Below are 60,948 nucleotides of genomic sequence, written 5' to 3'. Positions count from 1 at the left end.
TGTTATTGAGGTCAAGAAATTCACGACAACAATATTACTGCAATATCGATAAAGATAAAAGATTTTATCGTGTGATTCGTTGTTTTTTGCAAATTAATTATACTTGAAATAACAAGTGTAGGGTGGTGATCATTTAAGAGGCACCGGCTCATTAAAACAATATAATTTGTATTCTAAACATTAATATATAATCAATACCCAATCGCACTCCCCCTTAAAAGTACTAAAATACATAAAAATCTCATCGTCTGCTGTGGACCAACTAATTCTAAAATCCAACGGCAACAACTGGCTCAGAATTTCCACAAATAAGGATTTCAAAGTATCTTTATTGAAACAAAGATCAATTTCAGTCCCAGTCCCTCATGGTTTTTCAAAAAGCGTGCTTTGGGTTTTAGCGCCAACATTTCATGACTCTTCTCCAAAGCCCTCTTTGCTTACACAGCAGCATGTATATATACTCAAAAGGAAAGAAGAAAAAAAAAGAGAACAGAAAAACCTATACCACAGGTCATTTTGGCACAATCGACTCGTACGACGGTTCGTCCCGTGCTGGCATGTCGTTCACGTTCAAACGGGGCCGCTCTCCGTTTGCCGAGGAGCACATTCACTCTTCTTTTTGACCGCAACAGAAGTGTTATACAAGAATTATGTCAGAATGCTTCCAGAAAACAAGATACAGTGAGTGTGGGGAGGGGTGTTGCAGTACTGGGCGATGCCAATCCTGGTGACGAGAGGTTTCACCGTCACAAACCCGACCCGGATCCAGACCTGGGCCCTGGACCCGGTGAGTCCTGGAGCGTTGACCTCCATGTCGTGTTTGCATTCGGGGGAAGTTACAGAATCTGAGATCTGGCGTTACGTTGACGACACTCGAGGCCCCGTCATGAGAATCACGTCTGGAGCAACACAACAACAAAAAAAGGAGCGTCCTCGGACTTCTCACAAGAAAACACTGGGGAGGTTTCCATTGGGGTGGGTGTGGCGGGGAGAGATAAATGATAACAGGAAGAAGAGAATACTGTGACATGTTCCTTTGTCATTTGGTAGAGCGTTTTGTTCCATCTCACTCGGTAAGCACTTTGGTATACATGCTGGTCAGAGCCACGTCGAATTGATTACATACTAAATTCAGTTGGACGAGGCCGTTGCTTGGCTTTCGATATCCTTGGGCAGTTTTTTTTTTTCTACTTTGTTTTTTTTCTTTTCTTCAAGTAAAAGGTACAAAGACTGTTCATTGTAGCACATTCATAAAGCATGCACTCTGATGGACAAAGAGAAAAGTGTCATTTGGACAAACACCCCCCAGGTAACAGCAAGATATTTCACATCAAAAGATCGTTATTAAGAAATGCGGTCGCCGACTAAACTCGCTCGCCCGTCGGGTTGAGTCGCGGCGCAGCACTTCCAATTAGTCTTCGGACGCGCCGAGCGGATCGCGACGCTTCTCAGGAGCGGAGCGCTGATCCGGAAAAAAAATGGATTCCAGGTCGACCCTCGGTGAATATCTGACATCACATTTGGAAAAAGGCAAAAACTGGTCGCCGGGGGGAGGGGAGGTCGCCTTCCTCCTCCGAGAGGCCTCCGCCCCGGAAAGACGATCGGGGATGGCTTCATCTTAACAGTCGTCTCGATGGGCTACCACGACGCGTGGCTACCACGATACGACGCGTGGCTACCACGATGAGACGCGTGGCTACCACGATACGACGCGTGGCTACGATACGACGCGTGGCTACCACGATGAGACGCGTGGCTACCACGATACGACGCGTGGCTACCACGTTGAGCAGACGAAACTCAAAAATGTATCTTTTCTTTTTTCTTTCCTCGTTTAAAAAGACGCCGCAAACACTATTTTAACGTCACTTGAAAAAAGGTTCCAATGGTGGTAAACTAGGAGATCTGTGAAAGAAAACATTTTTTATTTACATTTTTCTTTTTTTAAGGATGAAAAGAAAAAGAAAAGCCAGATCTGCATCCCACGTCTGCATCATCTTACAAATTAGAGGTTTTCTTTTCTGAAGCATGGAGCAGCGCTGGCATTTTGACTCTTCTTGATAACTTTGAATTAATCTATTGCTACAAAATCCTTCAGGACCTAAAACGGGGAAAGACGACCAAATAAGAGCTGAACGTCGTTCTTCACTGAAACATTGTGACGAACATGAGGGCCGACTGCCGTCACCGATGAAGCAGCACTGCCGAGTGAGGACGACCGGACTGGAGACTTTCACACGTGTCCCCCTCTGTTAAGACATCTGCACAGGTTAGTTGTTGTTGTTGGGAAAGAAAAGCCGAGCCTATAAACCTGCATCCGACCGTGTGCATTTAGATGCATCGTCTTGATTTAATCAATACTAAATATCTGCATCTCTTTAAAAGAGAGAAATATAATTAACGCCAACAGATCTGACAATTAGATGGGCAAGGCAGCTTCTGAATAAAATACTGGCTGACATTCAAGACGCGAGGACCGAAGAGAAGAGACGGCTTTTAAGGACTGATATTAAAAGGAGTGTAAAACAGACTCGTACCCCCCCCCCCCCCCCACAAATTAAGTGTGGAAAATAAATAAAATAAAACGGAGAAATAACGTCAAAACCGTTCGTTTCAGTATATGGGGGGAGGCGGAGGGCGGGGAACTGATCATTATAAATTAGTAGCATTTGGCGCACAATCCGCAGTTTACAGCTAGTTTCAAAAGCAGGAAAGATCATTTGGATTATCTCCTAAGGAAGTGGGAAAGTCTCCATGTTCGACTCTTTTAGGCTCGTGTGCACGACGTAGCAGGGCGGACCGCGGAGAAAAATAAAGCCTTTTTTCCCCTGGATGCATCGTTACCCCCCCCCCCCCCCCCCCCGCGGCACAACCCTATCTTCCAAAAAGAAAAGAGGGGAAGAGAGAGAGAGAGAGAGAAAAATATCATGTGTCCTGCTTAAGTCTTCATCAGAGCCTTTGGCCCCGATGAGGGGGAATACTCCTTTCATGGCATCTTTCATGTGAACATTATTTAGCACAGGCGGAATCCAGAGTTTTCCTTTATCTGCTTGGTTTCCAGAGACAACAGGGAAACGATGTCGAAGAACTACTTTTTTTTAAAAAGTTGCTGTTGATCGTACTCGGCAATAAGTCTCTTTATATATGCCAGTTTGTTGTGTAGATATTCACAGCGGTTCTTCTCTTGGCTATAGTTTGGATTAGTCTGCAAGGGATATGAAAAACAGTCAGGATCCGGTAATGCACTTTATATACTAACGCACACTTTAAGAAGACATCAACGCGTGTAATAGCGGGACTTAAACGTACCTTTTTTATTTTATGATACTCTTGAAGTATCTGATTGTGGATTGTCTGTGTAGAGAACACACACACAGAGATACAACAAATAAATAACAAGATAAGGGGTACGGACATCACTGATTGGGCATGTTTTGGAACATGTCGTGCTCTGGGGAATCTACCTTGTACTTGTCTGTGCCTTGGTGGAGCTGTTTGAGCTCGTTGTCGAGCACAGTGAACTGCCGGGTGATGCCGTCTATCCGGGCGTGCAGACCCCGGTACTCACTGTACTCGCCGTTGAAATCGTTTTTATACCTCTGACGCTGCTCCGGAGCGACGATCACCGTGTACTTCCTACGAGGGCGAGGAGAGCAAATATGTACAAAATAAATCATATTTAATTTTTAAAAAAGGAAAGAAACAAAAAGAATACATGAACATCTCATCATCTTAAGTGACAGGAACAATGGGGAGACTTGAGAAAACAATGACATTAATTAACTAGAATGGGCACTCGGTAGAGCGCATACCTTCGCATATCACAAGATTGGGCATTGAATTATGAACATTTTGGCATTAGTTGCATGCCAATTGGACAAAAATGTATCGTGCTATGGTAAAAAAAGAGTTTGACCTTTCCATGACCTTGACCTTTGACCCGATTGATCCCAAAATCTAATCAAATGGTCCCCGGATAATAACCAATCATCCCACCAAATTTCATGCGATTCAAGAGCATTTTGACCTGTTCATGACCTTTGACCTTGACCTTTGACCCGATCGATCCCAAAATCTAATCAACTGGTCCCCGGATAATAAACAATCATCCCACCAAATTTCATGCGATTCAAGAACATTTTGACCTGTTCATGACCTTTGACCTTGACCCGATCGATCCCAAAATCTAGTCAACTGGTCCCCGGATAATAAACAATCATCCCACCAAATTTCATGCGATTCGGTTCAATACTTTTTGAGTTCTGCGAAAGATTTTGACCTGTTCATGACCTTTGACCCGATCGATCCCAAAATCTAATCAACTGGTCCCCGGATAATAAACAATCATCCCACCAAATTTCATGCGATTCGGTTCAATACTTTTTGAGATTTGCGAATAACACGCATACAAATAAATAAATAAATAAATAAATACACGGCGATCAAAACATAACCTTCCGGCATTTTCAATGCGAAGGTAACTATAACCTCTCTAGGACGATATATTGTCTGAGAATCAACAATATTATTCTCATTTTAGGATCTTTTATGCCACCGTTATGTTAAGAAAAAACAAAAGGTTCAAAGAGGAATTCACTTAAAATTCACAAAGAATATTCAGATATTGGAATGGGAAATTACTTTGAAAATATCCTGAATAAATAAATAAAAGCAAACAAAAAACACAAAATGCTATCTCCATATATATAATATATATATATCATACGTGAAGCTCAGCCGGTGGTTTTTAAGTCTAAAACCGTGCATTAAATACTCACAATAAATAGGCTGCCACCTCAGATGACGACGTGGGAATACTGGTACTGTTGCACATCCCATTCAGATCTAAAGCAGTCACACGGGGAGAGAAGAGCCGTTGGATTCACAGGTGTGCATCTGAGGTTATTGAAGGCATAAACACTGAACACCAGGGGTCTCCGTTTAGTCACCGAGTCACACACACTGGTCACATCTCTGTCACAGGGATGACTAACTGGTGTCCCTCCACATGGAGAGAACTACTTTTATTCAGAAATACATCTATGTCTGTGGCAAGAGCTGCGAATGATGCGGTGTGTGTATGTGTGTGTTGCCCTCACCTGTGCTTTTGTGTGGAATACTGTTGCTTTTGAGGTTTCCGGGGCTCAGCTCACAGACCGGGTTGGGCTCAGGCACACGTTCCCCACGACTCTTCCTCTCCTTCTCCTGAGCCCTTTCCTTCACCCTCCCCTTGTCTTTGCTCTTCTCCTTGTCTTTATGCTTTTTGGACTTCTTCCTGGACTTGCTGTTGAAAGACGACGGACTCTTGTCCCGAGGAGCGGCCGGGCCCGCGTGTCCGGGAGACGACGTGCCGACGCCGGGCGCCGGGCCCGAGAGCAGCGAGGGCTGCTGGCCGAGCCGCTCGGCCGCGGCGGTTTCCTGAGAGTCGCAATCCCTCCCGTTGTGGCTGGAGTCGTTGCTGACGTCCGACAGTGCTTCGAAAGGACGGGGGATGTCGAGCAGAGGGAGCTGCTGGGAGCCGCCGGACGTCACGCCGCCGTCCGACATCGAAACCGCCACCGAAACCGCCACGCCTCCCTGAGCGCCGCCCGCCTCCCCCCGCCCATTGGAGGAGCCGAGCTTGCCGTTAACCGGGGCTGTTGCAGCCTTGCTGGCGAGATGCGATATCCGGGGCTTTTTGTTGGCGAGCGGGTCGATGAAGTCGGCAGCCGGTCGTTTCTGGCAGGAAAGAAGCAGAAATTGCGCTTTTTAGTCGCGAACCCAGAATAGGGTTCAAAATGAATTAAAGTCATCTCAGGAGTGAGAGGGAGGGAAAGTCCAGTCCAGGTCAGAACTAAAAGGGTCCGAGCCGTAGGCGACCGGATCTAGTACGTGCAGATAGATGGAGGAAGCAACACAGAAGAAAGAGGAGAACAGGAAGAGCAGCACAGGGTCTGTATTCTCAGTCGCACTAAGAATAGGATGACTGGGCCGTCTTTTCACAACACCAGGGATTAAATTACAGGCCCAGCCCAAATTCATGTCGTTGGGAGTGGCCGACCCAATCGCCGCGTGGACTACTTTTAGGTTCTGGAACAACAACAACAGAAACCAGCTCCTTTTGGACAGCTTGGTCCCTTTCTTTATATCCAAAAAGCTATTCTGACACTGCGCAGTAGAAATACACAACGCTGGAGGCTCGACCGGGGGAGAACCCAGACGTTCACCAACGCCGACGTGCGTTTTGCGTCGATGTCGTCTTGCGCTGGGGGCCACGTCCGTGTGATCGCTGACATCGCGAGGAGACGGAACACAGAGGGACCGAGACTGTGATGAAGGCCGGGGCCATATATTGTTACTTTATCGATATTGGGATGAGAGAATAGATATCGTCCTACATTTTTTGCCATCTGAATATTGCATACGCGTTATCTTTTTATGCTTTAAAAAAAAAAAGGCCGCATTACAGTGATGCAATGTGCTGAGCTGTTCCATTTGTTGGCATTATCCCCAAACTCATATCTACATTATTTATCAAAAATGTCATTGCCTACTTTGGGGAAGAACCATTAATCAATCATGTGATGCTGTTGCTATATTGAGAAGGGTATTTGTTCTGAAATATTGCAATATACGTCTGGGAGAATATTACTAAATATAAAAAACGTTTACCCCAACAAAAAAGTGAAGATGGAGAGATTTTACATTTTTAGTTTACGTGAACCAGTGCGAATGGAAAACCTCGAAAGAAATGCCAGCAAGCTATTTTTTGCATTCATGTGTCTGTGTGGTCCCGCCCCGTCTGCTGCCCTGCAGCTCTCACTGATTTCTCCCTCACCCATCTGAGGTTTACTCACCGGTCTACCTGCTGAGCGGCTCTCTGTACCGAGAGCCCGGGGAACCATTTTCTTGTTTGTTTGTGTGCTGTGTTTACCGAGGGAGAGAGCGGACAGGAAGAGCCGTTCAGTAAGTGTCTGAGGTGAGGAGAACCTGAGAGGACGGAGCTATTAATACACGCAGCAGCAGCTCCTCCCCCGACTACCTAAAGGAAGTGTAAACAGCCGTTAGACTCAGGAGTCTGGACTGACCTAAAAAAAAAGAGCAGGACAAGAAATATGAAAACAAAAAAATTATGAACTAAAGTGTACCAGCGGGGCCATTTAGTTTAATAACAAGGCTTCGGTGCTCATGCAAACAATGTATGTTTATCAAAAGCTTATTGGAAAACTCACAACAACCATTAGTCAGCAGTACTGGTCAACTGTAAAAAGTTCAGAAAACATTTAGAGCAGATGGGAATTCACTGAAAAGCAGCGAGGGGAAACAAATCAGTCGAGAAAGGATAAAAAAAAGAAAGAAAAAGAAAACCCTTTTTTTCTGGGATATACCAGAAACCTCCAGACTGCAGGGACAACCCAGTGACACGGCTGAGGGTAAACATGTAAAGAATCTTTGTCACCAATATCCACACAAAACCATTTCTACTGGATCAGAAGGAAAATAAATAACTGAAGTCAAACAAGCTCTGGTTAAAGATTAGCCATGCAGAGCAAACTCTGTAATGTCAGCGAGCCCAAACAATAACGATGTAGAAATAAATCAAACAAAGACATACAGGCACCTTTAAAATCCAAAGATTTTTTTTATTTAAATTTTTTGAAAGAAAATGTTGCACGCCTCATTTGCATCTTTAGCGACACGTTTCGCTCTTCTTAAATATCATCAACAGGCGCTCGCCACCGGGGAAGAGGAGTTACTGGACGCATGGGAGGAAAGCTGGAAGAGGGAACAGGAAGCTTACCGACGGCGAGCTGCCGGCCAGCTCTTTGGGCGGGCTCTCCAGTGGAGGGGCGGAGCTGTTCAGGGTCGCCTGGCTCTGTTTTCTAAAGAGAGGGAACACAAGCGTATGAGGACAGATGCACAGGACGACAAAAAGAAGAAGAAGCTAGATCTCTTTTCGACAGAATCTCTACTGTAACCTGAACGACAGGAACAGCGCTTCATCTATTCAACCATTTGCATACAATTTCACAAAAATTTGTCAGTGCTTTTACAAATGTATCTCTACACACCTGCCCCCCCCAAAAAAAACCCGGACCAGGAAAAAAACTCCCAAATAACCCTTCAGGGAAAAAAAAAAGAAAAACCTGAGGAGAAACAAGGAGGAGGATCCTCCTAGTCCATCAGGCAGATGGCGGGAGTCAGGAGGACAGTGGGGACAGTAGGGAGCAGGAATTCCAGCAGGCAGACGACGATATCCATCATAGGCAGATAGGATCTATGCATCTCCCCGTCAGGACAAGAGGTCAAAAAAAAGAGGGAAAGGGAAAGCAGAGTTAGAGTGATTGAATGAGATGAGATGATTCATCAAAGAGAAGAGAAGAGAAAAAGAATGATGGGTGCATGCTGCACGCCGTCCCAGCTATAAGCCTATAGCAGCATATCAGCAGGGGAGGACAAACCCAAGGCAAACCAGCTCAGCCTAAACTATGTCAAAGAGAAAAGGGTAGGGTCTCTCTCTACTCGAGGGTGACTGTGCTGCCCTCCCGGACTGAAAGATTGGAAGCTGGTAAAAGAGGAGCTTGATAACCAAAGGCTCTGCTCCCATTCTCTACAAGTCGTCTTGATTAGTGAGGAGAGCTCTAGTGGGCAATAATAGTGCGACAAGCTCCTAAGATATGATGGAGCATCACGATTTTGGAGCCAGTGCAGAGCAGCACTAGTGCAGGAGTGATGTGATCTCTTCTTTTTTTTAGTGAGAACACGAGCTGCCCACCTGCTGAGGGGACACGGCAGCCGTAACGCAGCGACGTCATTGGCTAAAACCGGCTGCTTTCTGGTCCCTCAAAAGAGTAAAAGCCATCATGGAGATTCGTGTCCTTAAAAAGTAAAAAAAAAAAACCCACGTTGCTGCCGTTTCTCCAGCGACGAGCTAATCCTACACAAGTACGAGGGCATTAAATAACAAGTTGCTGTGCGGAGCCGAGTGGGTCGCTATGACAACAGAGCAAATGAGGGCCTACTTGACAAAGCAGCACTTTACCATAACCACACACACACTTCATGTCGGAAAAAAATGGACAGGGAATAACAGCAATTATTATAAAAGTCTGTTTCATACCAGTTGTAATAATCCGAATGTGCCACCGTCTCTCTCTCTCTCCGGCTGAAGAATGTGCGTGAGCTCACTGCAGGCTTACTTGAAGCTTGGAACAGTTTTGGCAGCACGTTCGAGGCGAGTGAGAAAGTGACACGGCGCTCTTCAGTGACGGCGCGGAAGCGAGAGAGACAGAATATGGCACTGCGGCTCACTTTGCGTGCACAGTTGTTGTCGTTGTCGGTTTATCAGACAATCTGCACGCTAAAAAGTTGACGCCGAGATGCAGCACATCCCCGATCCAACGGATCGACGACGGCTCACTCCCTGACCTCGTCCAGATGAGGCTCGAGTAACTCGGCGCTGCATTCAGAGCCAAGAATCATTTTAGGGTCAGGTGTGAAGAGACTGAACTCTAGATTAATCCATCACACGGCAAGTGACTAAACAAAGCAGCCAGATAGCAGCTCCACAGCCACGGGAAACAGCGTTGAACCAACTCATCCAGTCTTGGATTAGAACACAACACACACAGTTAATAATTCATTATTAACCCTTGTGTTGCCTTCGGGTCATTTTGACCCGATTCAATATTTAACCCTCCTGTCGCCTTCGGGTCAATTTGACCCGATTCAATGTTTAATGTCAGTGTTCTTTCGGGAGTCAACAAACAAACATAAAGTACCTCACACTTAAACTTGGAAAACAATATTAATTCTAATAATTTTCTGGAGATTTTAATAGCTGGGGTCATATTGACCTCAAGGGTAAAATATGTTAGTAAATATAAAGGTAACAGGAGGGTGAAACATTGAATCGGGTCATATTGACCCGAAGGCGACAGGAGGGTGAAACATTGAATCGGGTCAAATAGACCCGAAGGCAACACAAGGGTTAAACATGAAGTTCAGTACGCAGCATGTTTACCGATGGGGACAAAAAAAAAAAAAACAACAACGCTGCTCCAAACACGATTATGTAATCTGAAATGTGAAAGAGTGTGTTGTGCGCGCTGAGAGACATTATCAGAAGGGGACAGTTTGTCGCGCACACACACACACACACACACACACACACACACACACACACACACACACACACACACACACACACACACACACACACACACACACACACACACACACACACACACACACACACACACACACACACACACACACACACACACACACACACACACACACACACACACACACACACACACACACACACACACACACACACACACACACACACACACACACACACACACACACACACACACACACACACACACTTTGGTGGGAGGATATGGTTGTTAGTCAGCTGATAAAAGATAAATAAAATAGTGTAGCTAAAAGAGACACACAAACAGGGTGCACATATTACAGTTTGGCCAGAAAATGTGTAATCCAAATATGTAAACAATACTGCAAGGAGTCCTGTGTGAAACTTTGTTTACTTTGTAATTGCCCTGTGGCAGAAAGGTTGTGGTTTGTGTTAATGTACTAATGAGGCGTTTTAGTTCTTTATGTATTTAAATGAGGAGAATAAAACACCTAAAGTACAATACAGGACAAACAGCGACGTCAGTAGCGGCCTCAACACGAGCTGGACATCTCGGGTGAAATGGTTATTGCACTAAAGCGCCGAGCGTCCTTTAGAGTTGGACCCCAGGTAAAACTAAGCTAATCGTGGCGAACGGGAGCTATTCTCGAGTCCATTACATAAACACAAATTGAGTACCGGAGCATTGCATCCTGTTCTATTTATAGCCGGCTGGGAGCTTGCTTTTTTCCTTTGTGTCCCAGATCCTGAGAAAACAAGTTTTTCCAGCGGGCAGAAGGCCAGCAGCTCACCCCGCCAACAAAGACCAAATCCAGGAGAATTCAGGAGCGCACAGAAAACTTCCTGGAGACACAGCTGCTATTCCAACGAATATTTTAAAAGAAAAGGCGTGTTTTACACGTGCAGACTTTACGCATCATATAATTACAATAGCTGAGAATGAAATCAGCAAAATAAATACATATACCAAACAACAACAGCCGTGTCTTAATTAGTTATGCAACAGGATCATTTAAAAAAAGATAAGATTGTGTACGCATACTTGTCATTCCTCATTAGGACACACACACACACACAGAGAGAGACAGATAGAGACAGATAGAGAGAGAGAGATAATTTGGGCTGCTGAGAATCATCAGAACAGGGAGACATGTGGGGTTAAAGTGAGAGCGACATACTTAAACAGGATTCTCTTGAGAAGCTGCTGGTCTCCTTCTGTGTAGCCCGGCCAGTCCTTCTGGATCTCCTTATACAAAATGTCCTTCAATGTGAAGGTGTTGTCTTTCCCATTCAGGTTCGCCACCTAGGTAAGGAGAAAGAAGCACGAGTGAGCCTCCTCGCTTCTGAAGAGGCAACCGAGCAATATGTGTGTGTGTGTGTGTGAGACCTGTTGCAGGTAGCTATCCAGGGAGTCCTTGTCTAATGGCAAGAGGCCGTCTTTCTGCAACCTCAGGATGAGCTCGGGCTTCTTGTAAGGCTTGAGGGCCAGCAGGTGTGTGAGGCGCTCTCGGAGCGGCCGGTGCTGAGGCGTGCCCTTCTTTATCGTGCTGCTGGAGATGATGACGGGCCGAGACGTCCTCCGGAGCGGGGCCACGTCGGAGAGGCCAGGCGCCGGTTTCCGGATCTGAACCTTCTTGCCTGAGGGAGGGCGCAGGTACAGAGGCGGAGAAAGAGTTTGGCGTGAGGGAAGTCGGAGAAGGGTTCGTCGAGTTATGTTTACATGCACAACAATATTCTGAAAAGAGACAACACTCTGAATGCGATGTGTAAACATCATATTACGTTTGGATATTCCCGAATTAGGCCTCATTTCATTTTCTAAACATGTAGGATCTGCCATTTCTGGTTGGAAGGAGACACGCATACTTTCACCCGTCAAACACCGGGGTCTACTTATGTTTATCGGAATCGGCACCGCTGCATGTCCACAGGAATAGTTGCGAAATATTACTTGTCATCAGTCATCATCTTATTCGGAATATTGTCTTATTTCGAGAAAAAGGGCAACAAACCTGAATATGAGGTGCGAGTAAATGTAGTTTGTGTCATTTTCACACAGAAACTTCCCATTTTGATATTCAACAAATCCATTTATCTTCCCAACTAGTTTTAAGGGTTGGCAATTTTAATTTGTTTTCCCATTGCTGAGCATTTAAAATCCCAGGAAGGACACCGAAGCAGAACATGCTGGTAGAGGACGGCTTAGTGTTGCTTTGCGGCCGGCGGCCAACACTTGCTCGTTTTAACAGAAAATAAATATCATCTCAGTAAGAAATATATGTATTTCCGGCAGGAAGCTTCCATCTCAATGACTGATAATGGCGGCGGGAACCTGCAGAGGACTCATAAAAGATGCATCATGCACTCATTTTGAACCGTACACACATCAGCTCTCATCACCTGCTCCCACCGAGCCCTCTTTCAGGTGATTCACACCGAGTTGTGTGTTGCCTCCCACTGAGAACAAAACACGGTTTGGCTCCACGGCACACACGGAGTAGACATTCTTTGACTCGCAGCTCGGCGAAGAGGCTGACACTGGATTTCTTTCTCTGCGGCCAGTGAAGCCGCGCTACTGGGGTTTCCTACAGTCGCTGCGGCACAACGTGTTTTTAGTGGAGAAGGTCAGAGAGCGACACGAGGAGTCAGAAAGTTGACGTGTTCGGCCCGGGGATGTTTTTGCCTCGGTGCGCGTTCGAATTACAGCCGCGGAGTTGGCGAGAAAAAAAAGAAAAGATCAGTGTGCATGTGGCACATTAGCCGTGTGGCCATTGAGGAAGCCACCGCCATCACATTCAATAAAGTCAGAGTTACAGAGGAGGCATGCTGGCCCTTTGCCATTCAGACCCAGACAGCACGTCTGGTGCAATGTAGACACACACACACACCTTAATGGTGTTTAAATAAACATTCATCTCTTTTCTTCTTCTTCCCCCCCCCATCAACCAAAAGCAGAGCTATTATACAATATTGTTTTTTGCAGGTCCGTGACTGGGCCCATGTCTTGCTGACCGGCGCACGTTTGGCGGCGTGCCGTCATGTCTCCTCACCTACGTATCTCCCCCCGGGCTTGATGACGATGGCACTCCGACTGCGAGTCTCCTCCTCGACCTGGGCCATGTTCTCCCGGGCCTTCTGGTAGGAGTCGTCCGTGGCGCACACTGTAATCTTGTCCTGGATCCCGCCCAAACAATCCAGCTGAATGCTCCCTTCACTGCCAAAACAAAGAGGAGATTATGAGCGGTGGAAGACCCGGATTGAGCGTCCAGAAGCTTCAATGGAAAGAGAATGGAAAAGATGAGGGGGGGGGGGGGGGGAGAAATCGCTACTTATTTTAAAAACGGTACTCCATGATTATTTGGACAGACAATAAATAAAACAAGTTATATTAAAAGGGCATGCTACTTTAAAAACACATATCCACCAAGACAAGTCTCAGTTTGGACCTTAAATACATCTCAATATTGGCAACAACCCATCCCTTCACTGTGCATTCCTGCCTCGATGAAGAACCCCGAGGGCACAACTATTATATTTTCAATTTCCAGCCAACTGTATGATCCCCCAGTTCGACTCACCGCATCAAATGCCATTCTCTCCCGACTTTCCGGCTGCCTTTGATTCCCCACCACTTTGATGAGGCTTTGGCAGAAAATGAGGCGGCGCCGGCGCAGTCGGTGGAAGCAAAGCTCATTCGGGCTTTAGATCGGAACTCAAGGTAAAAAAACGCAGTCGGAGATGTGGATGACCTCCAGCCGACCCCACTTGTTCAGGAATATTTTTTTTGCGAATACGGTGTTCGGAATTTGGCCCGTCGGCGAGGCGGCGGCTCCTCGTCGTCGTTCCCCATTCTGTTCTTCTACTTCCTCCCCCTTCAACGCGGACATCTGGTGCCATTTGCTCGATTCGAGCGGCACATTCTGCTGCCCGTGTTCGGCCAGAGAAAGTCTGCAGAACACGTTTAATGGGTTTGGCGCTCAGAAGGGGATGGGCCCACATCTCAAGTTGCGTCATTGCAGTGCCGTGAAACAAAGAGGCCGCACTCGTCTGCACATCTTAAATAACCCTCACTTTGATTTACACTGCAAATATATATATTAAAAAAGCATGTGCTTTTATTTTGCATCTGCGCAGAATTTAAAAAACCATATTGTTTAATAAGTGTGTTCGACGGAGGCGGCTGGGAAGTATCACCGAGGATCTGAGTCACTTCGGGTTAGCCGTGTAAAACAAATATGTCGACGTGGCAACACTCATTTTGCAACTCCAAAGACCGTTGATTATTTCACACGGATGAAAGAAAGTATTCGCGTCAACAGTTGACAGAGAATCTGCGCGTCCGTGCAAAAGGAGAATCGGTTGCACGTTTGATGGAAGCGAGCCCAGTGAGTGAGAGTCGGTGTTTCCTTTCACCTGGTGATGTACTGCTGGATGCAGTCGAAGCTGCCCTGGGGGTTGTCTCTGCCCACGTTCGACAGGTAGAACGTAAACGACTGCAGTTCGCTGGAATTTTCGGACCGCGGTATTGAAATTTTCTGTTGACAAAAAAAACAAAACAGGAACATTGTGAAATCCATACAACCTTTCACATTCACTCGGCATCAGAACAATTCAAATTTACATCCTGCTCTAAATAAATCCGTTTCCAGGACAGTAATAGTTACATTATTGACCGCGCTGCCATACACACGTGTTTACGCCAATCTTTGATGGAGTTGTATATTATTAACACAAGTAAGACAAGCACCAAGAGAGGATGACTAACTGCACTCCACACCCTATTTGTAGACTTAAAACTCATTTATCTTTTTGATGTATTCAGTACTATAAACAAATGCCAGCTCTCTATTGCTTGAAACCCTGGCTCTGACTCGGCAGCGCTCCGAGTAAGCCGCAGGCATTTTCTCGCTGGCTTCAATAGACGCTGAAAAAAAACCTTACGAAATGCAGCTGAAATCTGCCGCTTTATATTCCTCCAGCTTATTTATGCCAGCAGAAGTCTGCGAGACTGCAGAGTGTTCCCAGTTATGTTCCCGACGTGCGATCGGCAGAACCGCAGGCCTCCTCCTCCTCCTCGTAGTTTAAACACCCCATGATTATCATATGTATACACGAGTGGATTCGTTTGACAAGTCCTGAAGAGACGCACGCTAGTTTAAAACCAATAGTACGGCCAGACGATTGTCGGTTGTTTTTTTGGGATTTTTTCCTTCCCTCCAGGAGGGCCCGGCGGGCTCGATCCCGGCTCGGCTCCGTTTTCCACCGCGTGAATTAAAGCGGCGTCGCAGACGGTGCATCACACCGAGCCACGGGAACAAAAGACGGCCAAATTAGACGGTTTTGGATCCCAGGTACAGGTTCTCTGGAGTGACTCATTGCCACCGACCTAACCTGGATCAGAGCTCGGCCGGTGACTCACCGGCTTCTCCTTCTCCTTCTTCAGTGCAGCTGGGACCGACATGCGGTAGGCAGCGCAGCTCCGTTAACAAAAGGTCCCAACGCGTATAAAGGCTGCAGGTGGCCTACTATAAATAAATACTATGTCCTTTACTTGCCCTGCTGGAAAACCAGTGCTCTCAGTTGTCCTTTGTGCACCACTCCAGAGCAACATGACACACAGAGCCGCATACAGAAGAGTCAATAAGAGATCACATTTGAAACCACAACCCCGATTGTAGTAGTTTGTCGCCAACTGTCATAATGATAGCAAGTAATTTATTTCCATAGGTATATACATAACGTGTACATAGTGACAGGCATTGACAAAAAATGTCACCACTTCATCATTTTGTGCCCATTAGATGTTTGTGTGACATTGTGTGGAGTCACAATGACCTCTGACCACCGACATCTAATCTGTTCGGCATGAAGTGGATGTTTGGGCCAAATTTGAGGAACTCCCTCGAGGCGTTTCTCAGATATCGCAGACGGGGCGACCCGGAAAACATTCTGCCGTCGTCAGCGTGGTAAAAGATAAATAAATCCTAAAACTTCGATTCCATCACAAAGGACGGTCTGTAAACCCTCGCGAGGAGCCGGCCTGCCTCGGGGCAACGAGAACCTCTCACGTTGGAGTTCTGCCCGCTATTGCTCCGACGACACTAAACTAGTCTGCAGTTGCCCAAATACTCACTTGTATCTCTGCTTTAAAAACAATAACAATTTTATTTTTAAATCACATTTCTCAGGACCATTACACATCTTGCCATAGAGCTCAACGGCGATTTTCTGGAAAGCGGAATTCTCATTCATACACTGAATAAAAATGTATACTTGACGGTGGCTGGTCGACCTTTGGTGGTTACAACATTATAGCTATGGAATCGCAAAACAATGCTATAAACTGCTGCTAAAGCCACGAGTCCATATCAGATATTTTAAAAAACGAAGTCACGTATTGTCCGTCACGTCATGGAGAAGTATTATATATATTATTATATATCTATTATCCAACTTGCTTTCACCTGCTAATCCCTGACCCCGATACGACTCATACAGCTTGCCCAGTTTGTTTTCCTTTCTTTTTGTTCTGTTCTGTTAGTCTCTTGTTCCCTGTAAAGCGTCTTTGGGTACTTAGAAAAGCGCTATAGAAGTCTGAATTATTATTATCTATATTAAGTATTAATCTATATTAAGTATTATGATCCTGGCCAACTCTGCACTTTACTTTGTTTTCCTCCTGTATATTTAGTATTAAGTTTTGTTTTATATTTATTTTCATTGATGCTCTGATGTGCACCACTGCTGTGATTTTTGAAATTTCCCCACTGTGGGACGAATAAAGGAATATCATATGACACTACCCACAATGCTAAAGCGTAATGGCGCTCTGATTGAAGCAGCTCGCCGACACCGTGGACATGTTCACATCTCAACGGACAACTCGTGAGGACGCCAACATGGCGGCTCATTTGGAAACTTTCCTTCTATATATTAACAGAACAGTTCACCCCAAAGTTTCTGAAAACATTTGGAGGCAACAATTAAAGATCATTTGGTGAACGGTCAGTTTGAAAGTTTTCCCGGGAGATTATTCGCAATAGTTTATTGGATGAGTAATCTTAAAATAACAGCCGTGTACCTTTTGCCTTTTTCTCCATTTCTATTTTACTCAGACACATCTCGTAGGCGATGGAGAAAAGAAAAATGTTCTGGAACCGGAGCCGTTCAAAAAGTGTGCGGTTACCGTCCAACCCTCCGGTGTTTGTTGTATGGGGGTGTGAGCAGCGATGCCCGGTCCCAATTATGAAAAACCACATTGTAGGAAATCGTGATGTGGCATATACAGAGATATCGAGTGAGACGCTGTAACTATGGCGTCCTGCTAAAAAAAAAAAAACACCTACATTTACAGCGGACACTCATGTTCTGGTAGAAACACAGGAGATGAGAGATGATGAAGAGGGAGAGGAGCTGACAGGAAGGCAGAGTACAGAGGAGTGACTCAGCTGACTCACATTGTCGAGGATGAAGGCGCGAGAAGAGGATCCTCCACACCAAATGGTTCCGATTCAACAAACGTCTGAGTGTTGAAACCACGAACTTACTTATCCGTGAGAAAGTATTCGGGTGACCGCTGACACTGCCTTCCTCTCGCGCGTCTTCATTCAGGGTTCATACACATTTTGATCGATGGATTTCCAGGAGTGTAAACCAAATTTCCATGAAAAAACTGAAATACTCGGTATAAACATGAAAAATGTTGCGTATTGAGAGCGTACGCCGGATGTTATTTTGAGCGTCTTTCTTTAAAAATCATAATAATTATTTCAAACTCGGCGTAAATGAACATGTGATTACAACAAATTTCCAGGACTTTTCCAAAACTTTTATGATTTAAGTTTTTTCCATGACTTTTCCAGGCCTGGAAGTGACCATTTTAATTTTCCATGACCGTAAGAACCCCGTTTATTGTGCATCTATACTACACGACAGCCTCGCTGTGCACTGTGAGACCAAGCCATTTACATGCAAGCCATGTGTGTCTATATAAAAATAAATAAAGAAAGTATGTTCTTATGTCATGAGACGTACGTGTTCAATTTTGCGTGACGTTTGATGGCCATGTTTTTGTGTCAGAGGACCCCCTTGGAGATGCGGTGGTGCGTGTCGAGGGGTTGGAATGGGGGTAACGGGGCCGTGGGTACGGTTACTTCCCGCCAACACGTGTTCAGTATACTAGCTGCTTCCTCTTAGGGAAATCAAAACAAAAAAAAAACCTTCCGTTAGAATCAGTTAAACTTGCAAATTTAAAAAATAAAGAGCCTCAAGAGCTTTCGCCTGCTGTTGCCGCAAAACAAGAGCAACGGAAAACAAAGCGGCGGCGCAGACTTTAAAGAGCGCCGGGAGATTACTCCCAAAACACTGGATGAAAGGCAGCGGCTGACAACGAAGCAGTCCATCTCCACGAGTAATAATCCCCTTTATATAGCGTTTCTAAATGGTGGAAGTGGATTTTAAACAGGTGTTCCAACCACCCCCTCCTTGTGCAGCCTGCAGCGAGCCTCATTTTCTCATTCTGTATGACATCCAGCAAACAAAGCCTCTTTTTTTTTTTTACGGTTGGGGGAGATGGAGAGCGCCGACCCCCCACGCACTCATCCGCGACAGAGAGAAAAAAAAACTAATCAGACAGAGGCCTGACACACAAAGACGACGTCAAAGATGATGACAAAGGCTGACTGTTGGAGTGCTTTGCACTTGGCGTCGCCTCGCGTCGCCCATTTCTCCTCCTGTTAAAAGCAGAACACACTGTAGAGACGGCAACGGGCAGCTGACGCTCGACACGCACGTGTGATCTACGTCCGAGTGACCAATGCAGTCACTTGGAGAGGAAACCTACCGAGCCTTCTATCGTTACGCCAACGTACACACTATCATGAAACGTTAAGAGGGCTGTGTTGGAGCACCACTGGAAATGTACACAATATTATGAAACATTCAGAAGAGGGCTGTGTTGGCGCTATTTAATTTGACTTTTGCATTTAGGTTTTATTGTAAAGTAATATCGATTATTTATTGCTTATTGCCTTCGCATTGAAAATGCGGAAGGTTATGTTTTGATCGCCGTGTATTTATTTATTTATTTGTATGCGTGTGCCTCGCATAACTCAAAAAGTATTAAACCGAATCGCATGAAGTTTGGTGGGATGATTGGTTATTATCCGGGGACCATTTGATTAGATTTTGGGATCGATCGGGTCAAAGTCATGAAAAGGTCAAAATCTTCTTTTTACCATTGTCAATTTCTATCCAATTGGCATGCAACTAATGCCAAAATGTTCATAATTCAATGCCCGATCTTGTCATATGCGAAGGTATGCGCTCTACCGAGGGCCCGTTCTAGTTTAGGTTATATTTTTGATACGTTAGTTGTTTCTTATGATAGTTGTAGTTTAGTTTAATATATTTAGGTTTAGGTTCACTGATTGGGTAACACTGGGCACCTGTGGTTATATGGAGAGGTGAGTAGGCACAGGACCAGCATGCACCAGGGTGGCCGATGGTTTTTTACCACAGCACAGAGAGGAAGTGTCAACATTTTGTTGTTGTTGTTGGTTTAAGAAATAAATTATCGGATTAATAACAGGCGGAAATGGACATTACTTTCTTTTGCATGCGTCAACAGCGAAATCCACGGTGCATCAGTGGCGGTTTGATTTATAGTTTTGTTTGAAGTTGAAGGACAAACGGCCACGACAGGCTGCATTAGTCCAATCGTTGATTCATTGAGTAATCAGATATGAAGTAAAATGTACAAAAGAGAAAACGGGATTGATTGAACTACTAAACTCGATGAACTCCAAACTTTAATTACTTAAATAGCATCCACTATTATTAGCTTTAAGGCACATCATAACGATATAAATCGACTTTCGCTCAATACTCATTTGACTCGATCGCTTCAGCCCGAGCCAGGAATATTAATTAATTAGGTCTGTGGTCTTTAGCTTGTGAAGATGAAGAGAAGAAAAGAGAGATGAGAACCAAACGCTGCTGGAGTGAAAAGCCATTCAGAGACAATTAAACACGCCAGAGTCAAACCGCAGCGGACGAGGGTCGACGAGAGTTAATGGCGCCTGCGATGGATTATTTTAGCCACATGCATTCAACAATGGCGGGTCATTGCAGTCGTTCCGTGTGGGTCGGGAGAAGACAACACCAGAGAGAGTCCAGATTCACCGACCAGGCTGAAGCTTTTCTGTATCGTCACGTGTTATGCAGCTTAAAACCTGAACCCTAACCCTCTGCGGCAGTTTTTCTTTAAATTCATTATTTTCTCAAAAGATGAAAGAAACTTGTTGTGCACACACACTCACGCCGTCAGAGCTCAGCGAGCGCTGCGCCAGAAGAATGAATATGAGTGAATGAATATGGGAGCGCATCCTGACAGCCAGGCCATCTGCTCTCTAATTTAGCCATTTTTCACACTTCTGACTGGTCACCAGTAACAGATTCTCCTCCACAGTGAACCTGCTGCATCGGTAAACAACGCGCAGTACTTTACTTTTTCAGCCTAAAAGCGTCAGATAACACACACACTCATCAGATTTCACATGATGCATATACTTCCTGTATTGCATTTCACTGCCTGGATGGAGATAGAGATTGAAAATGTAATGCTTGGGGAAGAAAAATTATTAAAAAGAAGAATGAAGAGTCTGGCTCTCTGCAGGATCGCAGTGTTCTGCACCGTGTCTTTCCCAATTTTACACAAAAAGTAAGACGGCGGGACCACATGTATCCAAACTCCTCGAGGATGCTTAAATAATGACTTTCTATTGTAAATGTATGAAAGCAGCTACACCAACAACGATAGAATAGCCGAGACAGATTCTTCAAGAAAAAAAAAAAGAGAGTTGCTAAGCTGCTGCTGCTGCCTGGGGGCTATCGATGAGTTTGGAAAGCATCAGTGGATTCCCCCATAGCAACACAACCAGTTTTAAAAATAAATGTAACAACTGGGTCTGCGAGTGTGTGTGTGTGTGTGTGTGTTGCACTGCATTGAGAATGAGGTGTTGGCAGATGTTGAGCTCTAATGTGACTGCAGCCGTCTGAGCGGTTTATGCTCGGTCGGGCCTTCGACACCTTAGCGTCCACTTTGAGAGTAAATTGCTGATGTACCTGTAGGTCACGATGTAAACAAGCAACTGGTCTAGTTATCGATTCATTGCATTCCTTGCACACTGTATTCAATGATGAATTAGGGGGAGCGAATAGTGTGGGCCCTGCTCCGTGTTCTTACTGCATCATTAAACTAGACCGGGCACTCGGTAGAGCGCATACCTTCGCATATCACAAGATTGGGCATTGAATTATGAACATGTTTGCATTAGTTGCATGCCAATTGGATACAAATTGACCGCGCTATGGTAAAAAGAAGATTTTGACTTTTTCATAACCTTGACCCCATTGATCCCAAAATCTAATCAAATGGTCCCCGGATAATAACCAATCATCCCACCAAATTTCATGCGATTCGGTTTAATACTTTTTGAGTTATGCGAGTAACACGCACACAAATAAATAAATAAATACACGGCGATCAAAACATAACCTTCTGCATTTTCAATGCGAAGGTAAAAAAGGAAAGAAGAGGATATTTCATCTCGTTTTTATACAACTTATTTTTCAGTTATTGGCCATCATGTTATTTTTTTGGAGCGATAACATTCTCCCCCCCCCCCCACCCACCCATGTCATCGCTGAGATATGGAGGATGAAGCAACTCTGGCTTCATGCAGAAGCACTTTGGGGGTAAACAACTCACTGATCCTCCTCGGCAAATGGATAAATTTGCAGAAGTTTAGACGCTGACTGGCGTAGCAGGCAAGCGACTGGTTAATAATTAATAACGCGTCTACCGCATGGACACGCAGTCAACCGGCTTTTGTCAATATGGTGCCAACCATTTCATATCTCATCTGATGACCTATGCAAAGTGCAGAGTAGGCAGAAGGGATGAAAGTGAGCCCCTAGGATGGATTGAGAGAGATATTCAGACATTTGATAAAGACAGAGACATCCCATTGGATGAATTGGGAGCACGTTGACAGTGATGTCCAAAGCAGGCAGCATCAGGATGTTCTGGACACATCTGGACAGCCGATTAAGTCTTTGGACACGTGGCAAGTCACGGAGCTGAACCAGCTAAACCTGCCAGAACCGGACCGCTCACAGGCCGCCTGCACGTCGGACAAGGCGGGCTCACGAACGCAGACCCCGCTTGTACCGAGAACGCTCGTGAAGTTGCCGATTGTCTTTTTGGGGACGGTTAGTTGCGCAGATAGAGAAGTACTGGCACCGCGGTGTGAGTTTTGTCATCATCATAAACATCCTGGCACCAGTTGCAGAAAGGGAGGCACAGTTCCTCGCATTCTAGGACATAAAAACGACGCTTCATTCCCACTCGTTCCCTTCCCTCGCGGAGGCGACTCGGTGTGTTCACGGATTCGCCCCGATGGCAGCGAAGAGGCGAGGCAGGAAGGGGCGACTTCAGCTTTGCTGCGGTGGTGAATATCAGCCGCAACGAACGCCTCAGCCTCGAGCCGCTTTATTACACGTGCCGTTCGCATCGATTCTCGTAAAAATGGTTGACGCTAGACGGGGCCTTCAACAACAGACTAACTAGAACGGGCACTCGGTAGAGCGCATACCTTCGCATATCACAAGATTGGGCATTGAATTATGAACATGTTGGCATTAGTTGCCAATTGGATAAAAATTGACCGCGCTATGGTAAAAAGATCTTGACCTTTCCATGACCTTGACCTTTGATCCCAAAATCGAATCAAATGGTCCCCGGATAATAACCAATCATCCCACCAAATTTCATGCGATTCGGTTTAAAACTTTTTTTGTTATGCGAATAACACGCATACAAATAAATGGCGATCAAAACATAACTCTCCGCATTTTCAATGCGAAGGTAATCACAACAAACCCATCAGGAGGTGATTATCAAACAAGTTCTGCTAGTTGTGGTAACTATGTACGATAACTGATTCTTTATTGGAAAACATTAGTTGTTCCCTTTATACCCTAAGACACTGGCGTCTCACATTTTCAAACCACCTTTCCTTGTTGGCTACCTTGCCAGCCATCACCACCACAGATTGATGAATGGATTATGTCGGATGTGGTTAAAGGTTCGTTTCTGCAGATGACTTGGTGAATACAGTCGGAGCAGATGACCCCTCCATTATGTCCCGATGGGAAGAGTCCACCTTGAATTTCCCCAGAATTCTGCAACGCTAGTCTACAGAGAGGTTTCAGAGAAACCAACAACTGAAGGTCAAGTTTCATAATCTCTCAAAGCGCCGACTATATGGGCCGACATTCGAGTCTACTGACAAAAAAGATTCGACAAAGAATACAAACAAACATCCTTCCTTCGTCTTTCAAAACGACATCTCAGGCCAACGCCACCCGTGAAGAAATACCGACGGAACAAGCGAGAAGTCATGAAGAACAAGGCAGCGAACGTGACATTTTAAGAGGTTTAGAGTATTTTTCCTGCCATGCAAGAGGGGCCAAGTTGACAAGTGGCACTTAGGAGCCAAAGTTAAATAAACCAAGTCTTGTGCTCAGTCACAAGGAGGCTGGGGAACATTTGCCTGATCAGGTCTCAGTGTATTAAGGTCAAGCCATGTTGCACATGACACAAATGGCATCATTAAATTTCCGCGCAGCTTTGCCAGCATCTTTCTCGCGACTCTCGGGCCGACACAACAAGACATAGCATGGAAGTGTCATGTTTTGGTTGGGTGGGTGTTGGTGGGGTGGGGGGCTTGCAGCTGACAGCATTGGTTTAATCACATGACTTGCTTTTGAAAGCACGTCAGTTGATGTCTGCGTCACAAAATGCTCTGTTGGAAGTTTAAATTCCTGTCAGGGCGTGATTGTAAATTCATGTCTGGCTTTAGAAATATTTTTTAGCCGCCACCTCTGTTGATTCATCTGGCCAACAGTACTAAAACCCCAAGAAAAACATTACTTTTAAATGTTCTTTATTTAAAAAAACAAAATTGTATGTATTGGATTGAAAGAGACAGAGAGGAGTGAAATATGTTCTTACCCCTTGGTTTCCATTAAATCTGATCAACGGTCGCGATGACAGGACCTATAAAAAAAAGACAAACAAGAGCATTGTTAAATACATTTCACAGAAAAATAAAAAATCATTAAAGCAATTTCCAGGGAAAACATTTTAGGTTCCCGTAATGAACTGCTGACACAGACATGTATTCAAGTCTGAGCATTTAATAAGATTAAAACAAAATAAAAATAACAGAACTATAAATAATTACTGGAAGCTTTACAAATGCTGCACTAAGGTTATGAGCTATGCTCGTTGACAGAGTTTAGCGACAGAGAAACCTTCATTTTAGGAGCGTTTTCCAGTCAAAGCTTTGATATTACAAATTGCTCAATTCACATAGAGACCAATATCCCCTCATTTTAGTACTGTGTACTTGGAGGAAGTTTACTGTCAATAACAATGCTATTACATATCAAATCAAAAGGCACACTGGTTGACATCCATTCAAAAATACATTTATAACTAGGGATGGGCATCGAGAACCGGTTCTGTTTTAGAACCAGTGAACCGATTGTTTGGGATCGTTAGCCAAATTCTTTAACGGTTCTGCTAACGGTCCTCTGTGGCGTTGCGCATGCGCGAACTTTTTTAGTTTCTTCAGACTGCAGCAAACATGGCAACGAGGCAGAAGCGCTCTAAAGTCTGGCTCTATTTCACACGACAAAATGACAACTACGCCACTTGTAACGTGTGTCAAAAATCTATTTCGTCGAAGGGAGGAAATACAACTAATATGAAGAAGCATTTGAACACAGCGTGGAATTAAATGACAGGAATGTGTTCGATGCAGCAGCTCAGCTAACGTCGGCGCTTCATCTCTTTCTGTCCAAGGTAAACTCCTCCAAAGTGATCACAACCACTCACTGTGTGAAGCCATTTGCCTTTATTGTGTGGAGTCGATCAAGTTATCTTCTGTCCCTTCGTTTGAAGCAGACATTTGAGCTCCGGCATTGGTCTCCCATTATTTATCACTTCACGTTTGGATTGAAAGTTCAGTTTTGAGAAATGTTTGATCGTAACGGTATTAATTATTGGAGGGCGTGTGTTATCAGCAAACGTTCGCGTTATCGTGTTAACCCATTATTAAACTGAGCATATCGATTTTTAATCCATTATTAAATTTAGCATATAGCTACGCTAGCTTAGCTACAGAATCTTCCATTGTCACCCTACATTGAGGCGAGGTAGTGTTTGCCTCCCCTCTTAATGTGGCTTTATGTCAGCTCAGCAAATTCAGCGATTTTGTTAGTGCCATTTGTTTCATTGTGTAAACCAGCTTTCACTATATAAATAATCTCCATTGCCATCCCATTTAGCTGATGAGGTTCAGAGTCAGACCGGTTCAGAGGCTGGTAGTCTGTCTGGGTCACAGGCTACAGCACGTCTTGTACATCTCCTCATATCTTTGTGTTCATCCTCCAGCCCATCTGAGAGAGTGTTCTCCACGGCTGGAGACACAATAAGTCCTGAGAGATCGCGTATCCTCCCGGAGAAAGCAGACATGCTTATTTTTCTGCACAAGAATTGTTGATGATCCATACAATTGATGGTGCACACTTGGTATTTGCCACTGCTAGTTTCATTTTTGGCAGCTCAGTTCATATACCCTTTATAAAAAAGGAAGGAGCACTGTAATTTCTAGGAACATGTTTAAATTAAACAGAATACATTTTATTTAAGTTATGTAAGTTTTATTTTAAGTTCAAGAGTAATATCGTATAAATGTTTTTGCTTATTTAAAAAAAGTAAATGTGTATGTATACATACTGTGTGTGTGCAGCATTATATAAAAGAAAATTAATGTGAATAAACCCGTTTGTGCTCTTTTTTTCACCCCTTGCCCAAAAGAATCGATAAGAGAATCGAATCGATAAGCAGGAATCGATAAGGTATCGGAATCGTTAAAATCTTATCAATTCTCATCCCTATTTATAACAGATACAGGTTGAATTATTTATGAAAGAGTAAGGTTTACTTACAGTATATTTTGAATAATACTACCAAATAAGTAGACTATTTAAAAAAAGAAACTAAAATAGAAACTAAAAGCTGTAAAAGTAAAAAACATGAACTGCTTTTTATACTCTGGACGATAAGATAGCCGACTCCATTTAATAAATTACAATTGACAGATTAATGACCTCCTCCTGAAAGTTATGACAGCCGCAGGGAAAAGAGGAGGGGCTGAGCAGGGTTTCCAGACTCCGCTTTCGGGAGTGTTCAGCGTTTCAGTATCAGATCTCCTGTCCTGGGGGGTTCCCTGTGCTACCGGTTTATCATTCGACTTCTTTTAACTCCAGTCCAAGTTTCCAAGTAAATCAAAGGCAGAATCAGCTTGATTTCCCTCCAATAGATCCTACAGAGAGAAATACAGCAGCTGTACTTTTTTCCAAACCGAAGTTTTAAAATTGTTGCCGTACTAATGTGCTGACGCTCCGGAGAGAAAGCAGCGACAGCGAGCGCCACGCTCAGAAAGGAGCCAAGCCAAAACAATCCGTCTTTGCAAAGTCAACCTAACCTGTATATTCAAGAGTATTTGTGACACCAGAAGCTATTCTTAGGGATGACAAACTCGCAGCGCTGAATATCACTCGTTTTCTGAGTCGATGAACTGCGACCAACAAGAGAAAAGAATTGAGGACTGTGGAAAGTGATCAAGCGCATCAAAAAAAGCACATTTTTTAAAAACTGACTTTTTACAAAAGTGGGATTAAAATAGAGAAATAATAAAAAACACACAGTACATCATAAAAAAGTAGGCAATTAAGCAGAAATGAGACGCGTACAATTGTAGGACATTAAAACCAGATGTGAAAAAGTGTCTTTTAAGTGCTTTTTTTTAAGTAAGGGAAGAAAAGGGAGTAATTTTGATTTTCTTCCATGGTGCCGCTTTAGTCGATCAAATGTGATCAAGTGAGAGAGCTTTAAAAAAAGGGTCAAGGGAGGCCCGTTAGAGACCCAACAGGCTCTGCATTGCCGCTTGTCGTCAACCGCATTTGAGCCGATGAATCCGTTTGAGTGAGGCGACGTGGAGAGGCCATGCAAATCCATCACAAAGGCTGCAAGATTAATCACATTCACGGCCTCACAGCTGAGCTGGAAATGCCAGAATCTGAGTTACGATGAAGCCAATCCAGAGTTGTAGCATGTTTAATACCTTTTTACACACAAACACCCTGAGCCACACCGCTCTCGCTAATCACCATCCACCCACTGTTGCATGTAGACAAGTTTTAATTTGTATATAATATGGTTATTAACACAACTGTTCCGGCATTTTACAGACATTTACGTCCCCCTGGCTGTTCCTCTCGGATGGATTGCCATGACATTTGGTACGGACGGTCTCGTTCCCCTCCGTGTTTCCTGCCAATTACTACGGCAAATGTGAGCCCGCCAACACTCTGCACCAAGGTGAACGCGGCAGAATTTAAACCACTTTTTCCTGAGCGCTGATCACTGAGCCTATCCAGGAACACCAGACCTTTCATGGAGCCACACACACACACACTCCCTGGTCTAACACAGCACCAGTTTTAGCACTCCCCCCCCTCCTCTTCCCCCCGTCCCAGCACTGCTAACGTAGTGCTACCCTCAGCCTGTTCATTTGAATGGGCTGCTGACACGTCACTATTCTCTGGGACTCGAGCCCAGAATGTTCCACGGAGCCAACCTGAGGGACGGAGCCCTGGCATCGACGACAAGGCCGTGGCTGTTCCCACACACTGCCAAGCAGCAACAGAACGGGGGGGGGGGGGGGGATCAGCTGGACTTGCAGCCGAGCAGCCCGCGCTAAAACAGAACCGACGACAATGTCGCTCAAGTCGGTTTTCCGACTTCATTTCCTCGCAGGATTACCGCGTCAACGTAACCTACGCAGAAATCGACGACGCATTAGTATTCACAGCTTCGCACGAAACGCTCCTTTGTGCGCTTCACGGTCCAAACGTCAGCCACCGGAAATAATATTTAGCACGACGCCAAAAGTCGCAGTCGAGGTCCGAGACGCGACAACTCCTTTGCGTAGAACGATCCGAGTTCACCGTTGACCTTGAACACGGGAGTTGGTAACTTCCTCGAGAAGCCCTTTGTTCAGATCGTTTTGGCATAAGTCTTTCCATATATTCTTAATAGAGTTGAGAGGAAGCAAGTGAAGACTGCATTGAGCTCAACCTCTTTGGCCAACAGATGGAAGAGTTTTACGATCAAAACTAGCTTATGTTAATCAAGTTTTATAGGGTATAAAATCTGCAAGTTATGCGATAATCTCCCTGATACCCGACAGAAACCACGGCTGAGGCCCTCGACTGGCCCATTTACGATAAACTGCAAGGCCACGAGGGTATTTGTACAAGCGTGCTATGAATTCACTTTTTTAAAAACAAAACATACAAAGTTGGGAGTTTGTTTATGACAAGAACCAGAGTGCGATTCATACACAATGAACCAGCCTCTTATTACAGCCCAAACCAACACTAATATTATCTCACGCACACGTCTCTCAGGTTGCACTGTCAAAGGATTTCTTTGTTTTGGAGTCGATGCACACAGGAATAGCCATGTCTAAATCCCTGTGGGTATGGCTGGGGCACACAAATTGTCAGGTGTTAAGTTGCAACACTGTCGTACTGAAGAGACGCTCCACCTGTCTAGGATTTCAGAAGTGAAAAGAGCACTTTGTGCCACGCACTGTGTGTGGCTGAACTGGTACGAGGTGCCCCGTCTCTGAAGATGCAGTGAGCATGCCGAGTGTAAAAACACGATGGTCTACTCCTTTATAATACCTTTAAAAGAAGAGCATCAGAGGAGTGTTTGAAGCTACACATTAGCACATCGGCTTAATTGGATCTACTTATGGTGCATTTACTGGAACTTGCATTTAGGTTCAATTTGACCCCATTCAATGTTTCATGTTGGTGTTCTTTGGGGTCAATTTGACCCCAGACTGTTTTTCACTGTGTCAAACATATAGGAAATATCAACATTTAAATATTTAAAGGGCTATTTAGGTAGTCAAACAAACATAAAGTACCTCACACTTAAACTTTGGAAACAAGACTCTCTCTCTCACTAAAAAAAACCATGAAAAATCAACTGATCATCTGATCATCAACTTCTCAACGAATTGACACCGCCTTCTGACTTTGGCCTTCCTTGGGCCCTGGGGGCGTTGCCCTGGGTGCCCGCCGTTGCCCAGCTGCGCTGGTATGACGCGTGCAGCGCAGCCTAGCAGGCAGCCGGGTGGGACGAGAGATGACATCTACCCTATGAACTATGATTCTGCTTTGCTGTTTGTGTTGTTTTGGTTACGCTTTAAACCAAAATAGGAAAAACGTGAAAGCAAAGTAAAAGCCCCCTGCCCGGCGAAATCGATGGAAAATTGGAGGAATAGGAGGTGGAAGGTGACAGGTGGGTGTAATTATGCTGGCAGACCAAACAGACCCAATCCACAAATCTTATCTGCTTCCCTGCCTCTCAACCAACGGTGTGCCGCCAAGGCCACCAACAACAAAACAACAACTCCCTGAATGTGATGATGACTCTCTCTCATTCCTTCCCCCCACCACAGACACCTTGTGTTTTCTCCCAGGACCTTTCAAGGCTATCCATGGCAACGACCATCTCTGGGACTGAGAACTCTTGGGGGACGACATATACCAGAACACACACATTAAATAACTTCAATAATACTGATTGCATCCCCCCCCCATCCCCCGCCGCGCGCTTTTTTTACCCCCTGACGGACCGGGGGCTGGCTGCTGCTGCTGTGTTGGCCGGGACCGCTGCTGGCTGCTTGTCGTGGTTTTACCTTCTGCCCCAATGCTCTCCCTTCCTAAGGTAAAAAATGTGTAAATTGTATGTGTTTTTGTGTTTTTCACACTTCCACCCCCCTCGGGCATAGGCATAGGGGGGGGTTTTTTTTTTCCTTCTTCCTCATGTTATGCTGTAATCTTTCATCAATCAATATTAATTCTAATAATTTTCTGGAGGTTTTAATTGCTGGGGTCAAATTGACCCCGAGGGTAAAATATGTCAGTAAATATAAAGGTAACAGGAGGGTTAAACATTGAATGGGGTCAAATTGACCCTAAGGTAACAGGAAAGGGAGACATCATGGAGCGCAACATGAGATCCATTTCATTTTCAGATCAAGAGCTCAACTTTGAGTGAAGGTAGAATTATATTTTCCCTCGGATGCATCACTGCTGAACTTCTCTTCTACCTCTCACTTTAACCCAAAAAAATTAAAAGTTGACCGTTGGGTACTGCGTAATTTATAGACATTAAGCGGAAAGCTTCAGCATCACTTCCCCCCAAACTGGAAAAAAACAACTTCCTTTCAGATTTCACTAGAAATTCTTCGAAAAGCCGACTTCAAGTCATTTGGGGCCGAACGACAATTTAGGTGAAAGTGATGACTTGGCAGACATTCAAAGCAGAATAGAAAGGAGAGACATCACAAAGCAAAGAGCATGAGGGGGGTCAGCAATTTCAGTCATCTTAAAATTATAATGAACTTCTTACAATCTCAAACTTGACCTAAACTCACTGGTGTATTCTAGCCGCTCAATGCGACCTCACGGGGCTGACATTTTAAATAAGACAGATACTTAACAGAATTACTGAGAAGGCAATGTTTGTAAATTCACAGTACAAAAAGGCTAAAAAAGGGATTAAAAGAAGATTTATTTCTGTTTTAGGAGTCCAATTATGGAATAATGTTGAAATGGATGTAAGACTGGTGAACTCCTTTTTGGTCTTCAAGGGAATTATTTATAAAACAATTCTTGAGTTATAAATGTAATTAAAAACGTATTAATATGGAAGATGTATGTGGTAGTATATATAAATATATTATGTTTTTTATTGTCGTTTTATTTTCTTTTTATTTTATATTAATTTTCTTCTTTATTTTGATTTCAATTTAGGATAGGAATTTATAAGCATTTTTTGCTTCGACCTATACCTTTTCAGTCTTTCTCTTTTGTATATTATATAGGATAATATTGTATTGTATTCGATTGACTGAATAAAATACACAAACAAACAAGCATTTTTCTTCCAATTAAAATCAAGGACGGACAAATCCGCGCCTCTAGTCACCGTTCGGAAACTCGATGCTCCGCTGCTCCGTTTCAGCCGCGCAGGGCCGAAGAAAACGACAACAAAAAACACGCGAGCGGAGCTGAAAGTCGACAACGGCGTCGTCCTGTCGAGAGATGCGGCGACGGGGAGGGGAAAGAAAACGTCCACTAGCCTCTGCGCTAATTCACATCGCGTTAAATGCAGTGGGCGTTCAGGAAGTGGCCCGTCTTATATTACAGACGAGGGACGCAGCGGTACCACTTACATCGGACCAAGTAGAAGTACTTGCATTTGAGAACTTGCCGATGCCTAGGAGTACTTAATAATACCATTACGGTTCTACTGTCTTTGAAAAACATGTTTTATTCATCAGATGGTCCTCACTTTCTGACCAACAAATTAAATATACAACATGAAGCGGTTGCTTACATTTTAACACTCGACATGCTGTGTTCCCGATAAAGACGGATCACAGTATAAATAAGAAAGTTAATAATTAAACGTATAATCAGTTAGGAGAAATATATAAAAACAACAAAGCTGAGCAGAACAGTTTGTTATTGAAAGCACTTTCTAAATAAGGGACCAAGTTAAATGGGTAAATGTGTTCTTCTAGTTCCACTCAGAAACAGCTTATAACACGATTAAAGTTCTATAATATGTTGTGTAAACAAAACCAAAAAAGGTGCCATGATACATTTTCTGTACTTCTCCAGATACATGTTCACAAATCAATGAAACTGTGTGTTACAAATTATGATTACACCAAAAAGCCTCCGTCACATTTTAACGGACGTGAAAACATCGTTTTTTTGGAGTCTCATTTGTTGTTGTAAAACGAAAATCATTATTTAGAAAAAAGAAAAAAAAGAAAGCTTGCTTGCATAAAAAAGTGCTTCAAGTACATTGATTTTTATGACAAAGAGCGGCATAAAAGCCGAGCACACGAGACCATTTCATTACCGATGTTAGCACTGGCTTCAGGTGAAAACGGGCAATTAGGCTCCCTCGGTGAGTCAACGGCGTCTCTGGCTCATTACCCGAGTCCTACCTGAATATTTTAGTGCTGCGGGACTTTGACTTCTTAGCGGCTTGCCTTGCTTCCATCAAACTTTCCTACTAAATTATGCAACTCCTGATGGTTATATACTGTATATCTGTTTTTTATTTTATTTATAGGCATACGTTATGATGTCTCGTCTTGACACGAGACATTTTGTTCGCGGACGTGTGACTGCAAATATCAACACTTGGAGAGAGGAGAGATTGCATTTTGAGGAGGGAGAGAAATAGGAATCTCCCTTCATAATCACTCTTTAGAAATACAGAGGAGAGAGACTTCCTTCAAGGTTTGCCCTCATTCAAGTTTTCGGGAATTGACGCAGCACCCACTCGCATCAAGTCTGGGCATTTGCATGTTTTAGTTACCCTTCTTCCGAGTGATGGAACATCCTCAATGGCGATGAAGGCTATCTGCATACATGTGTTCTTCGAGTTCCACTCAAAATGTGAAACATTGTTCACAGAGCACCAATACTCAAAAAACCCACAGGCACAGATGCCTGTTTGTGAACCAAAGACCAACCACAGGGTTCTTACACATTTTGACCAGTGGATTTCCAGGACTTTAAACCAAATTTCCATGACCAAATTGAAATCTCGGTATAAACATGAAAACTGTAGAAGATGTTGCGTATCGAGAGCTATCGCCGGCTTTTATTTTGAGCGTCCTTCTTTAATTTTGACACAACGAATCAATGTAACCCCCTCCTGTAACCCCTTTAATTGTTTATTCAATGTTTAATGTATTAATGTCGTTTTTCTGACAAACAACAAAAAACAAATAAACACCTACAAACTTGAAACAAAATTAATTCTAATAATAATTTTCTTTTCTTTTAATTGTTGGCGCTAAATTGAATTGAAAAAAAAAAAAAAAAAAGTAGTAATAATATAAAGGTAACAGGAGGGTCAAACATTGAATCGGGTCAAATTGACCCTAAGGCAACAGGAGGGTAAAAAAAAAATTTAATTATTTCAAACTCTGTGTAAATGAACATGTGATTTTAACAAATTTCTATGACTTTTCCAAAACTTTTATGATTTAAGTTTTTTCCATGACTTTTCCAGGCCTGGAAATGACCATTTTAAAATTCCAGGACTTTTCCAGGTTTTCCATGACCGTACGAACCCCGATACAATATGTGCATAAACGTGTTCTTCCAGTTCCACTCAAAATGTGAAACATTGTTCACAGAGCACCAATACTCAAAAACACCCACAGGCACAGATGCCCGTTTGTGAACCAAAGACCAACCACTGCACTGAATGATCTATTGGAAAAGACACAGCAGGTCAGGGTTCAGGTTGACATGGTCCCTCGTCTCAACCCGGCCACAGGGCACACACACACCGTGACATTTAGAGTCATATTTGGCCTTAGTAGCAATGGTCATCTCTTGCAGTGTCCCGTGATCCGCTGAAACCGGGGAGTCAGCATTCCTGAAATAACCATAGCACGGGCTGACCAGCGTCAGGCAACTAAATCCCCTCCCGGTCTCCATTACTTCCCATACCGTTCCCATAGGGGCCGAGACAGGAGGGAGATTGCAGCCAAGCGCGAGAACAAAACTGACTTGGTGTAAACGGACCTCGGCGGTGGAGCGTATAGCGTATCCGGACACAAGGAAGAAACTGAGAATTGATCTTCCTCTGAACAAAAAAAACCTTCTTGCATCTGAATTTACTTTCACAATGCTGAGGATGTCGTCCACGTGACGGACTCAAACGGCCTATTCCACATAACAAGAGTTTATTGAGATCTATTTTGAGCAAATCAAAACAGAATTTTCCAAGGCACGGCATGTTAATTGTGTTTACCTGGTCTAGCGACGACAACAGGTATCGCTCGTCAGTCACCAGGCCTCAGGTTGGAATTTATTTTAATTAATTTAAGTCATTACTTTAATTCCAGTTATTAAAACATTCCATAGCCTGCTTTCTTGGACTGTATGTTTTTTTTTTATAGATTGGAATATTTTAGTTCAATACTTAGGCTTTTTAACTGTGGGATTCTATTCTGAAATACACAATAATAAATCAGAAATAGACATGAGTACGACTGAATCAAGCCGTTCAAACGCAGAGTTCTCCAACACTCGAGCCATCAGTACAGACGTTCATCTCCAACATCCAGCTTGATGACGTTCAAGTTGCTTTACTCATTTCCTTGCCGATGTCACAACCAGTAAAAGAGTCTCGGGGCTGCCAGTCCCACAGCGGGAGCTCCAGTTCACTCCGTCCTCAGACAAAGCAACAGAGGAACCAGCTGACAGTCACGTCTCATGCAGGAAGCCGTCAATACGCTGAACTATTGCGACTTCACGACGGCTGTTGCGCAACGTACCAACAGAAATACGATAAGAAATACTCGCAGACGTTCGCAAGACTCTTAGTGGCATAACATTGACGAGTGGACAGTTTAGCTAAATTAGCTTAGTCAAGCTAACATTTAGCAGTTAGTTTAGCATCATGTTCTCCGACGACGTAGAATAATGTCGTGACTTCACACGACACTATTAAGAGTTTAACTGTGGCAGCGGTATGTTCGATTGTCTAGGATTTATCAAAGTGATTTGGAGGTATACTGGCCTGGATTTGAGCTTACTTGTAAAGCAGAGTCGACACACTTCCAAGGAAATCGTCAACATGACATGCTTTTACTCATAATTACATCATTGACTACGTCACAACTTTTACATGGAAAGGTGTGCCGTGATGACGCTCTCTTCCTCTATCGAGTTCCCAGCACAATGCTAATGTTGTCTGCCAGCCACCGTTCAAACTAGAACGGGCACTCGGTAGAGCGCATACCTTCGCATATCACAAGATTGGGCATTGAATTATGAACATTTTATTAGTTGCATGCCAATTGGATAAAAATTGACCGCGCTATGGTAAAAAGAAGAGTTTGACCTTTCCTTGACCTTTGACCCGATTGATCCCAAACTCTAATCAAATGGTCCCCGGATAATAACCAATCATCCCACCAAATTTCATGCGATTCGGTTTAAATTTTTTTTTGTTATGCGAGGAACACGCATACAAATAAATAAATAAATGGCGATCAAAACATAACCTTCCGCATTTTCAATGCGAAGGTAATTATGAGGAAGGCGTAGGGGGCTCCGCATACCACATGAGACGGAGCTCAATATAAGCTTGGGTTCGGATTGGTTAATATAAGAGCGACAAGCAAACTAAACTCTCCACCAGAGCACAGGAGGTACTCATCCAAGTTGGTTTGAATTCGGAAGGCAACAGAACATTGCATAAAGCTTTGTTTCTTTTTATTCGGGTCAATATCCTTTTTACACAAAACAGACACACCAACACAAGCAAAACAATAGGCCCAAAGCCTTATGATTTATGTTTGTTATTTTATTTATTTTTCTTCCTTGTCCGATTATCCGTATAGTTGGTTGTTTTGTAATTTTTTATTTATTTGTTTTTGATTGTCTGGTGTAACTTGTAAAAACTTAAAATAAAAATGATTGAAAGAAAGAGGCCCAAAGCGTGCATCGATGTTGGCCTTTGGTTGTCATCTTTACATTTGAAAAAACATGACGATAAAAACACGCAGCGTTACGAACAGTCGCATGCGCGGCTGCCTGGGGGGACTGGTGTTTGTTTTGTAACATGATGTAACGCACATGCGGCACACCAGCGCATGAATACCGCGCGTCAGATGGACGGTTTTGATTTATGCGCGTCATCTGCGATCTTGTTAAGATACTGTGACGGGGCCGCAACAAAAGCCGTCAACAGTCGCACCGACGGCGCTTATGTGGCCGTGTGGTCCTCTGTGTCTGAAAACAAAAAAAACAAAAATTGTCGTTCCAATGCATAAAGCGAGCTAAATTAGAACCCGTCCAAAGCGGCAAATTTGAGATCCCATCCCCCAAGAACACTACAAACTAGAACGGGCACTCGGTAGAGCGCATACCTTCGCATATCACAAGATTGGGCATTGAATTATGAACATGTTGGCATTAGTTGCATGCCAATTGGATACAAATTGACCGTGCTATGGTAAAAAGAAGATTTTGACCTTTTCATGACTTTGACCCGATCGATCCCAAAATCTAATCAAATGGTCCCCGGATAATAACCAATCATCCCACCCACCAAATTTCATGTGATTCAAGAAGATGTTGACCTTTTCATGACCGTGACCTTGACCTTTGACCCAATCGATCCCAAAATATAATCAAACAGTCCCCGGATAATAACCAATCATCCCACCAAATTTAATGCGATTCGGTTCAATACCTTTTGAGTTATGCGAGTAACACGCATACAAATAAATAAATAAATACACGGCGATCAAAACATAACCTTGCGCATTTTCAATGCGAAGGTAATGAAGCGTCTGCAGAAAAACAGGCATTTCATTACTCAACATCTAAAATGTGGACAAACAGCAATTAATGGTTTTACCTGGTGATGGATACGGTGAGCAATCGTGGGTTGCAAGTCTGTACAAGAGGCACGTCTCAATAAAGGTGCATCTTAACTGCGAAACATGATTCCAACTTGCCTCTTTCATCATCCATGTATTAAAACAACCGCACCAATAAACACCCGGCAGAGAGAATTCAATTCCCGGAGCGTGCATTACGAAACATATCTCGAAGAGATAATTGTAAGAGAATGTGCATTTAACACGACTTTGTGGATGTTGAACAATGGTGCTAAAAAAAAAAATCAGGGCAGCATTCTACTTTCTCAAAAGAATGCCCTGCCAATATCAACTCCATAGAGCCCAAGGAATAGATCACACATGTACCATCATGCCTCCTCAGGAGAAATAGCAACTTATTCGGAATCGCAAGCACGAATGGGAGGCGGCGGTACGCATTCACCTGACACGGGCCTTGAAGCTGATAGATAGTTTAACTGCTTTGCATAAGAAATATCCAGCTTGTGAGGAAGGATACATTAATCAAGTTTGGGGGTAAAAGCCAACAAAGTGAACCGGCTATCCTGAATAATCAGCAAGTTGGATGCAGCAGCATGAATATCCCTAGGAGGATGCTTCACGTCAGACAAAAAACAAACAAAACAAATCTACTATTTTTAGCCGATACTTCAAAAAGCACAAAATGGTTGAGCGAAAACTACAATATAAACAAATACTGTTTTACTGCAACAACAAAAAACAACAATCTGCAATAACATGCATTCACTTAGATGCAAGAAAGGATTAGATCTCAAAAAGAAACATAAGCTACTTAAAAGTTACAGATTAAACGTATTTTGCCGGAGTAACACACATTATATCTTCTGTGTGTCCCACAGAACAACTAGTTTACCTGTCACAAGTTTATTGTTCAGACTTAAAAAAAAAAAAACAGCTGCAGTCACTTGAGGCTGGAGATAAGGCCCCTGTCCTCCTGGCCTGCCAGGTTTTCCCTGTCAAATATTTATAGAAGCTGAAACGTTAGATGGCCAAACATCAGACCTCCAGAAGCCAAGCAAGAAGCAGCAGCAGCCATTTAGGAGAGCAAACCTTGAAGTCAACCCTTCATTTGTATTTCATTTTAACTACTACTGTCAAGAAAATGTGTCGAATCCACTGTTCAGTAACTTTGACGCACTTCTAAAAAAAGCTGTCAAGTGAACGTGAGCCTTTAAATGGCAGTGAGGGGGAAGGAGATGGCCATTTTTCGCGTGAATACTGGGTACTTTTCCAAATTACTCACCATTTTGTCATTAGATACTCAAACAAGCCAACGCTAACTTTGAGTTAACAACCAGGAAAAAGAAACTCATTTTATAAGACAGGGCCTGTAGATATATATATGTCCAGTGGTAACGTTAGCTGTTACCAGTATGTGTGGACAGCTGCTAGTTTAGCTAGCAAGGTTTGCGAGATTTTTTTTCTTCCCTTTTTTTTGTTGACAGCTTAACAAACTTTCTGGAAACATCTGTTCACGCCGCAGAATGGCTCGGTGTTTCCAGTCGGATTTATTGTTGACATTCCGGTGAGGCAAGTTTCACAACGACACCCAGTTTAAATACCCAACAACAACAACAACAAAAAACACACAAAAAAACTGTCACAATTTCAACAACACAATGAAATAACTAAATGGGGTCTGAGGGCTCCAGTTAGTACCGAGCAGCGAGCTCCAGAAAATGACCGAGCAACGTTTTCGGTGTTCAACAGTCGGTTCTCCGGTGTAACTGTTCGGCTCCTTCACATCCAGCACCGGTCCGAGGGATTTCGAGAGCTAAACCAGACACTTAAAGAGGCAAACTAGCCCGCCTCGAGCTGCCTGTCGCGGCGGTGGATCGCAGCACGAAGACAGCGGCAGACGGAGTGAGGAGGACTGACCTCACTCGGTCTGTCACACAGCCGCCCCGGACCCACTTCCAAACGCAAACCCAAATGTCACGGTGTCGAAAACGGCCGTTTACCTTGCCGCTCTGGTAGCCTTCGAACGCTCGCAGTGCGCTGTCAGTGAGTTTGACGTGAAAGACGGAGACATTGCTGCCGTTGCTCACTCTTCCACAGGACAGTCCGTAGCACTGCTCCTCCTTCAGCGCCGCCATCTTGCTACCGTTCCCACCACGCGCACGGACGCACTCTGTGGTAAACCCAGAACTCCCGTTGCTTCCCAATGAATATTCAATGACTGGTCACAGATGATGAAGTCACTGAGCAGTAACGAGGCCCTATATAGTCACATGTGTAGTATAACTAAACTACGTTGACTCCGCAGCATATATATAATAATGCAGTAATATAGACAACTACTGTTGATTAGTATTCTATTATTAATCGTCGACTTTTACTTCTAAATCGGATAGGCTACAATCATTATTTGTTGATTATGATGTTGTAACATGTAATTATATGTTATAAATATGTGACAAAAAGATGCAACTTGTAATAGCATTTAAGATTGGGCATTGACATCGGTAACGTGTAGGAAGTGGGAAACGATAAGTCATCTGATTACGTCAGAGAAACATCAGTCTAAAAAAAACCCGCTTTGGGAATGTCCAGAATATTTGGGAATTTCCAACTGTAAACAGAGATGATAGTTGAAATGTCAATTGTGAATATGTGCGGTGTCGTCTTAAAAACAAAAGGATTGTTTAATTTATGTGCAAATAGGACTGCATTAATTTGACTGGAAGATGTATGTCTGGTACGGCCATTACATATCTGCATTCATATTTCTCAATTCTCCAAAGCCATAAGGCAATTTTTTTGTCACTGGATACCGTGTCACTGATACTTACCCTGAAAAAAAGGATAAAAAGAAACTGTGGCTTGATGACAGACACATTTTATTGTGATCAATATAAAATTAACAAATACAAGGAATGCTTGTAACTTTCTTGACCACCTCATTTGCCACCAACTGGTTAGATTTTTGCAACTTTTGGCTATGTAGGACGACAATCTATTCTGAAGAGGCCACATACTCATTAACTGTAAGAAAACAATGGCATAACAGCGAAATAAACACTCAAAGCAACATCATTTCAGGAAATACTTCACAAGCAAAACATGGAGGGGACCAAAGAAAATAAATCAATATACACGCACACACACACACACACACACACACACATTGTACTTGAAGTGACAGTCTTCAACATTTGGTCTTAATCATCAAAAAATGAGGTATAATTGACTGGAATTGAATAAGAAAAATAAACTGTCCTCCATAGCCACATCTGAGAAACTACGCACCATTATCTGTTCCAATGTAATAAGCGCACCTCAATTAACAAAAACATTGAAATGAAAGTAGAGGACAGCAACTTCTTAAATATATGTATACATTGTGATCAAGAATATATAAACCCACAGCATTGATGCTACTTCATGTTATTATTCGTGATGCTGTTGACAGTGTCAGATATGGGGCTGGGCAACTGTCTCGTGTATTTTAGTTAATGGCATTATTCTGTGAGGTGTTCATTATGCGTTTGCTCCTCTACAGACATACAGAAATTAGGTGGATACAATTTAAGGAACACCTTTCAGAATAATATCACAACAAGCTCGAGCCTCACGACGCACCATTGAACTGCGCAACAATCGACTTCCACAACAGAAGCTGTGCATGAACGTGCAGCGGTCTGTATTCTTCTGCTCCTCCAGTGTACGAGTGGAGTCTGTAGAAAGCGTGCGAGCGCGAGCACACAAGCCAGATACTTTGCCAAGCCGTGGACCTCAAATCATTGAGCATCTGCATTACGCCAGTCGACATATAGGAAACATTGTACCGTAATTTAAACAAAGTGAAATCACATTCTCGTAGATAGGAATTATTAATTAAGCTGCCCAGTCGTGACTCTTTAAAACTACAGCACAACAAAAAAGGACCATATCACAAAAGCTATTCTTAATAGGAAAAATATACGTAAATAGCTCTCATCTGAATCTATGGTAGATTATTTTACATTTCGATGCTCGCCTAAATGTCAGCTTTAACTCCCAAAGACGCAAACGATGGCAGCAAAAAAGGAAAACAGTGCCTGGCAACATGACGGATATGCATAAACAGACACATTTATAATGTTGGAGATACAGCTCCCATATGTAAATATAGATGTTAAAATATTTGCCAAATATAGTTCTCAAACATAGCAGAGAAAGGTGAGCGACAGTGACGAGGCAACAGACCGACCCTTCACCGAAGGTCAGAAGGCGCTGCCAGATGTGCTTCTGTGTGGAGCCTCACATTTCAGGGGTTTGGTCAAGCTCATCACAGGCGCGGTTCAATTTCTAGCAGCTATGACAACGGATAATGCTACACCGCCAATGGCTACCGCAGTGGCACCGAACAGCCATTTCCAGCTGAGGGCCTGGGGAAATAAAGGGAAGCAGAGAAGGGATGTTAGGCGAGGTCAAAAGCTTTAAGGAACACATTGATCCATCCATCCATCTATTTATATCTATATACAACCTGATGCTCCGTGTTCATTATCACACAATGATGATTACATACATATCACTTAACCCTCCTGTTACCTTTACGAACATATTTAACCCTCGGGGTCAATTTGACCCCAGCAATTAAAACCTCCAGAAAATTATCTGAATTAATATTGTTTCCCAAGTTTAAGTGTGAGGTACTTTATGTTTGTTTGTTGACTACCTAAATAGCCCTTTAAATATATAAAAAAGTTGATATTTCTTATATGTTTGACAGTGAAAAACAGCCTGGGGTCAAATTGACCCCAAAGAACACCGACATTAAACGGGGTCAAATTGACCCTAAAGGTAACAGGAGGGTTAAATAAATAAAAAACTAATGTAAGTGCATGAGCATCATGTGATGATGAACAGAAATTCAAGCTGTATTCAAACCCCAAACTGCGTGACTCTCACCCATGTCGACTTGGCCCGGAGCTTCTGCTGAGAGACGCCGCCACTGCTGCCGCCGGGGTTACCCAGCATCTTCTTGTACATGGCCTGCTCCGCCACTCTCTGCTCAGAGTACTTCTTCACCAGCTTGGAGAGCTCTGCGTGGATGGTCTATACAGGAGAGAGAAGGCAAATAGGTGTTGCGGGCTCCAGTTTAACCCCCCCTCCCACCCACACACACATGCGGCCTTTAGCTCCCGTGTACACACAAATCCAGAATATGGGTTTAATTATTGTTCCAACATCGTCTCAGATCTGAGTCGCTTCGCGGCCCTTACAGCTGGCGAGTGACTCAGAAAACCCATGCATTCAGAAACAACTAAAATGTGGATGTTTTGTGAATACATTTCAGAGAAAGTGATGGAACACAAATTAGAGTTCACAGCAAAGTTGACTTCATCGGAATATTTGAGAACGGTCTCGCAGAAATCGCCCCGGAGCTAACGTCGCATCACGTGTAGCATCGTCACTTTGCAGAGAACAATGAACTAAAAAACACTAAACACACCCAACATTGTACTTAAAGTGCCATCCTTCCACATTTGGTCTGAATGACGAAGAAGTGTGGCATCATTGACTGAATAAATACGGTAAACTCTCTTCAGCATTATTCACAGCTCGAGTCAAACTACATTCCAATGTCTGTCCTCGTCTTTAAAAAGGTGATGAGTGCCTAATTTGAAACGTAACAAATGCTGGTCGAGAAAGAACACTCCATCTACTTTAGCTGCTGCTTAAATGCAGGCTTTGATTCAATTTTATGGTACTTTGTAAAGCTGCAGTTTGTTGTATTTTATTGAACTGTATTACTTTCCATGACTTTTCCAGGTTTTCCATGACCGTACGAACCCTGCTACGACCTGGCCCGTTTGCGGACAGGATCAGAGGATATTAATAACAATCTGTCGTGACAGTGTGTTTGTTCCCAGAGAAGACGAAGCAGATACATTTACGGCACATTGTTTGAGCGGTTGCCGCCGCTATTGTGCAATCAGCTACCCACCAAAGATGGCAAAAATGACACCGACTTGTCCCCGGGGCGAGGATTAAACACGCGAAGCAAACACGCGACATCCTGCCCAGACAGCATCCGAGGATGTCTGAACTGGATCTGCCAAGCCTGTTTGTCACGTCAAAAAGTAAATTAACCACTGACAAATAAATCTATTCACATCAATTTAAATGAGGGCGTGAACAGCAGAAAGCAGTGTAACAAAAATGCAGACAACATGCTGGTCAAAGCTTGAAGGAGAGAGAGAGAGAGAAAGAGAGCGTCACCCTCTCACTCTATGACGCCTGCTTCTGTTTAAGACCGCCTCATTGATTATAATGGGAGCGTTCTGGTATTGTCACTGAAGCACACCCACTGTTCTTGCTTTTAGAACATGAGGTTGTTCAGGGAGTCTTTTCATTGTTAAAGCACGAAGAGGGAAGCCAACGTTAACATTTAAACAGCTAATGACACAGAGACATCATTGCAAACAGACCCTCGGTTCACAGCCGTGTATCGACACACAGGCAGCAGCGGGGCCTGAGAGTGCGTACGATCTAGAGCACGCATGGGTTTTTTAAACATTCCTTTCTCCACAAAGAACGACCATTAAAACAGCGATGCACCTAAGATGCAGTACAGCAAAACGTTGTGGTACATTATCTTTAAACGTGCCGGAGGAACTGCTCAAGTGGGGGCCAGGCCATGTGCCGTTTGACAGATTGGTGTCGGACTCAAGTGGGGGATTCTGGGCACAACTACCATGATGCTGCGACTCACAGCGGATCCAAGAAGCCCACGCACAGAGCAGAGCTCTGTCAAACGGCCTTGTGTAGCCAAGGAACCACAGAGACCCGACTGCATCAGCAGAAGAACAGGAACAGTGGCTGGGTATTGGATATGGCTTTGGCTTTGGTAACCCTATTTACAGCATCAACATGAAAACAGATCCTCTGAAATGATGACTCAGCAGTCCACCTGACCTTGCACTACAAATTAAGTGACTATATAAATTACCCAATGACGCCATCTACTGGTCATAACTGCAAACTGCAATTTTGTTCTACAAAAAAATATATATTAAGAAGGCAAAAAAGTACCTTGTTGCTGGGTTCCAACTTCAGCGCCTTCCTCAAAGTTTGAATGGCTTCTGAATATTCACCTTGCACGGCTAGTACCTTGAGTGAAAACACAAAAGTTTGAGAAAACAATCCACCACAGACAAATAGATAAAGTAAAGAGAAAGAGTGAGTACCTTGCCCATTCGGAAAAGTGCTTTTATGTTGTCTGGCTGGTGTTCCAGTGCTGAGACGCAAGATTTCAGTGCGGCGTTATAGTGGTCCAGTTTCAGCTGACAAGCAGCCATATTGTTTAAACACTTCACTCTGACGTCCATCATCTCGCTTTCCTCCTCAGGAGTAATGTCAACTGCAGAAAAGAAAAAGAAACGCAACGTAAACAAAGACCTAAAACATAGTGACGAGTATCATGGTCACCAGTGCATCATTGACATGACTCAACATTAGCCAAATGTATTCCCTGCCAATCATCCTCTAATTATTGCCGCATTATTTTTACCCACTTTGAAGATAAGCCCCGTTTTGGGGAAAATCTGAAGACTTTCAAAAGCTACAAGATTCCTTTATTGTCATTATACAACAGGATTTTGCTACAAAAGAAAAAATGGTACCATTGTAAGTGCCTTCCTAATTTTCATTTACTCTCCAAGTATAAAGCTGAGGGACAGAACCCCCCCGCCCCTCTGCCCCCAACTCACAGGCCTGCAGCTCACCTTTAGAACTCGACTCTGTTATCTGCAGGGCAATGCTGTATGAATTCACTGCAAAAGCATAGTCCGCACGCTGATAATGAACGTTGCCCCTCTCTCTCTTGAGGCTGGCCAGGCTGATCTTCTCTACGGGGGGCAGCAGCTCCAGGTCTGGAGCATCAGTAGCTTTCAGCAGTTCCACTTCCAGAGATAGCTCAGAGTTGGGGGGAACCTCAGGCTCAAGACTGGAGTTATGAAGAAACAGTCAAGTTCAGGAGGGAAATAAAAGATCAATCACTGGATTAACAAGTCCTCCGAAGGGTTCAGAACATCTAAGAACAAAGCTTTTTGAGCAAGTAAAGTTATGCTGTTTTGATCAAATTAAACAAAAAGTGAAATTACATCAGTTGAGTATGATTGTATTTTTGTTTACATAAATTCTGCAGTTTATAAAGCATTTAGCAGTTAGAGTCAAGCGTGTCTTTACCTCCCCCGGACACCATATGAATATTTTGCATCGGCCTGGACAAGGGCCTTCTCTCCCATGTCCATGAGTTGCACTGTTAGATCCAGAGCCTGAAAGGAAAAACAAAATCTCAAGGAGTAAGATATGATATATAAATATAAGGCAACACTAACTGCCGTGAGCAGGATGAAGCAAATTATACATAACCTGTTGGGAGAATGCAAAATCACTCCTTTCAAAAAAGCATGTCAAATTGTGAATCATTACCTGGATGACATCTCCGTCTCCGAGAGTGAAAGAGAGGTCAGACTGCTCCTCCACAAGTGTCCCGTCCTTCAAGTAGGTTTTAAGATTAATCTTTACATTCTGTCCTTTCTGTGGCCGACTGTCCCTCCCTTCCCCGGACTCCAGGACCTTTTTCTTCAGATGGTTATTACCTGGAGACAAAAGCAGTCGCATCAATTCCAGTCAAGTATTGATCCCTGCCAGTGTGGCGCAACCACAGGTCAGAGGTAAATCACAACACCTCGGGCCGCGGCCATCAATATTAACTTATAACCTACTGAAACACCTCCTGCAGGAATATATGTTCTGCTACAATCTGACACGTTACCGTGGAACTTTTTGTGTGTGCGACGTACCCAATACATCCAGCCATTCCTCCACCGGCTCTGGAGGGTCTAAATCAGAGTCTGCATTTTTATTTTCAGACTCATCGGGGTTTCTCCCTTTCCCACCCCCGGCATCTTCCAGAGGGGGAGGGTCGTCGTCAATGTCTTCTTCATCTAAAACCTCGAAGTCCTCTCCGCTGTCCAGCAACGACGCCCGTGCACTCTTCTTCACCGACGGCGCACTGGCGTGGTCACCCGAGGAGTCCATTGTAGGGCTGCAACCAACGATTATTTTGATAATCGATTAATCTGTTGATTACTTTTTTTTTCGATTAATCGGATAAAAAAAACAAAAAAGTGACATCACATTGCTAACTCCATACAGTTTAGAGCTGATGGCTTTAGTTACGTTAGTTAATTCGTGGAATACTACAAGGAAGGATGTTTACAATTACAAAACAACTGTCGTACCAACTAAAACCCAACGTGTAAAGATTCAACAGCTGCTATATTGAGGTGACGTCAAGCTTGGAGCCGTGGGAACGCAGCATGTAAGCTAGCTGAAGCTTACAATAAAACGAGTCTGACACCCGAAATCACCCAGTAACGAGTCGCTCAATATTAATTAACTCATTTCCATCAAGACCACTATTAAAAACCAACCCGTTTACGGTTTCGCCACAGCAGTAATGTTGCATTTCGAAGCCGAGCTAGACACGTTTCCAGAAGTTTCTAAACAACTTCGCCGAGGAAGTTGACGACAGAGAACTAGCAGTTAAGCTAGCTGTCATCTCGCTAGCTAGGTAGCATTGCTAGCTGATGCTAGTGACTGATTTTTTTATCTCATTTAGCAACGAACCACTTATTCACGTCGACTTCAGTCGGAGCGTCATATGTGATAAACCCTTTTATGCCACAATAACACCCTACCTTCGCGCGCTGTCTCTGCGGAGCCTTGTTGTGGCCCTGGGAAATCTCTCCGTCTCTTAACTACGGGGAAGTCAGTTTGCTGTTGGATCACGCGAGTACCGTCGGACCCGTATGTGCTGCTGAAGACAACATGGAACTGACTTCGTTTCATCACCATCAACTGCTTCCGGTTAACCTCGAGCTCTTGTCCTTCCAATGAACCTTTGCGTGCATATTCATGTTTGACCTCCAAACCGACGACCGCAGTTATGGTTTTTAATAACACAAACACGTGTACTAATCTTATATTAGCATACAATTCAAAATGTAGGCTTATTTCACTGAGTGTGCTGTCGATTCATGTTTTTTATCATTCATAAATAGTTCAAACGTATAGTATTTCCCAAGGTTATTTATTATTAATAAACCTACGTAAGTAGAACCATTAGAAACATAATTTTGGGACGCTTTCAATTGCTGTTATCCTACACAAATGGCATTATTGTAACTCCTGGAGGTATACAACATGCCATAATACTTCTCTGGTTTCTTATTTTATTGGAGTTGTGATTTGCTGTGTGCAAATTCAAATTCAAATTTTTTTAAATGGGTGTGCACAGGTTAAAGGTAAAAAAAGGTGCATATTATAGAGCAGTTAAATATTAAACCAGTGACATCTTTATAACCACTAAAGTGCAGGAAGTCCTTTTACATTGATATAAAGTGTGTTCATTTAATCAGTTTGATTTGATTGATTGAAAAGTATATTGATTTAATTTCATCCTAGCGAATGAAAAATAAAAACCTACCAAGATATTTACCTTTCCACATTTTGACACGGGTGTTTTTGAAATGAACATAGGATATAAAAAATGTCAAAAGAACGTTTGCCATCTTACTACTATATGTAACGTATCTTTGTTTGTATTGAATAACAGTTGAAAGTTAAATAAGAGCTCGGAGGAAGAGATTCAAACAGCAAGTAAAAATCAAATGACATTTATTATTGATGCATTGTTTCTTTTTTGATAAGCAAATTATCTGTTTTTCTTTCAGTCTAAAGAAACTTTACAATATAAAGAAACATACAAAGAACATCTTTATTACCTACACAAGACACCTAAGTCCCTAAGACAAGATTCTGAACTATCCTACCATGAAAATACAAAGCAAATCCAAGAGACAGACTGCTTCATATTGAATACTGCCGTGTCATCAGAAAGGACCATGACGGGTACAGGAGAATCATTTATCCCTTCCCTTGAATCCCCACCCCTCCCCGACTCAACATAACCACCCCGCCCAACCAGCAACTCTTCCTAATGGTACAGTATTATACATCACAATAGAAGTACAGAGATGGCCAACGATCGATATACACAGAGGACTGAGAGAGGATCAGTGAGAGAGCTTCGATCTATACAACGCTATAACAGGAGCCAATAGCAAAGGACACAGTTACTTTTTGTTCTCGTCTTAATTTAAAATGGTTCTCGTAAGTATTTTTACCTTTTTAAAAGTTTTTCTTAAATTGATAAAAATCCTTCATATTAAAAACTGCAATAAGAGGTCACATGTTTTTTTTGTTTGTGAGAAGATGCCCTTTGGGAAAATGATTCAATTGATTATTCAAAGCCAATAGTAACACTTAACAGACGCATAAGGAGGCGAGGGCAGAGTGAGGACGCCACAGCTCGTCTGCTTCTCTCCTTCCTGTCCTCTCTCTGTCCTGTCCTCCCCACCATACAAGTCTTCAGCATACAGTCTGCATTTATTGTGTTACTGTATTCTATACATTTTTTATGGAAATTTAGCCACATGAGCCAAATAGTCAGCGCATCCTTTCTCTATGAAAAAAAACATGGACAGTTTTATTTATAATTTACTTTCAGCTGTATTCATTGGTAGTGACTGACATATCAAAACATGTCAATGATATCAAAATGCATTATACATTATTTACAAAAAAAGGAAACGAAAGAGAAGGGAGGGGAGACGTTTTTTCAGGGGTCGGGAATGGGATTGGAGGAAAGACGGGGAGGTGTGTGTCACTACACACGGAGAGTGTTTCCCAGGCCGCCGATAGCCAAATCCTGGAGCCGCCCCCGTTGAACTCTGGGTACAATCTGTTCACATTGATATCAGAAAATTGACGAGTACGTCACCATCACCCAGAGAGGCTACAATGGTCGTTTAGTTATCGTCGGTTTGGACACAGCCGTGACGTAAGTGCTGCAGTGTGATGCCGCGAGAGATAACGTATCCCTTTGGAAACAGTGACAGAGAGTTGATGAGGCCGAGAGCAGAGAACATACAGAAAGAAAAAAAAGACAAAAAGATCAAATAGCGCGTCACATGTAACTATGCTTTTTCTCTTTGAGTGCAGATTCTACGGGCTTTCATTTTCTCAGTTTGAATACGCTTCAAATGAAAATAATCCGCTGAAAACAAATCCACAAATAATGGAAATAAATCTACGACAAAAAGTGTCCCGTTATTGTTCCTCATCGTCTGTAGACCGCTGTGGCTGCACGGTCGGTTAACCCCTGGGGGGGGGGGGGGGGGGGGCATCGCTCTGCTCCCATCGCCAGCGCCGCTACATCCTCCCAATACTCCGGGTGGATTATCCCGCGGGCATTGGGGCCTCGCTGATGGGAACCGGTCGATTTGGGGAGCCAGTTATTTAGCCCGTCTGGTCTGGGTTAAGAAAGTGGATCGTAAAGGATCTGCGAGTTCACCCCCCCTCTGAACTCCCAGCCACTGAGCCCGGCTTGGTGCGTGTATCTCAAAGTCCCCGCTATATCTACCATCCCAAAAGGAAGGAGACATTGGCGAGAGAGACCAGAATGAACCCTGGGAGGAAAACAGTGCCACTCGGGAGTCCACAGCGAGGTTATAAATCAAAAACAAGGTGACGGAAGGGAAGAAACCACAGACGACTTGTCAATAACAAATAATAAAAGCAACCACAATAACAGGCTAAATATCTTGTATTTACAGACAAGACCAAATCCATAGAAGAGGTGCTCTCTTGCTCTGCGGATTACCGGATGGATACTGGCACCTCAGAGCCATTCCCATACAGTGGAACATGGAGGACTGAGAGGAGGGGGTGCTCATGAAGACGAGATAGCTACACATGGAGGGGCATCAGCGGACACTTTGCACCAGGAAACTGCAGAGCTCTGAAAAAGCCTCCGTTTTAAGGATAGTTGTATGGATAGTTTTAGCCGAGATAGTAAACTATTAGATGAGACAGCCAATTACCCCGATCACCGATGCTTTGAACACTTATACGAAGGAGGGCTATAAACATTAAGATGGCAAAAGACTCTTAAAGCTGCGAGCTTCGGAGAAGTTTTAAGGAGAGGTATTTGAAGTGAGAGAGAACTGTGACAAAGAAAGACAAACAAATAAACCTAAAATCATGTAAACAGAAAATCATTGTGCATTTGTCTTTTTTTCCGAGTGTGTGCTTATTGTCATCGTTGTTGCTGCTGCTGAGATACAAATGTGCCCTTTACAGGAAATCATAACTACATTAGTAGAATAATATCAATTATGAAAATTATAACAATAATATCACCATCAACAACAAAAAAATACAAACATTTAATTCTTGCCCGAGAATTACATTATCAGTTCTTTTTTTATTTTTTTATAATTTTATTATCATTCCTGACACAGGAGTTTTTGAATGAGGGTATTCGGCCCCTGTCAGTCAACAACTGCGTGCCCTCGTAAGTTATAATCGGTGTAATATGATGGTGGTAGATCTCGTTTTGGGATTGAATGCCACCCACGAGGGCAGGTTTTGGGTTTGGGAGAGACAGCCTTAGAGCAGTTTCGGGCTCTTACTGTCCGAGGGCCCGCATTGAGGCCCGGCAGGCGAAGAAGAAGATGATGAAGCTGCGCAGAGACCCTTCCTGTTGCTTGAAGGCCTTTTCATGTTCTTAAACCCATTTTACAGGCGTTGGGATGCGGGGCCTTGAGGGGAGTCCTGCTTTCCAGATGCATCCCCAGGGGCTGTGTGGCACAGCACACCGTCCAGGAGGAGGAGGAGGAGGAGGAGGAGGAAGGGGGAGGAAGGGGGAGAAGAGGGTAATGCAAGATGCACCGGGGTGGATGAGGAGAGGGAGATTGGGATATAGGGGAGATGAAAAAGAAATAAAATAAAATAAAATAGAAAAAAGAAAAAAAATCACACACTCATCGTCATGTTGGGTGAATACTGTAAAGAGAGAAAAAAGAGAGGGGAGAAAAGATAAGCCAAATCTATATTAAACTTAAAATACTACCCAGTTCAAGATGAAAGCAATTCAACTCAAGCTAAACTAAATGCCATGTCCAGTTCCCCAGCCTCATAACCATTAACCCTCTCTACGCCAGCATACCAGCAGCAAGCAAAGCAGAGTCCAGCCCAAGAGGAAGTTGTTAGGGAATTTCAGAACACAGTGAAGATACCGGAGCAAAAAAGTGTCAGTCTCGTTATCACGATATGACAATCTCTCCATGCATCAGAGAAAGCATACGCTGTGGTTCTTTCTCATGCTCGTGTTTGTGCATGCGGTGTTTCTCGTGCGTGTTGTGTAAAGCCGGGAAGATTCATCACGATAAAAAAAAAAGAAGGGTTGATTCTCGGCTCCATTTATAGCCACGAGGACGGTTTGGAGGTCGAAGTGGACCCGGGGCCGGTTTCACAGCGATTGAGACCGGAGTGTTGGGGAAGTCGTAATTATTTTTCTTTTCTCGATTTTTCTAATGTGAGTTTGACAGTATCACCAACTGACCTCCCCTCAGGCTAACTCAGAAATAAGACTCCTCATGTCTCCATGGTAACAATCCCCGCTGACCACCGGCGGGGAAATAGACCAAAAAAAAGACAGTTTCACATTTTGTGGTTTGTTAGCGTTGTCGTGTGGCGAGTTAGGAGGAGGAAACGCTTCTACAGACGTGAGTGGGACGATACGTCTGGTGTGGTGGGGGAGCATGGAGGTCCACAAGGAGCATCTCGGCTCATAATTTCGAGAAATTACGAGAGAATATTATGGCCAAGCACAAGGAAAATAAAAAGATCGTTTTTATGTTGCATTTTGAATAAAGTCAAAATGTCACGAATAACATTTAAATTTCAGTATGTGCACCAACTCCAGGAGTTTATTTCGTAGATTTATTTTCGTAAATTTTGACGTTGATCCTCAATATTTCATCTAAAAATGCAATATTTTTGTTTAAAATGCACTTTTGTTTCATGAATGGCCCTTATAATCATAATAATAATAAAAATAATAATAATTAGACAGCTTGGTGCATCAGCTGCATTTAGATGCCTATCTGAAGTGTGACTCGTCTATTTTTGTGAAACCAGCCCCAGGTCACCTTGGACACTTCGCACACAGCATTTACATTCCGTGACCCTTTAATTTAGTCTCAGACCAGATGGAGAAACCACAATTGTATTAAATATATATTCAGTTATGGTGACTGTCCCAATCAAAACGTGATCCTGTGGTTCAGGTCACCAGCGGAGACAGTAATCTAAAAGCAAGTGATTTAAATATGCCTATTCTTATTACAAGTGAATAGGATGACATGAGGTATTGCGGTGTGTCCCCAGCTTAAGAGGTGTGTGTGTGTTGTCTCCGCTTCTACTCACACTTTCACTTTGGAATGGGTTTAAAAAGTTGCCTGCCATCTCGCCGTCGTCCCGCGGAGTGCCGGGAGGATTGTTCATGCCTGCCATGTTGTTGGGAGAATTCTGCACAGCGCAGATGAGAAGAAACAGTAAGAACAGAGCACGCTTATAGACAGACAGTCAGACAGACAGACAGAGTCAGTCTTACCTTTGGCAACCCATCCATGTCACCAGAGCCTGTGATCAGAAATGGGAAAAAAAGAAGGGAAAAGCGGAATCATTACGAGGTAGCAGGCCGAGTGATCCTCAATGTTCCTGCTGCTAATTCAACACGAGTTCAGGATATCCGGTGCAGGTAGAAACAACCTGAACTCTCACCAAGACGGGCCTTTAATGAAGCTATTTGTTTCAGACACAGATGAGCACCAACTCACTGGCTTCCCTGACACCTCACCCATCTGCAGGATCAATGGGCCTACTCACTGCCCCACTAATCGGTTTTAGCTGTGATCAATACCAGGAGGGGGGGAGGAGGGGGAGGAGGGGGAACACTTCCTCCACCAGCCACAAGAGGGCAGCCTCTCCCTTCTGAAGGTTTCACTGCACACTGAGCATGTATGTGGCTACTCACCTAGTGATCCGTTCATATGATGCTGCTCCATGGCACCCATCCCGCCCATGGGCCCGTCAGGACCCGGTCCCATGGGGAACTAAAAGGCAAAAGTACAAAATGTCAGTTCTCTTGCTCTTTCCCTGCTTGGGGAGCGTGGCGGAGGAGTAGATTAGACCAATGCATCTTGAGTGAAATGTATTAAAGGGCCAGTAAGAAGTAATTACAGGGGATCTGTAGAGCTCAAAAGGGAATGCGCACTTCTTGAACAGCGCTGGTTCCTGAAGTGAAAGTCCCATTCATTTACTCCATTGACATTTCAGAAAAGTCTTGGATTTCAAGTTTTGAGCATTGGAACCATCCAACCAACCACACGCAGAAAGATTAAGGTGCCATCTGGAACCGAAAATGGTTCTTCAGAGGGAAGCCATAGAAGAACCATTTCTGGTTCCACAAATAACCTTTCAAACCAGGGTTCTTTAAAGAACCATTTCCTTCAATAATTCTTTAAATAACCTATAAAGGTGTCTCAAAAAAACCTTCACACCATGGTTCTTTAAGGCACCATTTACAAAATGGTTCTTCAGTAGGTGATGGTTCTTCGTAAAACCACAAAGCCTTTTAAAGAAACATTATTTTTCTGTGTGTACCAGATGAATCGTGACCCCCGAGACATTTGATTCGCAGAAAAAAAAGAAAGTTGGAGGCAAAAGTACAAAAAGGTACGAGTGGTTATGATTAATTCAAGAGTGAAGGAACTCGTCATCCAATGAACTATTACGTATGCGCCTTCCATCTGAACTGAGGAGAGATTCAGTGACTGTGAACGTTGTCAGAGACACACTTCAGTGAACTGTTTGTGTCCTCTAAAGACAACGTTTCCAAAGGTTTGAAGCCCGGGAGCAGACCAACTAGCCGTCCGCGGCTGCTGTCAGCATTTCCATGGGAACAGCGAGCTCCACCAATCAGGGACATTGCTGTTACGCTTTAGGATTGTGGGTAGTGTAGTTCATCTCCATGACATCATCAATAAAGGTTGATCTCCTGTGGACTGGAGAATGTACGTCATGGTTTAAGCCTAGTCTACAAGCGGTTACGCCATTACGCCTCATATTTAATATGTAGGGGCTTTTCACTTCCAGAACCTCACTGTTGGAGCTGAAATGTAATATAATATTAATAACTATGTTGTCATTGGTAAAGAATCGTTGTGTTTTCCCAATCCTACACACTATACTTGTCACTGTAATTCGAAATCGGTAAAAAAAAAGACAATACTTACATTAGGTCTATTTCCACTGGGGCCGATAGGGTTCATCATTGTGTAAATGTTTTCACTTGAGTTTGTCGAATCTATGAATAACAATAATAAAAATATTTGAAATCAGAATACTGTAAAGCAGTCCCCAGAGACTCACAGACAAGTTACCTCCGTCGGTTCTTATATCCAAAAATCCAAAAATAAGATGGGTTTGGGGTGTGGAATGGAAAATAATGATCTCAGTGGCACAGAAACGGCTGGAGTGGCACTGCCTGTCACTGCGTTTGACACCGTTTCACTTTAATTCTGCCATTTGTACGACTCCGGCGGCCCGAGCCCCGACATGTTCTGCTGTACGGGACGAGGACCGCCGGCACGGGGCTCCAAACGCCGGGACATGATGTCAGTGAATCCGTCCGTCAATCAATCTGCACACCGCGCCATGCAATGTGCAACAACGAGAAACCCATCCACCCTCATGCCGACAATCAGGAGATTGGAACTTCTTATATATTTATATATATATATATATATAGTATATGCAATGTTTGGCCAGTTCTTATATATAAAAAAAATATATATATATACAGGACTGTCTCAGAAAATTAGAATATTGTGATAAAGTTCTTTATTTTCTGTAATGCAATTAAAAAAACAAAAATGTCATGCATTCTGGATTCATTACAAATCAACTGAAATATTGCAAGCCTTTTATTCTTTTAATATTGCTGATTATGGCTTACAGCTTAAGAAAACTCTAAAATCCTATCTCATAACATTTTAATATTTCCTCAGACCAAGTAAAAAAGATTTATAACAGCTGAGTGTTTGTCAAGGCTCAGGAAACCCTTGCAGGTGTTTCGAGTTAATTAGACAATTCAAGTGATTTGTTTAATACCCTACTAGTATACTTTTTCATGATATTCTAATATTTAGAGATAGGATATTTGAGTTTTCTTAAGCTGTAAGCCATAATCAGCAATAAATCAGAATAAAAGGCTTGCAATATTTCAGTTGATTTGTAATGAATCCAGAATGCATGACATTTTTGTTTTTTTAATTGCATTACAGAAAATAAAGAACTTCATCACAATATTCTAATTTTCTGAGACAGTCCTGTATATATATATATAGTATATGCAATGTTTGGCCAGTTCTTATATATAAATATATATACATATATATATATATATCCTGTATATATATACATACATATATATATATATCCTGTATATATATCCTGTATATATATACACATATATCCTATATATATATATATATATATATATATACATACATATATTATATATATATATATATATATATATATTTCCTCGTGCGTCCTGAAGAGATTCAGAAGGATGAGGTGACCTTGATCTGACATTGCAGGCTGAAAGTTGTGAGTGGAAGGACTAAGAAAACCAATAAAAAGAGAAGATTTAAAAATAATAATAAGACTAGCAGGTTGAAAGACAGGGGGAGGAGATGGATGTAGTGTGTATGTGTGTGTGTGTGTGTGTGTGTGTGTGTGTGTGCAAAGTGGTGGAGACATCTCGCCTGTTAGTGTCCCTGAATCTAGCTGGTGCTGTCGTGACTGGAGGAGGAGGGGGGTGGGGGGGGGCAATACTGTGTGGGAGGTGTGCATTCTTTGTGGGAGGTTTGTGTGTGTGTGTGTGTGTGTGTGTGTGCACGTAGAGTCTTGGCGACTGCAGTGGAAACATGTTTCGCCTCCCGGTGTACGTGTGAGCAGGAGCATTTTGTGCAAAAAAAAAAAAAGAAGAAGGTTGCCCCGGCAACGTATCACAATAGAGATACGTCGTGTATAAATAATAAATAGTGGACACAAAAAGGAGCTCTCTCTCTCTCTCTCTCGCAGACCAGCAGAAACAGAACGTCGACGGGATATCGGCCCCCGCGGTGTTTTGTTCTCCGCTCGACGGCTCGCCGCCGAGACGGACCGGTGGTTTGATAGCGGGCCGACGTGACGCAGCTGCCCCCCCGACAATGACAGAACACGTCTAAACCACGCGGGAATATTGGACACGGATGACAAGCGTGATACCAAACAAGATCTTTTCACACGCAGTACATCACATATGTCCAGATGAAGGCTCAGGGCAATGTTTGGCCAGTTTAAAGAATATCTTACACTGATTACACAAATCATGAATAAAGAGCGTTTAGGGCGCTATCGCTGCCCGAGAGACGGGCATCCCACGGAGAAGCGGTTGGATGTTTCTTTTTCGACGGAGTGTTCAGCGAAGTATAAAACCATGAAGGCGTGTAACTCACCTCCGGGGCTCGGCATGATGGGAGTTCCTGGTGGGCCGCCTCCCCCTGGAGGACCCTGAGGGGCGCAGGAGCGAGAGAAAAAGGAGAAATGAGCGCCGAGTGCACCTCGATGGCCTGTTTTCGATATCGCCCGCGTGACGGGGTAATTTATGGCCCCGTGGTCCAACACTTACCACATAGTTGCCTGGAGATGAAGATGAGTAAGCTATCTGTGGAGAGAGAAGAGAGCCGAGGTGAGACACGGTTATCGTGAGCACACGCGGGCGGCCGTGTTGGAGACGGAGACGGGAAGCGAGGGCGACTCACTGAGTTGGAGTTGGGGTTTGGCCACGGCCCTCTTCCACCAGGACCCCTGGAGACGCACACACACACACACACACATTTAATAGATGCTTTGTGATGATTTTGTAGGTGCAGCAATGCAGCACTAACGTTAAATATGTCACATAGCTCTGTAAAGATGGATTGCACCAACACGGATTACGTCCATCTCAGATTATTCTCATGCTAGTTTAGCAGAACTTGGTTTACAATCAGTGAATGTAGATTTAAAATGAAGCAGAGGTCTGTCGCATAATACAAAATAAATCTCAGTTTCGTAAATCTGGGTTTAAGAAACACATGGGCCTGCTGCTGGGAGAGAAACCGTTAACATCTGTAACGCTGCTCATGATGGCTCGTTAAAGAACCTCTAATTAATGACGGAATTAAATAATAAATTACATTTAAAATAAAAAATAAAAAATAAATAAGAAATTAAATAAATAAATAATAAATACATACTAGAATACTAGAATACTATAACAGCAAGAAAAATAAGATAATAGATTCCTTGCTGAACCTTTAGCTTGAGAGAAATTATACATATTGATGCTTTTTTAATGCATGACTTTCTACTCTGTGGTGTCGCTATTTTTAGGGAAAATAAAAGATCTGCGTACGCCATTCACCTCCGCTAATGTCAAAAGTTGTGATACAGTCAATTCAACTTACGGGCGTTTTTTATTACGGGGGAAGTAATATTTCCACAACATGTTGGTGATAGTAATGTTCTTTTCTCACCTATATGTTAATATGTTATGCGGAGATCTGGGAACAAATTAGTCCAAAAGGGCAGAAATACGATTGAACTCAAAAGCTGCAGCAGCTTCATGTTTGTCGTACCACACTCACTGGAAATGTGTTTTTCAAAATGATATCTATATATACTGTATATATATATATATTTTAAAATGTTATATATATTGAATGCAATGATGGATTTGGCCACGTCTCTCAACAGCAATTGACGTGGCGAAAAAAAACAGTTTCACCTCACGGTTAAAACAAAAAACAACAACAAAACTGTAATTTGGGGGCAGAATTCAATCAGACATTTCGAAACTTCTTTTCCAATGTACTAACATGTTCATGCCCGGCATCCCTGGCCCCATGGAGTTGGGAGGAGGCCTCATTCCTCCGCCGTAGTTCTGCACAAGGAGAGAGGAGCACCCGGTCAAGCACGGCGTCTCGCACCTGCTCCGGCCGAAGGTTTGAATCCCCGATGAAGGTCAGCGACCACCGCCCCCCCAACTGTTCTTTAATCATGTGACGTGCGAAAGAGGACAGCTGTGCGCGACGGTGTTTGTGTACGTCTGTACGTCGCGCGTCTCCTCCCCCTCTCTGAGTGTTTGCCTCGATGTTTTCATGGCTGCCCAGCAGGCGAGTTTGGCTCGCGCTACACGTGTGCAATTGTGTGTGTGTGTGTGTGTGTGAATGAGACATAGAGAGAGGGAGAGTGAGAGAGAGAGAGAGACAGAGAGTGAGTAAGAGGGAAGGCCAGAGAGCAGCTCCACTCAGAGGAAGAGTTTTGTTCAGCAGACGATTACACTTGTCGAGCAGATGCCACGCCAGCTGCCGGAGCGCTCGCTGCCAAAGTCACTGAGCCACGGTGGCACAGAGAGGGGCCGAGGGGCACGGGGGGAGAGAGAGAGAGAGAGAGGGAGGGAGATGGGGAGAGAGAGAGAGAGGGAGAGAGAGAGAGAGGGAGTGAGGGAGAGAGAGAGAGAGTGAGGGAGAGAGAGAGAGTGTGTCTTTGTGTGAGGTGCTGTCGGAGCGGGGAGGTGGCCGGGTGGCACAATGAAGCAGCTGTTTGCTCACGGTAATTCAAAAGGACACTGTTGTTTAAGCATCTTTTTCTTTAAACACAATTACCGTGAACATTAAAGTGATAAAAAGGTAAACCAAAGTTGCCGCCGCTGGTTTTTGTTTTCTTACAGGCCAGTCTCGAGTCGGCGGGGAGGATTTAACACGTCGGCCCGGCGTTGGCAGCGGGGGAGCTGCGGTTAGGGCCGAGCTAATCACCCGAGCGAGCTTCTGACACGTAAAGCGCAAAGTTACGAGGCCGGCAGAACTCAAACACCTCTTCGGCGTAGAAGAATGGATTATCTGCGTGCCGTTTAAAGGCTGCTGGCTCGACATCACGGGGAAGGGCAGCCAAACGTTGGGTTTGTTCAAAAGAAAAGCACCAAATCTGTCCGTGCGGTAGCGGGAGGGTGGGTGGTCAGTCGTGCTAAAGCAGTGGTCGCCAAGCCGTCGATCTCCAAAATAAAATGAAAATAAATTCAGAAACACATTGTTCCTTGTTTTCGAACATTTTCTGAAGTGTCTTCTGAAATGTTTTCTTTCTGACTGGAAGATTGACGTCAGAAAAGATCTCCGCCTGATTCATGAACGCCTGAAAACGGGTTCGCTTACACAGCCGTGTTGTCAGCTGTGCTCCTGAAAGAGGGGAACGTACCACTACAGGTGAGGCGCAGGGGGAAATGCAGAAAGACCTTTATTGATAACTTCACATATTACAAGCTCAAAGTACACCGACATAAAACTAAGTCATCAATAAATAAATATTGAAATGCCTGTACCTTCGTGTACATGTTTACATTACGGCATTAACAGGTTACGCCTGCGCATGAGCGACAGCCGAGATTCTTGGCGACATGCCAGGTTTTACCTCCGTGAGTTCGGCTTTTCTGCTGTTGTCCTTCAAAACAAAAGCTCAACATTGAGCTTTTTTTTCTTGTCTGATTGAGCAATCTGGTTTACTTGAAAGTGATTGCAATTGCATTTATTCTATTATTTGAAAAGGGACAGATGCAGGAGTCACAAATGGTGATTCTCATATTTATTATTATGAAAATTATTTAAATCTGAGGATGTCTGTAGAGCTGATGTGAACGTAATCACCAACGGTCTGAGATCAGAACCAATCCCAGATGAGAAAACTTTCATCAATACCAATTTTGCCCCGAAAAACTCGTCAGTGGAGTTGAGAAAATCACCAAATCAAAGACCAGGAGCTGGATTACTGACAGACAGCTGACAGACTGCCCCAGACTGGCTGTCTGTGATTATGAACTAACTACAAGCTCACAGACAGAGTTCAGTCACAGCCATAACACTGACTGGAGTCACATGGCTTGATGGCCTTGTGATCACAGAGCTGAACTTACATGAGTTGCACTGACTGATCATGTTGTCAGTGTTGTGTTGTAATTGGATTAGATTCAATTCATTGTCATTGCTAGAGTCCAGGTACAGAGGCAACGAAATGTAAATAAATACAACATTTATATTGGTAGTTCATCCAGCTGCTCATTGCAAATGTGTTTTTTCTTGTTCATATTGTGTGCGGTTAACAAATATCTTACTTGTTATATTACACTTAAATTCTGTGTTCCTGGTCACATCAATTTGAACGCTGGACCAAAATGACAATTAGGCCAAATAAAAAGTCATAAATCCAGTCTGGACAGTCGTTTTCTCTCAACGCCTCAAAGGTAGATCTTGCCGTCATGAAGGCGGAGGTCAGGGATCTTGGGCTCAAAAAGGTTGGTGACCACTGTGCTAAAGGATCCCACCACCAGCCATGACTTCAGTCACGCAATCCTTTTGTGTTTCAAAAACAAATTCTGCCCCATCGATGGAGGAATGTCTCTAGAGGAGCTTACCTGTGGGCCCATGCTCCCCATGCTTCGCGGGGGATTCATCCTCATCGGACCGCCCATGTTTGGATGTCCTGTGGGGGGAGGGGGGGGAGGGGGGGGGGGTACGACACATACACAGAGCGAGGGCTTGTTATCGTTTTGGATCAATAACAATTCCATAAATGAGGTTCTCACTGAGAAGCCGATATGAGATTACTCTGCTGGTCAATACCTTGAGGTCTGGTGGGGTCCAGGCTGTTTGGTAAGAGAGGCTGTGACCCGGGGATGCTCCCAGGAGGCTGATTTGGCAAACGGAGGGCGGGCCTCGGGCCGCCTGGGTACCGCGGGGACATGAAGGGCTGCGGGTAAGGACGCGAGAAGGACATCACAACGGCTTTATTCCAGGATTGATCAGGAGAGGAATCAAGTGCCACTCCGACACGTTTCATTGATGAGCAGGAAGTCTGGCGTCTGATTTACAAAGACAGCGGCGGGAAATCAATCGATTCAATAACAGAAGCGGTGATGTTCGGTTGATTGAAGGTGCAACCTCTAACAAGATCAAATGAATGCAGCCAAAGCAATTAGAGAGATTTCCTAACGCCGTTGATGCAGATGAAACAATGCATGAATTAAAAAATAAATAAAAATACACA

The 60,948-nt window shown here is 43.6% G+C and overlaps 3 protein-coding genes and 1 long non-coding RNA gene across 7 annotated transcripts in view; 1 reads left to right on the top strand and 3 right to left on the bottom strand.

Moving 5' to 3' along the window:
• Positions 1 to 309: 309 nt before the first annotated feature.
• On the bottom strand, positions 310 to 38,948 carry ell (elongation factor RNA polymerase II). Its single transcript, XM_056415625.1, has 12 exons — positions 38,814 to 38,948; positions 24,222 to 24,266; positions 14,558 to 14,679; positions 13,195 to 13,358; positions 11,532 to 11,782; positions 11,323 to 11,447; positions 7,781 to 7,862; positions 5,100 to 5,718; positions 4,779 to 4,845; positions 3,465 to 3,636; positions 3,310 to 3,354; positions 310 to 3,205 (listed from the first exon to the last, which is right to left on the bottom strand). The coding sequence occupies exons 1-12, from the start codon at positions 38,946 to 38,948 to the stop codon at positions 3,089 to 3,091; spliced, it is 1,944 nt and encodes a 647-aa protein (XP_056271600.1). The 3' UTR covers positions 310 to 3,088.
• Positions 38,949 to 39,674: 726 nt separating this feature from the next.
• Positions 39,675 to 46,660, bottom strand: fkbp8 (FKBP prolyl isomerase 8). Its single transcript, XM_056415631.1, has 9 exons — positions 46,551 to 46,660; positions 45,651 to 45,895; positions 45,277 to 45,446; positions 45,031 to 45,119; positions 44,568 to 44,788; positions 44,031 to 44,203; positions 43,876 to 43,953; positions 41,749 to 41,895; positions 39,675 to 41,222 (listed from the first exon to the last, which is right to left on the bottom strand). The coding sequence occupies exons 2-9, from the start codon at positions 45,886 to 45,888 to the stop codon at positions 41,136 to 41,138; spliced, it is 1,203 nt and encodes a 400-aa protein (XP_056271606.1). The 5' UTR covers positions 45,889 to 45,895; positions 46,551 to 46,660; the 3' UTR covers positions 39,675 to 41,135.
• An 852-nt stretch (positions 46,661 to 47,512) lies between these two features.
• ssbp4 (single stranded DNA binding protein 4) overlaps positions 47,513 to 60,948 on the bottom strand; it is a 96,538-nt gene continuing 83,102 nt past the window's right edge. For 2 of the 4 annotated variants that reach the window (XM_056415626.1, XM_056415628.1), the window contains 12 exons: positions 60,525 to 60,651; positions 60,317 to 60,384; positions 57,732 to 57,796; positions 56,634 to 56,679; positions 56,501 to 56,536; positions 56,328 to 56,382; positions 54,057 to 54,127; positions 52,796 to 52,874; positions 52,373 to 52,401; positions 52,186 to 52,287; positions 50,739 to 50,760; positions 47,513 to 50,555 (listed from right to left, as the gene is read on the bottom strand). In XM_056415626.1, coding sequence (XP_056271601.1) covers positions 50,494 to 50,555; positions 50,739 to 50,760; positions 52,186 to 52,287; positions 52,373 to 52,401; positions 52,796 to 52,874; positions 54,057 to 54,127; positions 56,328 to 56,382; positions 56,501 to 56,536; positions 56,634 to 56,679; positions 57,732 to 57,796; positions 60,317 to 60,384; positions 60,525 to 60,651 — 762 coding nt within the window. In that variant the 3' untranslated portion in view covers positions 47,513 to 50,493. The remainder of the gene's footprint in view (positions 50,556 to 50,738; positions 50,761 to 52,185; positions 52,288 to 52,372; positions 52,402 to 52,795; positions 52,875 to 54,056; positions 54,128 to 56,327; positions 56,383 to 56,500; positions 56,537 to 56,633; positions 56,680 to 57,731; positions 57,797 to 60,316; positions 60,385 to 60,524; positions 60,652 to 60,948) is intronic. The other 2 variants (XM_056415627.1, XM_056415629.1) reach the window with 1 other exon arrangement.
• Positions 58,383 to 58,946, top strand: LOC130194540 (uncharacterized). The gene is made up of 2 exons (XR_008831870.1): positions 58,383 to 58,467; positions 58,586 to 58,946. It is a non-coding gene; the product is annotated as an uncharacterized LOC130194540 (long non-coding RNA).

This window comes from Pseudoliparis swirei, chromosome 5 (assembly GCF_029220125.1).
Source record: "Pseudoliparis swirei isolate HS2019 ecotype Mariana Trench chromosome 5, NWPU_hadal_v1, whole genome shotgun sequence".
Taxonomy (NCBI): domain Eukaryota; kingdom Metazoa; phylum Chordata; class Actinopteri; order Perciformes; family Liparidae; genus Pseudoliparis; species Pseudoliparis swirei.
The sequence above is the reverse complement of the archived record's forward strand: the minus strand, read 5'-3'. Positions and strand labels throughout refer to the sequence as shown.

What these genes read in the sequence shown, in the direction of transcription:
- ell (XM_056415625.1), bottom strand. Translation starts at nt 38,948, where the DNA reads ATGGCGGCGCTGAAGGAGGAGCAGTGCTACGGACTGTCCTGTGGAAGA. An exon ending in AAGGCACAGACAAGTACAAG is followed by an intron (nt 3,355 to 3,464) that starts GTAGATTCCCCA and finishes TTCTCTACACAG; the next exon opens with ACAATCCACAATCAGATACT. An exon ending in AGTATCATAAAATAAAAAAG is followed by an intron (nt 3,206 to 3,309) that starts GTACGTTTAAGT and finishes TATCCCTTGCAG; the next exon opens with ACTAATCCAAACTATAGCCA.
- fkbp8 (XM_056415631.1), bottom strand. Translation starts at nt 45,888, where the DNA reads ATGGACTCCTCGGGTGACCACGCCAGTGCGCCGTCGGTGAAGAAGAGT. An exon ending in CACTTTTCCGAATGGGCAAG is followed by an intron (nt 43,954 to 44,030) that starts GTACTCACTCTT and finishes TTTTCACTCAAG; the next exon opens with GTACTAGCCGTGCAAGGTGA. An exon ending in TCCGGGCCAAGTCGACATGG is followed by an intron (nt 41,223 to 41,748) that starts GTGAGAGTCACG and finishes TTATTTCCCCAG; the next exon opens with GCCCTCAGCTGGAAATGGCT.